General features: G+C 46.3%; 3 protein-coding genes across 4 annotated transcripts in view; all 3 read right to left on the bottom strand.

Moving 5' to 3' along the window:
• Positions 1–7818, bottom strand: part of LOC135399514 (speckle-type POZ protein B-like) — a 23991-nt gene extending 16173 nt beyond the window's left edge. The window contains exons 1-2 of one of the 2 annotated variants that reach the window (XM_064631263.1): positions 7703–7818; positions 4610–4879 (exon numbers count right to left, since the gene is read on the bottom strand). In XM_064631263.1, the coding sequence (XP_064487333.1) occupies positions 4610–4868 (259 nt within the window). In that variant the 5' untranslated portion in view covers positions 4869–4879; positions 7703–7818. Of the gene's footprint in view, positions 1–4609; positions 4880–6048; positions 6120–7702 lie in introns of those variants that run through there. The other variant, XM_064631264.1, reaches the window with a different exon arrangement.
• A 23544-nt stretch (positions 7819–31362) lies between these two features.
• Positions 31363–31812, bottom strand: LOC135400437 (uncharacterized). Its single transcript, XM_064632270.1, has one exon. The coding sequence runs from the start codon at positions 31810–31812 to the stop codon at positions 31363–31365; it is 450 nt and encodes a 149-aa protein (XP_064488340.1).
• Positions 31813–36790: 4978 nt separating this feature from the next.
• LOC135400198 (uncharacterized) lies at positions 36791–58974 on the bottom strand. Its single transcript, XM_064631947.1, has 8 exons — positions 58828–58974; positions 56188–56373; positions 53773–53862; positions 47802–47897; positions 44943–45065; positions 42686–42817; positions 41500–41616; positions 36791–36995 (listed from the first exon to the last, which is right to left on the bottom strand). The coding sequence occupies exons 2-8, from the start codon at positions 56329–56331 to the stop codon at positions 36885–36887; spliced, it is 813 nt and encodes a 270-aa protein (XP_064488017.1). The 5' UTR covers positions 56332–56373; positions 58828–58974; the 3' UTR covers positions 36791–36884.
• Positions 58975–72089: the final 13115 nt, after the last annotated feature.

The following is a 72089-nucleotide window of genomic DNA, read 5'->3' as shown; positions in this document are numbered from 1 at the left end:
AGCTTTGACTGACATTTAAGGCTCTCATCCCGACAAACACTTAGCCACAGAACGTGGCGTTGAAGATCTTCAGCCCTTTTATATAGTCGAGGGGTTGAATACTCCGGGGAGCTGAGCTAGACAGGAAGCGCAGCATCATTCATTCGCATTATGTGGAAGTGAAGTAAACCTAGAGTCCCCACAAAATGGTAATAGAGTTCGGGACATTTTTCAAGCACCCGTGACCTCACTTTACGACCCACAGCTTCAGATCATGGACTGTGTGGTAACGTGTCTCTGAACGTGGAAGGCGATACCCATGGACACCTGCACACTGACAACAGAGACACATTCGGCTTTTATGCTCACCTCGTCCAGTCTCATTGAGTTGTCTGGGTACAGCTTGGAGGAACAGAGTTTTCAGAACAGTTTTAGATGGGATGCCCAGACGATCGGTTTGGTAAATATTGCCAGTTAGCAGGAACACATGAGTACCACATTTCAGTGATGCAGGCGTTTAATGTGAAAACAAGCTGCACCTCCAGGAAATGCTCACGCTTCGTGATATGCAAGACATGATAGCAGTGTCCACAGCTACACAATTATCGAGTGAGGACCTGTAGGGCTACACAGTGAGAGTCACAGAACATGACATTCGGCAATGGTCGTCCAGAATGCCAGCAATAACGTACATAGCTGGGGACTATGCAGATGCAGCGTTCCAGAAACTATCAGGCACAGAAAGTTGGGGGTTTCTGGTGATGCACAACAAGGATATGGTTGTAGCTAACATGGAACTCATCCAGCAGAAGTCAATAAGAGGTCTGAAATTCCTACATCCGTTTGTCGTCAATGCTGTGCTCTACACGTCATTAATTCTAGGCATGCTCAGACGAATGGAGCACAATAGGAAATTCCTCTCCTCACAGAAACAAAAAGGCATTGATTGAACTAATTGATTGATTGGGAAGTTTCTGGCGCAGCGACAACGAGGGCCGAAAAGGAACACCCAGCGTCATTGATCAATACATTATTGCGCGAGAAGTTAGCAATTGATATTCAAATGGACATACTCAGCCACCTTTTGGTTAAACACATTACTACCTGGGCCAGCTGTCAAGACGCTCTTGAAAAAATACAGGAAGCTGCGGAAGGTCAATTGCACAGAGAGAAATAGCAAGCAACTCCTCAGAAACAAAAGCTAAGAACTCTACGAGACAAAATAGTACTCGTACAATTTCAACAGAACGTCCAATGGGTGCAATTCACAACGTAGCCATCTGCCGTGCAAACAGATGCACACCGTCTTAACGTCTTAAAGTACATCGTTTGCACTTATTTCGAATTATGTTGCTCGCAGATCGTACTGGAGTGGTTCCGGACGATGTAATAAAGCTAGACGAGTAATGTTCGACGCACCTTCGTTCATCCTCTTATACTCGCAAGAAAGGAAGTTGTGAATGGCTCGGCTTGACGCTCTGTGAGCAATTATTCTGCAACTTATGTACACAAATGCTGTAGTATATATGAATTCTTCAATAGCTCAGCCGTGCTATGAACCAATGCGGCTGAACGAAGGGACTGACGATAACTTCCATCGCGCAAGTCATCGAGGTTCATGGCGCGTAAGGGAGTGAAAGGAACGACCCCACTTTGTTGCGCTAATTGCTGCTACATATAAACAGAAAACGTGAAAAAAACATCAGCACTGTATTCCTTACAATATCCATATGCCCATACGGTTCCATGCAATAACCATATGGCTATTTCAAGTAATACATTATTAACGTATTACTTGTATATCCAGATTACACTTTATCCAGGTTATCCTGGTTTCTTCCATGTATACTGCATATGGTTCCATGTGCACACATGGTTTCACTTGCATATCCATGTATATTGCATATACAAGTGAAACCAGCTGCAATATCGATATACGCGGAACCGTATTGCATTTGGCTGCATATATTATACACGGGACTACACGTATACACAGTTCACAGAAAATGTGGTGTCTCCTTTTGTGGTCACCCTTACGTGTATATCTTTTGTAAGAGAATATTGCTTTGTTGCCGCAAGTTCCATCACACCACAACAGACCGGCAAGCAGACAGCCTTAGAAGAGATCCTTTGCGCATCCTCTGGTCTGTTCAGCGCAACGCCAAGCACAAGTTTTGAAAGTACGTGCGCTTGGCATTCTTCGTCTTCCAAGATGAAGAACACTGCCTTCTCAACGTTTATTCCCTTAATCGTTGCGCCAAGCAGACAGAATCTGAACGCTACTCCGTTCAGATTCGAAATTCGTGCCGTGTCCACTTTGTCGACGGAGGCTGTAGCTGAGGAAGGCCGGCAACAATTACGGAAGGCCTGCTGTACGCAACGCTGGCCGAACACGTACCATCAGGTGCTTCTAACGTTAACACGTTTTCAGAAGTCTTGCTGTTGACTCCTCCTGCAGTGCGACGTCTCTATGATGGCTCTTGTGCGTTCGCACAGATTGCTTTTCCGAGTCGGCCTTAGCCGTGGGTGCCGGTGTGACAGGCGCTCTGGCAGGTTCGGTAAAATTGTGGGCACCGCATCTGGCGTCAACGTTGAGGCTCCGCGAGGTATGTGTGCCTCTTGTCCATTGATTATGTGCACAAAATAGGACAAAATGAACCGTGGTTCGAATAGAGCACATTCAGAATCCAGGATCCTATCGTCCCGACGCAAATTCTGCTTCCACACTTTCATTCTTTCCTCGCCTTCTGGGGGCTTGGGACAGTGAAATCTTGCAATTTCGGTGGTCGTCCGATGTTCTAGAGTATCCTGTTCTACATCCAAGAGTATCAGTGATTCAACCTTCGTTTTGGTCCCATACATGCACGGAAACAGAGCACGTTGTGCTAACCACGTGCATCAGCAAACGAAGCATCTTCAAATGGTGTCTACAGCAGCGCCACCGCTACATTCACTGGGGACACAGGGGAGTTGGTGGAAACCAGCAAAATATATATATTTTTTTCTTCTGGTTTGAGCTCCTGTGTCGTGTTGTCTATATGTTTTTGCCCCGCTCAGGTTTGCCGTTAATGGACTTACAGTGAGTGTTATGATACATCAAATACAATAATTATTACTCGAATTGGTTGTATTCATCTGATTTCAACTTAAAAACTATAGTGTGAAGAAGTGCTTATGGTAGCAGGTGCAGAATGATTATTGCTCACTTTCGCGCCTGCGTCGTCACAGAGACACCACCGACTCACATAAAGAAAGTCCCTGTTGTCATGAATCTTCCAGTCTTCTGGGGTGATTCCATATCCGCAACGCCCTCTGGATTACCGGCACACCGCCGCAGACACCCATCATCGTCCAGAGCCGCGTGACAGAGCCATGAACAGTCGGTTGCACATTGCGTCACTGCGCCGGGCAAGATAATTCAACTGACCCTGTAACTGCCGGCCAAGCACGTCCAGGACTTTTCCAGCATTTTGCGCATCTTAGTAATCCAGCGACACTCCGTATTGATCATGGCAGCGCGGGTCGTGGGAGAGGATAGTACACCCAGTAAAATCGTGTTCGAAGATTGTACTTGCAAAAGAGTAGCCGGTCATGTGAAGAACTGATTACTGTTCTTGATGTCATCGAAGCAGCAGTGAACAACATACCACCAACCTGTATAGATGCTGACGCTCACGAAACGTATCACCTATCGCAATATCCTACTTCTTAATCGCGAATCGTTTGGCGAGGGTTACCTCAGTCCATAACCCCAGGCAGCAAGGAAAAAGGTTTACGCTAGAGACCGGGGCAAGTTCAAGTGCAAGACCTCAAAAGGTTCGGGAAACGCGGGAAGAGGGAATGCTCGCACATGCTGCAATCGGCGCAAGGCCTCCCTTTGTCAACCAGTTCAAGACTAACGTAAGACATCGTGGAAGACGCAAGGGTAACCCGTTAATGTCAAATACCCCAGTAATGGTCGCAGAGCGAACGGGACGAGATGGCATTTCGCGTACTTTTACGTTCAGGCCCACAGAAGAACAAGAGAGGGCATCCGGAGTAACGAATCTAGCTACAGGAGACGCACGATGACAATAAGCAAGTGCGACGCGAGAATATTGTGAAAAGGGCAAAGGCTGGAATGGAAGAAGAAATACCGCGCGTCAGTTTCATATTATGTCCGTTAAATGGTCCGATCTGGTCCACTTCCTACCGCCTCGTTCTTTTCTATAACGGCACGCATTAGTATAGTTCAGCGCTTCGGATCGGTGGTCCTGATATGGTTACATCGTGGATCCTATTCGTTTCAACATCAGAATGTGTGTTTCTACTATGTGAGTGATATCAATCCCTTGGTCTTAATATTGGATTTCTTATAACTGATATTACATTTGGTCTTGAGCTGTAAGGTACTCCAGAGGACACGGTTGTCTAAAATCAGCACTCCCTGGTTTACCTCATCTCAAATCTCCAGCTGCTGCAAGACCATTTCTTTCGAGTAATAAACACGTGCAGCACATGGTCCACTTTCGAATACAACATTGGCTCAACGCTGTCAAGCGCAACCGAGGTAATACTGGACGGCAAAGTACTGACAGGTGACTTTAGCTAACCGTGTCCCCAACAGTACATCGCTGAACGACTGACATACTTTTCTCGAGGGTGAGGTAGATGGAAAGGTACCGGCAACATTTTTCGTCCCGTCCTTTTGGGTAGATGTGCACTTGCCAAGTGGCTCTGCAGGAGGCCAGTCCTCCCCTAAAGTATGGACTCGCGATCAATCGGCCGGGTTCCTCTTGACGGAGTCGGAAGTCCCAGATGACCCAGTCGTTTGTGATTAGTTTTCCGCTGTCGTGCCTCGGAGCAGCCATCGGAAAAGACGATTTTTTCCAATATTCATCCCTTGCCATCCTGTCGTCACCTGCACAGATGGTAGTGATGAAACCGAATTGACACACCTTTTATGCATAAGACACCCTCCACAAAAAGAACTCTTTCAAATTTATTGCAGTTAAGTACGCCTAAAGCATAATACTTTTTAGTACACTTTTATCTTGCGTTCGCCGCGGAGCGTATTTGCGTGCCATGTGCCCCAGACCGGAAAGTAAGTGATCGGCCATACTGATAGCGACCAACTTCATCGTCGTCAGAAAGACAAACAAAAAAATTCGCTGGACGACAGCCGGTAATGCGAAATCCGAGCGCACCTGTTGAGTTACACATTGATATTTTTATCTTCCGGTAGTCGTTGCGAAATTGTTGTAGAGTCGTTGTCCACGTTGGTGAGGTACAGCAGGGTTGTACCAACTTTTGCAGATGGTTCTTGGTATAGGAGTGCACGACTGTTTCATACGTGCAATTTTGCGACCGCGACGATTCCAGTCGCAAGTTTGGAGCCAAGCTCACCAAATTGCAACCAGATGCGTTCCTTCTTCCCAAGCGTGCCCTCTTTCTTGACCTTCCTCCTCGCGCCCTCTTCACTCACACCGTACGTTTCTCCACTTCTTTCCCCCTCTCGCTCTCCCATGCTTCCATCCTTCGCTTCGCTCCTCGTTCGCTCTGCCTGTTACGACGCCGACGCCGGTCAACGCAGGAGCAGGCGCCTATAAGAGCTGCGCTCTAAAATTGGCGTGGGATGTGACGTTGTCACAGCAAGATGTTTTGACACCAAATTTTCTTTCACACGCAGGCCATGTTTCGGGTAATATCAACGTTAAAGTCTCTTTGCAATAGAATCGGAGTTTTGATATCCCGTTGAAGATAATGGTAGAATGGTTGTGTATGGTACCGAAAATTAAGAGAAGAAGAGGTGAGTACCTCGGCGACGGGAACGGATTCCATTCGAGAGCGCACATTATTCTCCATCAGGCAAATATCACCAACTGTACCCCAGGTACATCAGATACGATTCTCGACGGTGGCGTCCATAGGCCGACAAGTAGTTGCACCCTGTAAATTTCGGTAGATTATCCATGACTTGAAAACCCGAGACGAGGTAGGGACGATAATAGACAAACCCCCAGCTCGCCACCAGCTCGTTTGCTACCTAACTTTCCTTTCGGTAGATTGCTACTCCACCTGCAGCATTACCTGGGTCTCGTCGATTGCCTCGTCAGGAAACGCCCTCGTAGCCGTTAACGGGCACAATGAGCTCTTCGTCGAATTACAAAAACAAGAGTTACAAAAATGTATGGTCTAGAAGTTGTTTTATACGCATTTCAATGACCCCATCTGATTCACTTCTAGCGCAGGAGAAACACGGGAATGCTAAGCCTAACGGATTCGAAACTTGCCATCTTGCGAAAGGTAGGGTCGTTGAAACGGGCTAAATCACCCGAGTTTAGTGAGGGTAGTCTACGTTAGGTTCTACAGGCACGCACTAGGCGGTGCGGGCGTCGAGACTGTGCCTCGGGTTAGGTCAGAAGGTCCTCAGTAAAGATGGCGGATCGCCTTGAAGAAACGAGCGATAAAATTTAATTTTTTACACGTTTGGCCCGTTATACGACGTTTATTCTTGTTTGTGTGTATAAAAGCGAAATAATGTACTGAAGTGAAAGAAGGCTATATACGTAATATAGAACAACAAGAATTACAAAAATGTGTGGTCTAGAAGTTTTTGTATATGCATTTCAACAACCTCATCTGATGGACTTCTAGCGCAGGAGAAACACGGGAATGTTAAGGATAACGGATTCGAAACTAGACATCTTAAGAAAGGTAGGGTCGTTAATTTAGCCCATGTTAGGTTCTACAGGCACGCACTAGGCGGTGCGCGCGTCTAGACTGTACCTTGGATTAGGTAAGACGGTCCTCAGTAAAGATGGCGTATCGCCTTGAAGAAACGGGCGATAAAATTTAATTTTTACACGTTTGGCACGTCAATCGACGTTGATTCTTGTTTGATTTCGTCCGTAATTTTCTCATCTTTCTGGTAAAATTATCTGTTATTTGATGTCTATTTCCGTTTGTTAAAAAAAGACATAATCCCGGCTACGGAACTACTTCCTCCGCCTTGACATATAACTCAACTGCAAAAACGACATCTGTGCTGCTCTCACAACGTTTTATAAAAATTCTGCAAAGGCTTAAAAAAAAAAAGAAAAACACCGTGTATATCAAGTCGTTCCACACAGCGTGTTATTTGGATTTTATGTTATGTTATTTGGATTACATGCTATTTTACTGCTTGTTGTTTAGATTTGACTTCGTATTTTATTGATGTAGGTTTGCATAGCTCCAGCTCTTACTTCAGCGTGCCCCCCCCCCCCCCCCTCCTTTGTGGCGAGGGACTTCGAATGCTCCTGATCGCAACTGCCCACACAGCACCATAAGGCACAAGGTCTATACCGCCCGCCGTCTATGCAGTTCTTTTCCTTATGAAATTGTATTAGGTATACGAATGGGCTAACTGGTGCAGAGTTCACAAGGTCGACAGCTAACGAGTCCACGTTTTACTTTTCCACGGTGTCGTGTCCCGCATGAACGGACCGTTATGTGGAATTTAAGTGTTAATAGGGAAGACAAGAATCTTGTCATTTCACAACCGCCATCTCGTGCCATAGATAACGCTTTCCTCTCACGCTGTAACCAATACCGTAGAAACACGGAGGAGCATGCGGTGTGTTAATGGCATAGGCGCTTTCTAGCGCCATTGTGCAGATTCAGGGACAAATATTGGGGCCACATCTGCAGCTGAACATCAGTTCGTAGGACCACGTAGGAGCACATGACGGTAAGCACTCACCTTGGACGGTGCGACGACATATACGGCATCACAGGACCGGGTGATCAGCTTCGCGGGATGGCCACTGCATGCACTGCATCTTCTTCAGTGCATGTGCCTGGGCTTAATTCTTCTTTCTCGTTATCCTTCAATCCTGCCTTGTGTGATATAAAGAGAGGGAGTGTCCTAACGTTTCTAAGCGAGCCCACATTCTTGTCTTTCAGCAATGCCGTTTATTTCGATTACTGAGTTTTGGTAGCGTTTATAAGACGTAAACGCCGAGGAAGAGCCAGAAGAGCAGCAGCTGCGGTTGTCGTGCATCTTGCTAACTTTACTCATCATTCTAACATTATTTCGACGACAACTTGGTGACACCTGAAAAGCACTTTGTCCTATTCCTCTTCAAACTCGAGAGTCATTTCGCGTACTTATTGTTCTTCTGTTTCGACTGAACGTGACTTCAGTAAAGTGTACCTAGAAAAATATTTCGGGGTGGGGGCTCTACGGGAACTTTACATCTGGAAGAGGGTTTCGCTGTCCCTCTTTCAAATGCACTACCAAAGGTACGATTTCGGGGGGGTTGAGTCCCCGGCATTTCATATTTCATTCTTCCTAATAATAGTCATTGGGAGTGGTTTCCTTTCCCGTTGCGCCACATTCATTTTCTTTCTTCTTTACTCTCCCATGTAATGCCCTAGCAATGATGACGATGACATATGGGATGCGAGTGAATGCGTGGATGAAACACCATTCTAATCGTAGACACCAAATGCATGCTATATGCGAGCTGCTCGGAGAGCGACGCATTGTCCTTATTCGACGATCTTGTGACGTTCGGGGCGTTCACTGTCCAGCTACTTGTAACGAAGTTGTGCAGAGAGAACAAAATGACCAGCTCCCGTGGCGTATTGGTTAGGATGATCGCTTTCCATGTCGAGACTGGGAAGTGACACGGGTTCGAATCCTCTCACCGGCTGTGCTGTCTGAGGTTTTCCCTGGGTTTTCCGAAGACGATCCAGACGAATGTCGGCGCAGTTCCCACTGAAGTCGGCCCAGGACGCATACTACCCCCCCTTGTCCCCCACTCCTTCCTGCTGCCCTCTCTTCATCTTTCTACGTCTATACGCCGCTCATAGCCACAGTTGCTTCGCGGCACTAGGACGGAATTAAAAAAAAGAACAAAATTATTAAGAGGCAACTGGGAAGCCACCCGCGGGCTTGAATACTAGCACGGGGTGTGCTCTTTCGAGATTTCTTCAGACGCTTCCAGATAGACACCAGCGTAGAAAACCGCCAAGTATCCCCAGGAAGCACTGTCCCCCGCGAGCAGCATGCCGCCACGCTAGGCAGAGCACTCGAACGCCAAACCATAAAGCGCGACCACCACAACCAAGTTAATTGGCCTAGAGGAGCACTGAAGTGACACCCTTTTTTTTTTTCGTTTCATTTTTCGGTGCAGGTTGTTCTCCAACGAATAAACTCAGCTCCTGCGAATGAACCATAAGCGTAGGTGACCTACAGGATGAGCGCGACGGCTCTGTTCCGTACACCTCTGAAAAAATCATTTTCCTCGTCAAACGAGCGCATCGCAGAACGGGAGGACATCGCGATCCATGCTACTGCCCTCGCGTGATGGGTGACAGTGGCACAGCTCAAGGGCGTATAAACGTCGCGTGAGCTGCGAAGAAAAAAAAAAAGAAAGAAAGAGAGAGAGAAAAGAAACAAGGCACGCAGCCTCCAGTACGTCACGCGAGAATCGTCTTGGCCGTCTGCGGTTGATTTCTACTACTGTTTCTTTTTCATTTTTATTTTTTGTAAATTCGATTGCGCAGCTATAAAGCATCGCGGAGCAAAAACATTTTGCATGGCGGCTCCTGGTGGATAGCTTTCTAGAGTAGGCAGGATTTTGACCGGTGTTAAATGGTAAAGGAGTTACAAGGGGCCAGCCAAATATTTTCAGTTTAAGCCATCTGACAACAGTACATGCGTCGATTCGCGAACTGCATAAAAGGTCTTGATACAGCCCGTTTTTTATGTTTGCTTTTTCTTTCAGAAAAAGAACAAAAAGTACAGAAACTGCCACACTCGTTCACTCTCGACTCGTCCCCGTGGTGCTACAAGGGCGGGAAAGACGACCTCTGACGGTATAACGTCTGCTCGGTCAATCGAGGTCGGCGCCGGTGTTTTTCTTTGTGCGTGTGAGGGCTTTGTCGTTTTGTAATCGCTAAACCTGTTCCCTTGGGGGAATTAGGAATGAACCTTTTTTCACGGAGCCGTTTATAGAGAGAGTTTGGCCATTAGGAGGAGCCTAACTTAAAGCGCGTCACGCGACGTCACGGCTGAACGACCTCCCCCCCTCGTCTTGCTCCATTGTTATCCAGTCGTCAACCGGTCGCCGAAGCCATACTGATACTGATCGTCGTTTACAATCCAAGGAGAGAATACATGTGCGTACTTCTTGCTTCGAAAGCCTTTCGTCCCTTGAACTCTTTCAGTTCGGCAACAAAGCCCCTCTTATCAATGGAGTCAGTGGGTCATGAGCCGGTTATTCCTGCAGATTACATTCAACGCGACCACGAAGCTGTCGACCAGCTGGCGGACAGCATCAATATGACACGGACTAAATGGCTGATAAGCGGATTCCGCTCGGATTCAGGCTTTTTGGGCGGCGCAACGACGACTCTGACGTCAAAATAAGCTCCTCCCATGAGGCGGCAACAGATCAAAGAATGACCAAACTCTCCTTATAAATGGCTCTGCTTTTTCACATATGCGTCGTATCCGAGCGGCTCTCCAACGAACCGTGCTCGGCGCACGTCAAATCAAATGCACTTTTGTAGCGCAAAGGACCAAAACCGGTCCGGAGTGGGGCCGACAAGATCACGCCATTCCTGCGGTCTCCCCACTTGTCCCCACTTCTGTCGTCAGATCCATTTATAGGGAGAGTTTGGGCATTCTCTGATCTTTTGCCGCCTGATCGGTGGAGCCTATTTTGACGTCAGAGTCGTCGTTGCGCCGCCCTAAAAGCCTGAATCAAAGCAGAATCCGCTTCTCAGCCATCCGATGCGCGCCATATTGATGCTGTCCGTCAGCTGGTCGACAGCTTTGTTGTCGCACTGAAAGCAATCTACAGGAATAACCGGCTTCTGACCCACAGCCGCCTGGGATAATGGGGGCTTTGTTGCCAAATTGAAAGAGTTCAAGGACGAAGGACTCTCGAAGGACGCTGTACGCACCTGTCTTCCCTCCTTGCACCGTAAACAACGATCAGCATCAATATGGCGACGGAGACCGCCTGACTACGGGACAACAATAGAGCACGGCGGGGGAGGTCTCTTAGCCGTGACGTCGCATGACACGCTTAAAGTTAGGCTCCTCCTAATGGCCAAACTCTCCCTATAAACGGCTCTGTCTGTCGTCCCCATAGTCCGCCATCTACTGCAGACGGAGCGAATCCTCTCTGGCTCCTCAATGTCATACGCATGCGCATAGGTCATTATGAAAAAGGTCAATTGAAAGGATGACCTTGGGTATGGAAGATTACATTGTCCCGCGCGAGTTGCTGTGTGTGCAATACCTCTCCAGAGCCGGAACAGCTAACACGGGCTAGTTTAGTGTCATTTCATGAAGTGCACTGCAAGTAAGCGGATGTCACTTTCACTACGCGTTTGCTACACGGCTTAAGTAAATGTCACTTAAGCGATAATGGCACTTACGATAGATAAGACTAAACGGCTTCCAAATTTTGAGGCGTGCGTCCCAATCCTGTCCTCAGAATGTTTTTCTTTGATTTTGATCTCCTGCAAATCTTTTTCCAACATTAAACAAATTGGCCTGAAACATCCGATACAACAAAAATGCCCAACAACAAAGTTCTGACAGGCTGTTAACGAGAGTAATTACATGTTTTTTGACACAGTGTCACACTGTATTAAAATAAAATAAACAAGCTGTTGGTAATATGTATTCAAAAATGTTGTTGTGCCGGGCCCTCTCGCTTTTTCTCAATATCTTTACCTGTACCAGAAAGTCTACCGTCGAGGCTACACACACGGTCAGCTGAAGAAAAGTGAAGTGAGTTTGGGGAACTCGCTAAATCGTTAGTACTCTTCGAGTGTCACTAAAAGATATCGTGTGACAGCACACGAATGATACCAAGTGCAAGTGTCACTCGTTGAAAATGATAGTAAATTAGTTCGTCTGGCAGGGGTATTAGCAGAAGATACTTCGAACTAAAGTCACTATTACCCCATTCAGACGGACTAATTTAGTGTCACTTTCAGCGAGTGACACTTGCACTTAGTGTCATTCCTATGCTGTCACACGACATCTTTTAGTGACAGTCGACAGAAAGTGCACGAACGATTTAGTGAGCTCCCCAAACTCGCTTCACTTGTCTTCGGCAGACAAAGTGTGTAGCCTCGACGGCAGGCTTTGTGGCACAGGTAAAAATATTGAGAAAATGCGAGGCGTCCCGACACCACAATAGTTCTAATGAAGTATTTTCTACGGCATGTTAATTTCATTTAAGCACAGTGTGAGACGGTGCCAAAAAGCAAAAACGGTGCCAAAAACTCTCGTTAACAGCCTGTGACAACTTCGTGGTCTCAGCAATCCAGCGGCGGCCATTTTTGTTGTGGCACATGTTTGAGGCCAGTTTTCTTAATGTTGGAAGAAAATTAACAGGAAGTGTTCCTAAATCAAAGAAAACATTCTGAGGAAGGTACTATAGCGCACGCCCGGAAATTTTGCCGCCGCTTATTCTTATCCATCGTAATTGCCATAAACTACATAAGTGACACTACTTACTTAAGCCGTGTAGCACGCACGTAGTGAAAGTGACATTCACTGGTTGGAGTGCACTACACGAAGATGACACTAAATTATCCCATGTGACAGGGGTATAAGTTGCGGCACAGATTATCGCATTTGTTTTCCGCGCCAGAGCCACCGTTCGGTGTACGCGATTGGGCCGATCATGTCATGTAGGTTTCCTCTACCAAGAACGCGCCTTCCATGTTGAGTCCCTTCGATCCAAAATCGGTTTCCCTCGTAGCGAGCTGGCTCGACTAGAGTCACTAAATAGGGGTTGAGAGTATGGCATTCCTTTTCCGTGCCGGAGCCGACGTTCGGGGTCCGCGATTGGGCCGATCGTGTCACGTGGTTTCTCCTTCCAAGAATTCGCCGTCCATGTTGTGTCACCTCCATGCAAAACCGGTTTCCTGGGTTGCGAGCTGCTCTACTGCGCGGTGTTCTCCACCAGAGAAGGGGGATATTGGCGTCCATTTGCTAGGCGATGCAGCCGCGCCTGACTCAAGATGGCGGGCTCGCTCGCCGGCGTGGCTCAGTGTCGCTACTCTGCTCCCTATTTAGTGACTCTAGGCTCGACCGCTCATTGTTCTCCAGCGGAGAAGGGGGGGGGGGGGGATTGGCGTCCCACCGCTAGGCGACGCAGGATCACCGGACTCAAGATGGCGGGCTAGCTCGCCGACGTGGTAGAGGGTTGCTACTCTGCTCTCTATTTAGTGACTCTACTCCGAACCGAGCAGCGAGCGCAGACTGTGTAGCATCAGTGCAAGGTCACGGGCTGGTAGAGCTCTCCATCGCCGTTGCGCAGGATCGGTTTTTGAGGCGTACTTTACATTCAATTTCTGCTATAATTACGACTTTGTTGGGTGAATCACTTCTTAGAGTGCATTTTACTGCGTATATAACAGTTTTATAGACAAAAATCAGGGTGTTAAAAGTGACTTCCGTGCTATTTTAAGGTGTCGCACATGAATGCCTACCCATTATCCTTTAAAGGTACTGCAAAGCAGTAGACAAGCATGATATGCCGGTGATATGACTAGAGACTTTGTTGCTTCTAAATACCATATGCCGAACCATACGACCGACAACGCGCTATAAATATTTTTAATTTGCCATGAAAGATGCGGTGTAGTGGAGCGATGCGACGCCTGGTGTCAAACGACCCCCTGTTCAGCGGGCAACATTGAAAATTGGTATTACGCACTATTGCATCGGTACTTCGTTATTTTAGTAACCATATTATTAGTTTTCTTGTTTACCTATGCATTCTGAAACCCATGTTAACTGTTTTTTGCGAAGTAACCCAGCGCTGGCCGCTGTTCGATGGAGGCTCTCCCTACTTCTCTGCTGCGCCTGCGCGGTCCTTCTGTTCGCGGCCTCTTTCGAACGAACAAACTCTCTCTGTGAACCCCTGTGAACGAACGAGTCCCGACGCTGTCTGGCTTGTTGAACGTCTGATACATTTTTCCAACTGCTCAGCATTTCATCTCAGTTCGCTTATCCGTTTATCTTCACATGTGGATCGTTGTGTGGATTACAGGGGTGGATTGTGGTGGATTGTTATGTCAGGCCTAGTGTTATACGCATGCAATGTGGTTGCCGCCGTATGTGTCAGGAGTACGGATTCATTTCGAATACCTAGTACAGTGTTGCTTGTAATCTTTAATTGTAACTTTCTAATTAATTGCACCGTCGATTGGAATGAAACTTACGCAGTTTTGTCCTGGTGGTTTGGACTATCGAATAGCCACACTAAATGACATTTGATCGGTGCTGCTTTACAGTACCTTTAAATAAGAAAACATACACTTTTGAATGACAAAGTTGCGAATTGGTTGCCACATCGCATTTTCAAAAGAGGAAAAATAAACAGATAGAAGATTAGAAAACGGAACTATCTCGGGTCATAATGATGAAATTCTGCCACGCACCACGATCGAAATTTCATTATTTCGTAACGCTTGATTAGTCTCCCACTGATTCTTCAGGAACTTTGGTTTGAGAGCCACATCATGCTGATTCCGACTTACGGGCCAGCGAAAAAGGTTTCGCCTGCGCCGCATGGCGTTTTGAACACGCTAGCTTCAAAATGTCCGTTAGGGTTTGTGGGCCTCAGCATAGGCGAGAGCCTAACCCACCATTGCGCAACATCACAGCGCTGTGTCATGTGGCTTCAGGAAACAACGAAGAAGCGAAAAGCGGCAGCGTTGGCACAACATTGACCGTTGCACGTGCACAAGTGCTGATTTGTAAAGAGCAGACGGCCGGTTATCTCTCGGTTATCAAATCACGGTATCTCTTATCTGTTATCGAACCACGGTTGGAGTCGTGTGCCAACTCACGTAAAGGAGATCGTGCCATGTGCAAAGGACGACCTACTAGATTATAACGACCATGTCGTAGGCACCCCTTCCCAGCGCCTCATTTTTGGAAGCTAGCGGTGGCGCTTCTCATCGTCCCAGTTATTGCTTCCACAATACTTTGTACTTCAGCTTACCTTAGTATTTCTGAACAAGCGGTGGACGTTCCACACATGTTTCATTCTTAGGTTGATTATTCTGCGCGTTTTCATAGGAGCTATCGCTGTCGTCTGCTACGGTAGTCGTACATGCGCTTCTGCGCGTACAGAATCAAAATTTTCATCGTCCAATCGTGGCGTGCCGATGAGTAGCGCCTCTAGCGGATCGTGCGGACGGGCTCCTCATTGGGGTTGCTGATTATGACATGGTCATTATAATCTAGTGGGTCGTGGTGCAAAGGCACCAGGAGCACACAGGTAATCATATCTGCGCTCGGCGGATATTGAAAAAAACCGGTCATCATCCATACCGTCCGCATCTTCATCAGGGCTTGGTAGAAACGGGTTATGAACGAAGAGCAACGTTCGCCAATTTTGCAATTGCAACGATGAAGGATGATGGCGCGATTTTCTCGCGACGCGACCGTACACGGACACCAGATTCTATGATCATACTTCTTTGGCCACCTTAGTGGGCCCAGGTACGTGACCGAGTTGCTCCAAAACGTTGTACAAGACTGCCTCTATAGGGACTGTGCGACAAACTGGTGGCGCCGCGATGCGGCCTCCGTAGGAGAAATTACATTGTGTAACAGCCGTTGGATAGCCAGCTCTGTTTGCATGTGAAGTGCGAGCGTCTTTTTCTTCTTTTTTTTTTTTGCCAGACTGGAACCGTTACACAGCTATAACTGTGCAAACACCTAAACAACTCTTCACTAGGGACCAGATGCTTCATTTCTCGTGATGTCTATGCTTCCAATATCACCGAGGGCACTAGACTCACTGCGCATAGCGTTCGGCCATTGTAAGAGGCGTACACAACGTGAACGAACGTATTCCATTTCTTTTCTTCTTGTTTCCATGAAACTGAATGAGGACCTGTAAAATGATCAGCGACTTACAGTTGTCGCTTTCGTGACGGTGAAAGGACGCTGGATACTGTATCATCGTCGATGCACCGACCAAACGGCAACTTTATTTGGAGAGATAATGATTGGGGTGTTTCATCGCCAGAGCCCCGCTAATCTGGTAGACGAATCTGACACTGAAAGAATCTGACACTCTGTTCGAAATATCGGCGGCTTCTGTCCTGAGGCAACTCCCTTCCTACTGAAAACGGAAGTTCTACGTTGTCCAAAAGAGTTTAGTATTGACGACAATTTCACAACCGCCGTGCCGCAAACCCACGGCTGTAGATGAGATGAAAATTCATATATAGGCATATATAGGCATTTTGAACATGGCTTTTTCTAACTCCTTCAGCTCAGTTTGTAACATACAATGCCCTCCACTCAGTATGCGAAACATACCGCCCATGGACCCCATCATTGTCGATGACGTGGGAATTGGCAAGATCATCGATTCATTACCATTGTCATCCAGTGCGGGCAGTGATTTGATTACTCCAAAACTTCTGAAAAGCACTATTGTCTACTCATCAATTTTTCTCTCTAAAATATTTCAACAATCATTGCTTGAAGGACAAGTTCCCATTGACTGGAAGTTGGGTAAGATCATCCCAATACACAAATCAGGCGACAAACAATCCCCCAATAATTACAGACCTATTTCATTAACATCCGTGCCGTGTAAAGTACTTGAGCATATCATCTACTCTCATTTAGTGCGTCACCTAGAAGAGAATGCTTTTTTCAGCGATTACCAGCACGGGTTTCGCAAATCATTTTCCTGTGAGACGCAACTTGCTTGCTTTGCTCACGATCTCCACATAGCGTTAGATCGCTCCTCAGTTATAGATTGTATTTTCCTTGATTTTAAACGCGCCTTCGACAAGGTTTCGCACCAGTTACTGCTTCATAAGCTCAACTTCCTCAATATTAATCCCCAGGTTCTGGAGTGGATTCGATCTTTCTTGAGCGATCGGTCCCAATATGTAACGGCTAACAATTACGATTCCAATCTAATCCCAGTCCTTTCCGGTGTTCCCCAGGGTTCGGTGTTGGGCCCACTTCTTTTTCTCATATACATTAACGATTTACCCAACAGCCTTCGTTCAAACATAAAACTGTTCGCTGATGACTGCGTGCTATATCGTGAAATTACGAAGAGTGACGACGCCAGCATTCTCCAATCTGATTTAGACCACGTCCTTGATTGGTGTAACACATGGCGTATGGAGCTCAATATTAATAAATGCAAACACCTTAGAGTTTGCCGCAAAACCTCAAACTATTCAGAGTACAGCATCAACAACACCATACTTGAACACGTTTCTTCATATAAATATCTAGGCGTTCATATCACATCGGACTTATCTTGGCGCACGCATATTGAACACATTATCAGTAGTGCCAATCGCACTCTGGGTTACATCAAACGTAATTTTTATCTAGTACCTCTTCATCTAAAGTTAACACTGTACAAAACACTCATTAGACCAAAACTCGAATATGGGGCAGCTATCTGGGACCCTTATCAAGAATCGCTCGTTCACGCTATTGAAGCTGTTCAGAATCGATCAGCACGGTTCATTCTCGGCAATTACAATCGCACCGCTAGTGTATCATCAATGAAAAGTAGCCTCCATATCCCACCTCTGTCTGTGCGCCGTAAATTGAGTCGTCTGAACCTCTTTCATAAAATCTATCACCACAACCCTTCGTTGAAGGAATCGCTCATTCTCCCACCTCATTACATATCGCGTCGCGTCGATAATAGCCAGAAAGTGGGTATTCATCGCTGTGCAACTACAACGTTTTCTGAGTCCTTCATACCTAAAACATCGCTTCAGTGGAACCAACTGCCATCATCATTAACATCAATAACTGACATTACACTCTTCAAGAAATCAGTAGCAATTCATTACTCTGCCAGTGATTAGTTTTGCTAGGCCACCTTGTCTGCGTGTTTTCTTTTTCTTTTTTTTTTGCATTTTTATGTTACGATTGAAATTGCCTTGTATGTGCCTGTCGTTTCTTCTTTAGTTTCTTGTCTCACTCCCCTCTGTAAAGCTTATGCCCTGAGGGTACCAAAATAAATAAATAAATAAATATATATTTTTTTTCTTCTTTGAGGATCTCGTTAGCGTTAAGTACCTGAAGATACTGGAAAATCTGCAGCACAAGTTCAGACAATGTGTTGTGACCACACCCGTATATTTGTATGCATAAAATTGAGGTACAATGTGGATTTCAGTAACGAAGCAGTGATGTGCCAAAAGGACGAAAACGATACAAGACTCAATAGAAGAACCATAAACTCCTTCAACCCCCCGTTCCAATCCGGGATAGACGACAGTTCATTCTCTTAGCCGTAGAGATAAATTACCAAGTGTGGATTGCGCGCTGCATAGCAGTACACGGCGGTCGCGCTCGGGGGCCGTCACACGTTCTAAGCCTCGTTCGAGCGGGTATTCGCAGAGTCTTACAGAGGGAGAGAGCAGTCCTCGGTGCTATGGAGTTCGGAAGACGCTGGCTAACTTCGTCTGTGCTATTCGAAGAAACGCATGGAAGGTACGTTGTTCACTACTAAGCGTTATTTTCTTTCGTGCCGTTATCCCGTACGCAACTCTCCGCAGTCTTGGTCTGTTGCATGGCGACGACAAGCACGAACAGCAATCCTTAACGTGACGTGATTTCACAAGCAGGAGTTGGCATTGCACTAGTTCTAGTTTTAGTCCTAGCTTGTTGAGATAGTTATATGGGAGCCAGTCCTTGTGACTGGTCTTCCGCCTCGATGCCAATACACAGAAGAACGATAAAAAAGAGCCATAAGTGGCGCACTTATTTTAAAAGCGTGATGTGGGCAAGCTTAGGCTTGTCCCATCCTACAGTTGGCAATATAAAAGAACATTATGTCACAGGCGGCTGGGGTCAGAGAAATGCACCTAGAGAGAGAGATACATGATGACGATGATATATGCACCTATAGTCTTCGTTAGCAAGCTAGGATTTTGTGAGACATTAAATAACCGCCCACTCGACGTATCTCTTACAGGTGTTTTGACACACACAGACGCGAGTGGCTGCATCTTCTTCCCCACTGTTAGATACATTATAACTATGGTGGTTGCTCCAATGCAGTTTGTCTCCATTGTCTTCGTTCGCGCCCCTGAAAGGTTCCACATTACTTGCACTTCGAAAATCAGCCGTTCTGATTACGCCGGTCGCCACGCGAACTACGGTTCCCCTTAAAATGCATCGAAAGTTCGGCGTTGTATCACGTCGGATACATTCAAGACCACCGCTGGCGGGGCTGGCGCGACGAAGCAACCCGCCCCCTTTAGGTCTCGCACGGTTCAATGATATCCCTGTCGAAAGCAGAGGAAGACCCCTCCATGAGGCCGCAAAGCGCATCAAAAAACGGCAATCAGTTCAAGAGTTATTGATTTTTTTCGTCAGTCTCGATTCTGGGAGCTGGACATGGGTTAGAGTCGCAGCGCGCCACTACCCCCCCCCCCCCCCCACACATCAAACAATGAAATCCTGGGCAACCTCGGGGTTGGCCTAAAGGGACATTTCAAGACTAAGACACTATATCAAAGGCTGTATCAGAGAACACAACAGCGAAACGAACAATAGAACAAGATGGCGACCTAGACGCCGAACACCATCCCCTTAGACCAGGGAAACGAACACCTCGGCAAGGCTCCAAGGGAGCTAGAAGCACTCAAGGCAAGGAGAAATGATATGGGCAGAATGACAGCAGAATGCGAAAAGAGTGGCTAAGAACAGAGGTACAAGAATTATATGATGATTTTGAGGGACTCAACATGGAAATTGACCGGCAAATGGAACAAGCCTTACAGGAACTTTCCGAGACCTCTCTGAGACAATCCCAACCACCAACCCCATCACCCCGGGTGCAAGTCTCGAAGGAAGCGAGCAACTCCAACACGACCTCCCCCTCAGACAGCGCCCCCACAGTGGATTTGTCTACACCGAAAAGCACAGAAGTGGGAGAACGCCTGGAGTAACTGGTAAACGCTCACATGGACGCAGAACACACTTATACGCAGAGCTCTCACTTATGAAAGATGGAGGACGACGCACAGAGGCTGGCAAATGCAATGAAGAACTGCAGACGGAGGTGATGCAGATCAGAAAGGAGGCCACACAAAACAAACAGAAGCTCCTTGACCTCAAACGCAACAAAGCAACCTACGCCAGCGCAGCAGCTCCCCCCCCCCCCAGAGGCGGCTCCCCGCCGGACCCTCACGGCATCCATTCGACCAAAACGAGGGACAAGGCCCCAGAGTGTGGTGGACAATATAGGAACTGCAACACGACGAGCAATTGGGCTAGTTGGTGCGAATGCATAATGAAGTAAACATGACGCAAAAGACAAAGGGGCGGAGGACGCCCGTCCTGTCTGTTCCTCCGTCCCTTTGTCTTTTGCGTCGTGTTTACTTCATTATGTGGACAATATCAAGGACAACCCGCAGATAAAACAGGAAGTCAAGGAGACCACCCTGCAGATCCTCCGCACGGGAATTATCCTAGCAGAACCATACAACTCCAGAGGTATGCCAACCCTGGCGCGTCACATTACAGCCGCAGTGGACCTTCGAGACAAAGCCACCTGGAAAGCCTAGGGAAAGGCATCAGGCCCAGAATCAAGGTCAACGTCATCGAGCCAGACACAACCAGCAAGGACATCATAGAGGAAATCCAGGGCAAGCTGTAAGTAGATAACATTAGAAGATGCACCACCTGCCTTACCTACAGGTGCTCCATAAAGCAAGGTAGGGACACGGAGCAGGGAGACCGATGCCCCAACTGTGGACTGTACCATGAGGGTGAATTCCCCAATCACACAACATGCAGAGGTTGCCAGGCCTCGAACCACTAAAGACAGACGGCCTTCGACACGTGCCATCGTTGCTTCGACAATCCGGAAGGCAGCGGGCACAACTATGCTGACCAAGCCGCGGAACTTCCCGCACATAGTAACAACACCTGTAAAGAGCATACTCATCAATTAACATCACAAAATGGCCCACCACCGACAAGGATTATCTGCACTCCAGATCAATCTCAATAAATTCAAAGTGGCCACACTCACCCTCTTACAGGTGATCCACGAAATCCGCCCAAACATTGTGGCCATACAAGAGCCATATATGGGTCTGTCGACCAAGGACCCGACGCTAAGCGACGACCGCATACACTCTCATCGAAAACAGAGACGACGCAGACGCCATAACGCTCGTCCAAGCGGATGGGTACGATATCTTCACCATCCTCACACAAAGAGTGGTTAACACCACTACCCTAAGAAGCTAGAACAAGGAAATCACGGCAGCAAACATATACCTTGCCCCCAGCAAGGACCTTACCTCTGTACACATATGGACAGAAACCCATACGAGAACATACTGATCATGGGGTACTTCAATGCCAAAAAACCGCTCTAGGGAGGCCAGACCGCAGATCACAGAGGAGATACAGTGATTTACTTCATGTTCCTCAAGGACCTTGCACCACTCAACACAAGCTCTGCCCACTTTTAATGGCCCCAGGGGTACCTCCTGGATAGATATCACGATGGTCAACGAGAACCACAGGGGAGCTTTTCACGAATGGCAAATCTTAGACACCTACTCAGGTAGTGACCACAGATACATATACATTGAAATATTCCACAAGACCAGTCAATGCATACAAATGGTAACGAAAAAGAGCGCAGAAAATATGATGGAAACTGTAAGGAGGGACACCTGGTTCGGCTGGCTCACCAAGCGCTTCGACGAAGCCACGCTCAATGTAGACGCCACTCTCTACGCCTTGCTAAAACAGATTTCGGCATACAAAGCGGCTGCAATAAGGAGGGTGAAGATACAACACACCACAAATAATTTTTGGACCCCGGAGCTCGAAGAACTCAGAAAAGAAGCCAGAAGGCTCTGCAGAAATTTGTAACGAGACAAGCGACTGCAACCTAACCTCCTCCCTTATGGAATACAAACGAACGGTCGCGCGATATGAGAGAAGCATCATCCAGGCCAAGGAGAAGGCAAGACTGGCCCTGGTAGCCCAACTAACTATAAAAAAAAAACCTACGGCGAGGCCTGCAGAATAGCCAGAATTTCGGTTCCAGTCTCCTTTATTTGAAAACGACCTATAACGGGACTGCGCACGGCGCTCCCGTGGCCAATACGTGGAAATGTTTAGCTACTACGCTTTACAAAATTGTCCCCATATCCACGCTTCTTCCGAAGAAGTGGAGAATGAATGTTTGAACAAGAAGAGTCGACGTAATCAGCTCGTCATCACTGTGTTTCGGTATGTCATAGACATGGTGGGCTTTGGCAAAGAGACATATCTCCGGGGCCATTGCAGGAGATGGTGCGTCGGATCTACGCCCGTCACAAGAACGTCTGTATAACGGTTCCGGACGAACCCAACCCACCAGACACCCAACTCCTCCCATAAATTGTTCCAGTAAAGAATAGAAGAGAATAGGTGACTACCACGCTCGAGGAATCACTGCAAAAAATCTATCACGCCACATTTGGAGACCCCCGACCACCCACAAAGGAACCGGAAATGGAAGAAGATCAAGGGACGCGCGAACCGGCCGTCACTGCCCACGAACTGAAGAGATCCCTGACAAGGACAGCAGCGAACACAGCTGCGGGACATGATGGAATTAATTATACACGTTCCCAATGCCTTGCCACGCACCACGAGTCCTCCCATGTCCAACGTGTCCAATGTGTCCTCTTGCTATTAACGCCTGCTTAGACCAGGGACAATACCCAAGGGAATGGAAACAGGAGCGAATCAAATGGCTTCTAAAGAACGGGAAGGACGCTAACGACCCGGTATCGTACAGGCTAATAACCATTTTACTCATCTCAGCCAGAATATTCAAAAGTATCCTACATGACAGATTATACTATTACAACCAAACCCTCGGGCCCCTACAGAGGCAGCAGTATTTATTTGTCGGAGGCAAATCGACCACAATGATGCTACACGACCTAGCCAACACGATAAGAAAAGCAAAGTAACGAAAGGAATACACCACACTGATCGCACTGAACGTGCAGGGAGCACCGGAACACCCGCAAATAATGAAAAAGATACGACAACTTGCAATTCCGAATAACCTCACCAAAACTCTTGACAGCTTCCTCTGAGAACGGACACACATCATGATCACGAAGACTTGCCGAATAGAGAACTGAAACATAAAGGGATGCCCCCAAGGATCACCCCTAAGCCCACTTCTATGGGACATTACCATCAATTCAACCTTCCACCTCCCCCCCCCCCCCCCAAACTGTAACATCTTTAAGTACGCAGACGATGTGACGATAACGGTGCCGGGGAGAACTAGACGAACAATAGAGGAAGCGGGGAACCCATAATTGGAAGACATATAGCGTCCTGGGCAAAGGACCACGACCTCACATTTCAACACGAGGCAATCCCAATGCATGACTGTAGAATGTGGGACAAACATAGCGAAATGGCTCACGATAACTTAAATTAACAGGAGGAAATCTCGAAAATGTGGAAAGTATCAAGATCCGAGGTGTTTGGTATGACAGGAAACTGAGCTTCCTCCCCCACCTAGTCGACATCAAACAAAAAGTAATCACAACCACATTGGAACTGTCACGCTTGGGGGGAGAACAATACGGAACATCCACAGACGTTTTTAAAAGATACGATCAAACGATAATCGAGAAAGTCATACTGTACGGGGTACCGGCATGGTGGGAACAGGACAAACACACATACACATACAGCGACGGTTAAAAGCCATACAACGGATTCCCCTACTTCAATTATAAAAGGCATACAGAACAACGCCGAATGTAGCGCCGCCGTCCCTATGCAATATCTCTCCCTCGGACATCAAGCCACCGCAGATCTCAAAAGGTTCCTCCTTCTCCAACAAAAGGAACCAATAAACATATCGGATATATAACCTTCAAACCGAGAGTAGTGGAATATCCCATAGACACAGCGGTGACCCACCCAGCTAATCGGGTTGGTATCCCCTACGCCGTCACCAAAAATGTCCAGTACCAAGAATATTCCATCTTGACGGATTGGTAAAAAAAAAAAAAGACGAGGAGGTAGAAGCCGCCTTCTGCGTCTTCAAAAACGACAACCTGATACATACAGAGAAACACAGACTATCACCGAACAGCACCATCTTCGATGTCGAGATGCTGGCCATAGAGCAGGCCATGGATAGCATCTCACTCAACAGCCCCAAGAGAAACGTGACCATCTATTCGGCCAGCCTGTCCGTGTTCAAAGCTCTCCAGAATCCGTACCACGGCAAGCCAAGGATCCGAACCTTAAGGGCCAACATAATCACAGCACAAAAGCTGGTCAACGTACAATTCTCCCACCTCCCAGCCCACACGGCAATCAAGGGAAACGAGCTTGCAGACAAATTAGCAAACGAAGCCCGATCACTCGAGGACAGAGCTCAGACGGAATATAGCGAAAAGTACATTAGAAAATTATTAAAACAAGAAACCCTTAAAAAATGGCAACACAGCTGGGCATGGAGGAGACGGACAGCTTCATCAAACAATGGATCCCCAGAATGGCCCAGAAGAAGAACAGTCTCTGTTCGAAATATCGGCGGCTTCTGTCCTGAGGCAACTCCTCCCTACATTCTACCGGTTCGCTGGATTTCTACCCATCTATGGATCCCCAAAGTGGCACAAGCGAAATACTTCGCCCCAGCCTCGCATTTCCTGAGCCAGATCCTGACAGGACATGGCAATCTCCCGAGCTATCTCAGGAGATTCAACATTGACCAAAGCCGAGAATGTAAACGTGGGGAAGAAGAAGCTAATGTGAGGAAAATTTATCGACAATTACATTGAGGTGAAATTTTTCGAAAATTATGGTTAACTGAGGAAAAATATCAGGAACGTTTGCGATCTGAATACCTAACTGTTACACGGCGATCTTGAGGAGCACTTGCGAATCAACATTGCTGCATCGTCCTAATGGCTGCTATCTCTCGCCTCCGGCTTCTGACGCAAATACGCTTCTTTAAAGACGGCACCATGGTAAGTGGCATCCTGGAAATCTCGACGACTCTAAAACTGCCACTCGGAGAACAGAAGATAAAGGCTTAAGCCGTAAAGCACCGTTTGATGCCCCGCCCCTTGGAAGGCTGGAAGGCCACGACAAAACGCGCGCAAAAGTCAAAACAATGACTAAGTCTGCGCCAGATCATCATGCCGAAGGCGTGTATCTCGTTTGCATTGCGAAAGTGTAAGGTTACTGGTATCTTGTGCAGACTGATACAGGCTAGAATTTCACACAATTAGCGCTGAAGTGCAAGCCTTATCAGTGAATATATTAAGGACAGCAAATCATAATGTTTTACTCTGACTATTAAATTCAACAACACCAGTTAAAAATAGAACGGTTCTGCCTGCGAGCAAGGCAGAGCGTTGTCGATCGACAGAGGACAAAGTCGTACGGAAAGCGGAAGAAGTGTAGTATTATAGCCTCCGTCCATTTCGAGGTTGGCGGGTTTGCCAGTAGCGTAACCACAGGGGAGTTGGGGGGGGGGGTCTATCCCCGCCTACCCGCCACAGGCGCACCCACGCAAATTGTGCAAATCCGTGGAGAAAAAAATTATATATATGCGTGAGAGGGGGGCAGCAAAGGTTCTTAGAGCTACAGTGGTCTATTTAAGCAGCATACTGAAATCCTTTTGGCACTATGAGATTTTCGGGCTCGTTCAAAACTTCAAATATCTTGAGGCGCCCTCACCGATCATTACACCCCATATGTTAAGGCATTACTAAACGTTCCAATATTCTGTACTTTCATCTCTCATCCCACACAAGTGTGTTTGTGTATCGAGCATCCCCTACTTTGGAAGATGGGCTACACCATTGGTGTTTACAGGAGGGAATGCGCAGTTGCTTCGAAGGCAGAGAACGGCGAGCACTTTCACCATTCCTTCACCACCACCAGCTTCGAAGGCAGAGGTTCCGTCGCCAGCAATGCTGTCCGTAGTTTTTTTTTTTTTTTTTTTGTCTGTCGTTACAGTTACCACGCGAGACGTATTCATGGAAAAGCCTGGCATCATAGCCTGAACCCGACTGCAACTTATCCCGAAATTTCCTTTCCATGATTATCAATCTTACAAATGATAATTTGGCTAGATACAAGTAATACCAGTAGATAAGACATTACTTCATTTCAGATTCAGTTATACCACACTAACCCGCGTTTACGCAGTACTGCATTGGGTGGGCGTGACTGTGAAGTTCTTTCGTCAAAAAGCCAAGAACATAATAGTATTGCCACGAATCATCATCGCGAAACTTCCAGGGCAGGCACGAAACGGTACATCTCATCCCGGCGCATGCTGAAGAAGAAGCAAGAAGCTTCCAGATACATCGCCTGCTGTCTGGCAAACGCACGTGCTCTTTCTAGACTTTTCGGCGCGACGCTTAAATGCTTGTGCGCTCCAAGCTGGAGCATTCATTCTTTGGACTCAGTTGTGTTCAGAGAGCTATCACTCTTGTGTTTTGCTACCAAGTAGTCTAATAAACCGTTCGCTGTTTATTCGACGACTCGCCGACCAATTTCGCTTCGTGACAGTATCATTTGTACACTTCGTCGACTGGCTGTCTGCGACGTAAAATCTCAAAACCAGGCACTACTACACTAAACCAAGCAACTCAACATGACACCCTACTTTCTGCTCCACGCAGTGGATCCGTCTCACTCTCTGTCGCCTCCTCATCGCCTTCCGCGACACTATGCATATCTTCTTCGCCGTATGCGGCTGAATGTGACATTTACGCCAGTTATGAGGCAGCCCCTTTGCCGTGCGCCATCGGACCTTTGTGCATCATGCAATGTGCGCGCTGACCTGCAGCACCTACTTATAGACTGCCCTGACTACCAGCGAGAGCGCGAGATCCACGGAATGCATGCAATCGGCCACCGCCCCTTTACCATAGGTGCTGGGCCCATGGTCCAGTAGCGTTCATATACGCCAAGGTCTCCGTCACTTTTGGGATTTCCTGTCACCAACTGGCCTCTCCACCCTGCTTTTATCACCTCAACCATCATCTCCATCATCATCGTTCACTATCTACAAATGGAACTGGGGCAGCGCCCAGCCTGCTGGCCGGCATTAGCCCCATCTCATCATCGTCCCTTTATGTGTGTGTGTGTGTGTGTGTCCAAGCAACTCAAGAAAATGGTATAGCCTGCCTCGGCTAGTTTCACGTTGTTTACTATTACACTGTCAGTTACATTTGTATTCAAGTCTAAAACGACCGCTTTTCCCATTACTACTTCACTCCAACGAAAAGTCACATCGAAGACAGTACTGTCCAGCGCTGATCTCGTGAACTGCGCGCTTAGTTCAGCTTCACACTGCAACCGACATATTTCGATGCGTATCCGCAAACACGAAGTGACAGAAATGCCGTCAAAGGCAGCACAATTGTTTTGTCACACAGCAAACAGTGTTTCGAATGACAACATTTACTATCCAAAGCTTCGGGATTGGATCTTACAACGTTCTGAGACACTGGTACAGACTGCGTCAGCTTGTATATAAAACATGTATCTCCTCCTCAACAGTTTACGTACGTGCGTGCGTGGAGTTCCACTTAACTTAGTTCAACATGCTGAACTTCGTCGATGCTCCTCGTTAGATGCAGCAAGTGGATTCATTAAATCTATTTGTAGCAGCAATTTCCAGTGCAGAAAGTTTTGAGGTGAGGCGAGGTGAGGAAAAAGTGTTGTGGAAGATATTGAGGTGGAGGTGAGGAATATTTTTCAGAAAAAAATTGAGGTGAGGGAAATGGTTTAAAAAGGAGGTTGAGGTGAGTCGAGGAAACGTTTCAAAAAATGAGGTGAGGGGAGGAAAAACATCCGGGACGAAAAGTGTGGTGAGGGCATTTGCCCACCTCTGCTTCTTGTCCTGATTTTCCCTCACACTCAAGGCAATGTTAACAGCAAGCTAACACCACATAGCTTGCCTACTACAGTTCTGTTCCTCGTGATTTGTTCACGTTTTGAGGCGTCACGTAATACTGCACGCAAATTTAGAGTGCTGCCATATCACGCGGATGGGTGACTGCGTCCACCGCGCGCGCGTTACTTCGGCTCTCAGTGCACAAGGTTACATGTTGTTATGTATGCAGATTTCCAAACACAGAAGGAAGAAGAACAAAATAAGTAGTTTGCCAAATTCGTGATGCAAACACCGGCAACCCGCTTGTCGAACGGTGACACGAAAATGAAGTTCGTTTGCAACCGTTTGGCACCCTCGTAAGTTCTGGTACTGGAAAGCGACAGTTGAAGTCTCAGGGAAGCTGCAGGTCTGAGGAGGTGCTGCTTCTCAACTGCAGAAGTTCTAACGAAGGAAGGCGACGAAGAAGATAAGCTTTTTGTGACCTATCAGACCACTACTTGTGGCCATGCATCAAACATTCGGCACCAGTGGCTCTCACAAACTGAAAAGGCTACCCTTGCAGGGACGTACCTGTTTTTAGTGTGCACATCATGTGGGGGGCTCTAACGACAATATGTGCTACTATTCAATTATGCAATATGGCATTTACATTCAGTGCTCGAAATTATGATATTCAGTACATGGCTACTACTTGCAAAGGGTGCCTATGTCACATTATCTAACAATAGCTGTAGTGCACTATAAGTATAACAAATACAGTCGTTCCCTATTGATACTCACGAATCAAATTATAGGTGAGTTTTGGAGCAAGCTTTTTCAATGTATGGTATACTTCGTACGACAGTAATTTTTATGACAATTGGGCAGTGGGGCAAGGTACAAACCGAATACATGTATATACATGTATAGTCCTATGAAGTTCTGTCTTATTAATATAAACAGCAGTCGTATGAGTGTAGCTTCGGCCATCCTTAGTCAAACATTTAGCAACATGCAATACATCAACCTTGAACTCACAGGAAATATTAAGAATGTTATTTTGTAGTGACTGATATTGCCACTGCTCAGAATCAAAATGAGTGAGCGGTGTCCAAGGCAGCTTTTATCTTTCCATTTTCTTCCTCTCCAAAGTTCATTAGTATATGGACAACTCACTTTTTGGATGGTTTGTTTGATGGACATTCATACTAATGAGGCACAGCAGCATTCTACTGGACAGTGAAAAAATATGGCCAGGTCACATCATGTAGCAGTTAGGAAGGTAGCATCCCAAGCCATGCCATTGGGAGTTGACGCAGGTTCAAATCCCTGCTGTGCTGTCTGACGTTTTCCCTGGGTTTTCCAGCGGACTTTTCAGACGGATGTCAGCACAGTTCCCCCTGAAGTCTACGTAGGATGCACACTGATCCCCCTGAGCCCCTCCATCCTTTCTCCATCTGTATTCATATGTATGTCGCTCCTAGCCCCTGTTCCTTCGTGGCGCTAACACAGAATTAAAAAGAAAAAGAAAACAAAGCCAGCTTCGAAGCCGAAAAGTGTACAATCGTCGGCAACAAAAAGGAAGTAAGAATGCTCACCACCAATGTTTGCTTTTACTCTCGTCAGAACCACACTGGACGCGAGAACAGGGAATATTTAACCTTATCATTGTGTCAAAACATATGCCATGGTCCAGTTTTTCACATACTGCTTCACATTGAAAATGCACATGCCTTGCCAGCTTTCTATCAAAGAGCAGATTTACCTACATATTTGATGTCGCAATGCATTGTTTTAGGCAAGTTCAGTGAAGGTGTCCCATCTCAAGCCATCCTTGGTGAAGTTCGAGACATAGCGGGGACCAATATGTCACGGATCCACCTCATCAGAAACAAGGTACTCCATAACATCAGCACTTGGTTTAACATCAAGAACGAGGAGCGTCTTGACAATTCTGACCTTGTCAGTGTCGAAATGTGGGTACAACACATGACAGCACAACCTCACAACCCTGTGATTTTTTTTTTTTTTTTGTAAGCAGCAGGATCAAGAAGATGCTGCAGCTACGCTAAAGTCGCATGACATTGTACTTACTGTTATCACTTCCCCTCAAAAAGACCTGTCAAAATTTCTGGGCAGGAGAAAATTGTGCATTAACTGCTAAACAAGTGTAGGCAATGCGACCTGATTCCAAAGAACGACGTAGCTCACAGGCTGCAACAGTTTAATGCGTGCGGTTCTGAAAGGAGAAAGCTCCCGATGAATTCAAGACAAAAACGAAAACCCAAAATAATACCACATCACAGGTGGCAGTACATTGCAACATAAATACCGACACTCCCCCTTAATGCACTGGCACCATGTTCATATGTCTCTTGATGACAAGGCATACACTATGTTCGGCAGTCTTTCCGCCAGAGAGAGCCTTCGTAAGAAAGGGCGCGGTGTTCTTTGACGACTCGATGTATCAAAGATGCAATTTTCCCTCATCAACCTTCTCCCTGAGGAAGAAATACCTTAGCTCCACGTGCTTGCTTCTTTCTGGCGTGACTTGATTGGCGGCGAGAGAAATTGCCCCCTGGATGTCAACCAGCATGACCTGCGGCTCCTTCGCAAACACTTTCGCCCCGATGTCATCTGTGAAATGGTGAAGCCACGATATCTCTTTCTGCGGCAGGACACATTGCGAGGTATTCGGTTTCTACTGTCGCCAACGCAGTTGTCCGCTTCTTTTTACAGCTCGAGGAGATAGCTGCGCCTGCAAAAGTGATGACGTACCCGCTGAATGATTTTTATCTGTTCTGTATGCTGCCCAGTCCGGGTCGCAGAAAGATTCGATGCATTTTCCGGTTCTATGGTACGTGGGTGCATGACCCTTTGTCTGCTTTACGTAGCGAAGAATATGTTTGATGCCGTTCCAGTGTTCTTCGCTTGGACTCTCGTTCAACTGGCTCATGTACGAAATGTCAAAGGCCAAATCCGGTATCGTTCCTCCGGTAAGGTACAAGAATGCTCCAATACTGCCTGCCGGTACTTGTATGCGAGCTCTTGTCTTAAACCATTCTTCCTGTCCGTCTTTTGATACCTACTTCCGGGGTCCAGTGGAGACGACGTCCCCTTTTCATCCACCATTCCAAACGTCTTAGGATCTCTTCGACGTAACCATTTGATCGAGCGACAAATTTCCATTATTGTCTCACTTCAAGTGTATGGATACAATATGATTGACATCGCCCAAAATCTTTCGTATCAAATTTCTGGCTTAATCGTTCCTTGAATTTCAAAATTTCATCATCAGTCCTTGAGATGATGAGCAAGTCATCAACTTACACTCCTACGACGAGACATTTGTCTTGACTGACATAGACGCATGGGTCTGCCTTGCATCTCCTCATACCCTGCATACCTTCTGATTTCAGGAATTCGTCCAGAGTGAAATTCCATTCCCGTGCTGATTGTCGCTATAGGGTCTTCCTCAGAAGGCTTCATCCTGGCTTCCCTCCGTGGCTGCTTCATGTAGACTGTCTCTTTCAGAGTTCCATTGAGATATGTCCGCTGTTATGTCCACCTGGTGAATCTTCCAGTCTCTTTCCACTGCTATGGTTAGTTGTGTTCGGATCGATTTTACCTTCACTACAGGAGAGAACGTCTCTTTGAAATCTATTGCTTCCACCTGGGAATAGCCACAAGCGACCAGACGAGCTTTATATCTTTCCAATTCACCATTTCCATTATATTTCTTATGAAATACCCATTTGCATCTGACCACTAGTCTATCTTTTGGTCGCGGATCCAGCTCCCACGTCTTGAAGCTCTTTAGGTTGTCCAGTTCGGTCCATATGGCTGCCTTCCATTCTCCTCTATCTGGCGCCGAGAGTGCCTCGTCTAGCGTCTTTGGATCTCTGCTGTCTCCATGCTTAACCATGCAGGACCCGTGACGAGCCTCTCCCTCAAGTGTGGGTTGTTTTTTGTTTGCCAACCGCTCTGAACGTCTCAACTGCATTGATTTCCGCACTGGTGGGCTGCTCCGTGCTTTCCCTTTCATTTGTCTTCGTCACTGTGATGTCTTTCGTGGATATCCTGCAGGTCACTTACGTTGCCGTCAGCGTCAAGCGTAACAGTGACTTCGTCATTATTGCTTATATGGACACTGGTGCTGGCAGCTTCTAAAAACCTGTACGAGGAGACGTCTTCGTCAAAGGCGACGTCCCGACTAACAAAGAAATATGTTGGCAGATCCACAGCTTGTACCCCTTGATACCTTCTGGGTGGCCGAAAAAGATGCGCTCTTCTGCTCTTGGATCCAATTTTCCTCCTCTCTTTCGTCGACTCCGGACACTCCAGCTCTGCACCGAAACACTTTTAATAGTCTAGGGCTATTTCTCCCCCTGTCCACAGAGCTTCTGTGGTGATTCGCCGCGTCCGCCCACAACTCCTTCGTGATGCCAGATTCTATGAGAAGACACCTTGTCACACCAAGCAAAGTCTGGTTCATTCGCTCAGCAACTCCATTTTGTTCGGGTGTACCAGGGACAGTTAGCTGACATCTTATGCGTCGCTTGAGAAGGTACTCCGTGAACTCCTTGCTGGTGTATTCACCTCCGCTATCACGGCGCAATGCTTTCATGGTCCTGCTGTGTTGGTTTTCCGCCATGCGCCTGAACTCATCGAACTTTTGGAGCACTTCTGATTTGGTCTTCATCGAATACGTCACAGTGTACCTAGAATAATCGTCGATGAAGGTCACGAAATACTTGGAGACTCTTTTAGACGTAGGCATGATACTGCCAACAACATCGCAGTGCACCAGCTCCAGAGGCGCAGAAGCTCGAGTTGCTTCACCTTTTGTGAAAGCTCGTCGTCTCAATTTTCCCAGACAAAAAGTCGTGCATCTCTCTACTTCACAGTGGCCTTCGCTTGTACCACACAGGAGACGGACAGCTTCATGATGAAGATGACCAAGGTGTCGATGCGACAAACATCGGGTCTTTCGCCTTCACCATTTTGGATGCAATCTGAACCTCTTCAACACGGTATAGCCGTCCTTCACGACTTGCGGTGAGTATGACTTCGCCAGTGCTCTGAGCAACTGTAGCTGTTCCTTTGCTGAAGGCCACTTACATCCTCCGCTACTCAATCCTTCCAACGGAAAGAAGATTGCAGTTCAACTGGGGAACGTAGAGAACGTCCTCGAGCATAAGTTTTCTACCTCTGCCACAGCATACACCGATGGCGCATTTCGAAATGGCAAGTCCGTCTCGGCATTCGTCATCCCATCCGAAGGCGTAGTGGAAGGACATCGCCTTTCGCATCAAACCTCATCCACAGCTGCGGAATTCTATGCCATACTTTTCTTTCTCCTGCACATCGTTCCCTTTACCCCGCGGGAATGGGTTGTATTCACTGACTCCACATCTGCGCTGTAAGCAATTGAAAATTGTGGCTTCGGATGCTCATCCGCACCGTTGATTATGGATGTGTTAATGGCTTACAACCTTGTCTATGAAGCAAGGCACAGGCTGGTTCTTCAATGGGTTCCAGCCCAGTGCGCTGTCGAAGGGAATAAACAGGCCGACAGCGCCGCAGAAGCAGCTCTCTCGTCTCGGAGACGGACGCGTATTGCGCTGCTGAGAGGAGAACGTCGGTGCGTACTTCGACGCCTCGTGACTCCTTTGCAGACTAAGAATATTTACGCCCATTTAGGTGTTGAAGGGGTGTATTTTGCAATTTACACCGTAGAGCCAAAAGCAGAACACCTAACCAGGTGCAAAGATGGTGTACTGTACAGTTTACACCCGACAGTCAAAATAGCAACACCTATCTTGGTGTAAAAATGGTGTACCGACTGAGACAAAAGTTTGGGAAACGCACGAGCGGCGTCAACCCTCTGCGGAGTGACATCCTGCGAAACAGGGACGTCGACTTGATTAGAGGGGGGCCAGTGGCTGTTACCACTTCGGATAGGCTGCATATGCAACCTGCAATGATGCATATCAACCGAACTGTGTTTAGCATATGCGTAACTGCACTTGCTGTTTTCCTTTCTATCAAGTGGATTTCTTTATCATATCCCGGCTGACTGCTGCGTTTAACTTTAACTAATGCAAAGTGATTTTTGGTGGGGAAAATGACCCATGGTCCTGTACAAGCTGTGTCTAGTCAGACACTCTCGATGTCTAGTCAGAAAGTCTCTGTTTAAACTTTGTGTCCATGCCTGAAGAGTCACGAATAAATTAATATATTCAAAATGCATGCCAGCATTTTACTTGCATCAGAAGCATGGTTGTAGGTCCTCTGGTGGATGCACGCATAATGGTAGCCTGCTATGCAACACAGCTTTCTCTGATGGCTCTTGATTGTACCCATCCTTGCAGTTGAACCACAGATCACCATCGGCCAATGCATCTAAAGGGTGTAATTTCTTACACCCCACTGCTTTTACACCAGGACTGGTGTAAGTTATCAAACATCAACTTTATGCCACTAGTGGTGTAAGAAATATTTCAATTTACACCCTTCGAAAGGGTGTAGATTCTTACACCCTACCGACTTTACACCGAATTTGGTGTGAGTTATCAAACTCCAACATTACACTCAAAAAGGTGTGATATGTTTTCGTGTGCGGCTACCCGCCAATGAACCGCTGCCATGCTGAGCAGAGTTGATCCAGCGCTCGATTTCCGCATGCCTCGACATACCTCTCGTCAAGATGTCGCATTAGTTCATCGAATGCGCCTCGATGTGGCTGTTCCAGCGCAGTGGCGTTACCGCTTGAGGCGAGTTGACTCTCCCCACTGCAGTCACTGTAGTGCTGTAGAAGATCTAGAGCACATTCTTCTACATTCCCCACACTACCGACCTTCCCGAACCGTACTCTCCGGATCCCTTAACGAACTAGACTCTGGCCCCCTCTCTCTCACAAAATTGCTTGGTCCCTGGCCACATCCAGCACACCAACGCTCTGCCCTCAAGGCTCTCTTCACCTCTCTGGACGCCACATGACTTCGATCCATATTGTGAAGGGACTGATTATTTCATTCCCCGCATGACCATCAGCAATGTGGTAGAGTATCGCCCCTGGCGATGAAACTCCCCATTCATCATCTTGTAATAAATTTGTTGTTGTTGTTGGTACGCTGCGCAGTCGAGAACCTAAATACTACCAGTATAATAAGGCGCAACCGATATTGGATAAGCTATCAAATCCTTTTGGCGTTTCTGACATGAATGACACTTGATATCACTGAGACGTTTGCATGTGTGTGAGCGGTTTTCAGTGCGGTTTGCAAAAGAAAGGGACCCATTTTTAAAAAGTGGAGATTGGACGAATCCAGAATTTTCCGAATCTGAATTGGAATCCAAGGAAGGTTCTGCGAATCCACGAATCTTACTAATCTCAAATCCTTCGAACCCGTCCTTGAAACATAGTTTAAAAAGCAAAAAAAAAAAAAAGAGAGAGAGAGAGACAGAAAAAACTGCTACTGAAAAGCGTTTTGAAGCAGAATATGGTTCCTTTGTTTAATGAAAAGCGAAATAAATAAAAGTTCAGATTCAGGAGAAAATATACCCGTATAGTTCTTCTCTATTTTAAAACGTAATTTATCTAACGTACTTATCTAAACGTAATTTATTTATCATGTTTTGCATCGACTGCAAGAAATACATAAATTCTCGAGTCTGAGTTATTTCCATAAAACTAAGCAGCAATCAAAAGCAAGACCATGTTACTTTTAAACCTGTAACAGTTCCTGCCTGAACTCTTTTAGTCCAGAGCAATGTATAAACAAACACACAAAGAAACACCTGTCGGCTAATTCGGCGGATTCCGGAGGCGCCAATTTGAAAAATAAACAACCAAACGTGGTTGCTGGATTCGAAATATTCGATTCGCCGTTTTAGGCACCGGGATTCGGATTGTCAAATCCCTGCCTAGGATCCGAGGACTCAAGGGTCCGCGGTGTGTGTAATTCCTGTGTAAAACAAGTGTAATTCCTGTCGACGAGCTTACTGACATCCTAGAACGTTGAACTTTGGATGGATGCCCCATTGTCTCCAGCCGAGACCCTGAGGTGACCCGGCCTGGAATCCGTTGGCCGTCTGTGCTGTCTTTTCCTTTCCCTTTTCCCTGGGTTTTCCTCAGAGGCTTTAAGGACAAACGTCGGCACAGTTCTCTGTGATGTTGGCTTAGGATGCATTACCCCCCTCCCCTATGCAACAGTCGTGACGTTACCCGCCTGAGCATGGCCCACTACGGAGGACTTGCATCATCATCACCACCACCTGCATGTAGAATAGGACTTGAAAAAGCCGATGGGCGCACGCCTATGTGACCACACAGGACTCTTCAGTAAAACCAGTGTCCGCACTGTACACTCCAGCAAGACCAGTGGCCACACTGGAATGTCCAGTAAGGCCAGTGCCCATACTCAACTGCCCAGTAACACCAGTACCCACACTGGGTTATCCAGTAAGACCAGCATCCAGATTGGGTCAATAATCCGGTCTGACGCTCGATACTGGTTTCCAGTCTGTCCAGTATATATGGTTTTTATAATAGGTATATGGTTTTTATATATGGTATATATGGTTTTTTCAATAGGGACCACCACCACCACACCATTGTACTGATCATACGTGATGGGCCGAACATCGTGTGTCATTCTACTGTGATTTCATACTATATGTGAGAGTTCTTTCTGCACGGTCACCTTGGGGCTTTTACTAACCAATAAACCCGTCTTGTAAGGACCAATAAGGCCCCCACTTGCTTCAGACGTCATTCAATGCAATATCTTCACGCATGCGTTTGTTTACGCGGTACTTTTATTGCACATGAGAGAACTGGACCGGTAATCCAGAAGATGTGGGTTCGAGTCCTACAGCTGGCTGACCTTTTCAGTGGCTTTCATCTTTCATCGTTACTTTTATTGCATTCGTATTTGTACAAGCGTTTGGAATCATGTATGCGGTAGAAGCGGGTAGCGTACGCAAGTGAAATCAACGTTTCTCTCCGTAGCCGAAGCACCAGACTTGATCGCCGTCACCAACTCGCTTGATCTTTGCTTCCCATCCGCTCTTCAGTTCATTGTAGTCGTCAGTGGTAAATTTCTGCAAATTTGCAAATAGAGAATAATACAGTGAGTGCACTACTCTTAAATGCGTATTGCCTGGCGACAAGTACGGCTTCAGAGACGTCGCCTTTTCTGCATCAGGCTTTCCTTTCTATACACACGACGTTGCTGTTTCAAAACTGTACAGACATATTAGAGAGTTTTAGTAGACAGTTCCTTAACGCACGGAACGTAAACGCAGAGTACGTAGTTCGCTACCGTCAAACGGATAGCAAGAGAGCGGTTGCAGATCGTCAGGCAACGCTACGAACGGTACGGTAAGAACTGTGTTGCTATCCAACGGCGATAACATGATCTACCGTTCCCAAGTTGTCTAGGCATCTGTTTCCGAACGAATTGCCTAATATAACTACGTTTTCGTGCTCTGTTCTTGTTTTCTTTGCGTTTGAAAAATTTGTTGTTCCACCAACAAACGAAAGGATAACGGACACTCCCTGCCGGTCAGTTCATCGCTATCACCCGCCGTTATGGCGGACGCTGTTGCTCGCACGGATTTGGTTGGCAGCATCCAGCGAGACCAGAAGTTCGTGTTTTCGAATGGTACAAGGTATACCGCTTCTTATAAGAAGAAGATGTAGTCCCTCATACTGAAGCGGAGTCTCGTAGCCTTCACGTTAGACACAGTTGACGAGGTGTTGGTGGCAGCCATGTTGTTATGTGCGACGAAAACAACGTAGAGGACGGAACGCAAAAAGATGAGCCTATCGTTCCAACGTGAAACGCGGATGCCACGTTTCCGTTCCCGCGCACGCGCTCTTGCTCACGTGGAGAATAGCGTTCCGTTCTCTGCGTAACCGTCTACTAAAACTCTCTATAAAAAAAAAAGAAAAAAAACTATGTAACGGCGGCAAAGATGATGTTTCTGTAGGCAGGTATATCATACTTAGGGTTAGGCATCTTCGGGTCAAATGTCTTTCCAGGAGTCGTGGAGGGGGATATTTTGATCTCCAATGCGAGGTGAAGTCGCGTGCCACTGATCCATTCTGGTGTTATCGGAGTTCTTTTTTTTATGTCCAAAAAGCATGCATTTAGCACTTAAAGCGCATCCGTTGCTCAAACACCCACACCTCGCAATTTACATTGCCAAGCTCCACATTCTGTATGACCACTTCATCTAATGTGCTTCACATAGTTAATTGTTCCACTCAACTAATATGTATATCAGACGCGCGTACATACGCTCATAAACGGAGTACGTGATAGAACTTGATACATGATTAGAATTTCTGGCGGAACCGGGTTTAAGCTGAGCTGGTCCTAAACTGATTCGGGAGGGAACAAGAGATAGCAATAGGGTTTAACCTAAAAAGGTCGAATCCTAGCTCTAGTCTGTGAAACAGAGCATCCATTTGAGCGCAGTTTTCAGAAAAAAAGAAGAAAAAAAACAGGCTGCGAGCACGAGTAGACAATGAGCTGGGTTCATTAGCACAGACTAGTTGTACGTGTGAACTTTAATGACGCAATAGAGTAAAGAACGATCAGAATGTGATCATGCTGTGTGTAGGCTTTAGAATATCGAGCTGTTTTTAAAGTTGCGGTATTTCAGGATTTCTAGATTTGTATCACGTAGCGGGATTTTTGTGAAACGAGGTCGCATGGGACAGTACGCGCTTGCGTATCCACGCCATTGCTAACAGCATTGCAGTTCGCCTTGTGGTTTCCCATCAGTTCCAATCCTCGTGGATGGCTGTCCTCGACTGCGTGGTGGTTTGGGTCACCAGCTAACGTGTTCCGGCGTGGTTATATATGGGTTTCAGGATGCAACGGACAGTTTTCGCGGAAGGGACACCTTAAGACAGAGATGGCAAAACCAGCGTTCGTTCCTTTCATACGTACCTTCCAAACGTTCGTTCTTAGGAAAACCTAACTTTATTATATCACAATCCCGGGACTTGGCGGCGATTTTGCCTGAGATTTGGGATCAATTTCTACACACAGCTTCAAGTTACAAGTTAAGGGCAGAAATTAGAGACGGGACGAATCCAGAATTTTGCGAATCCCAATCCGAATCCAGGAAGGTTCTGCGAATCCATGAATCTTACGAATCTCGAATCTTTCGAATCCTTTCTTTAAAAAACAGTTCAAAAAGCTAAGAAAGAAAAATTCTACTGAAAAGTGTTTTGAAGCAGAATATGATACATTCCTTTAATGAAAAAAAAAGCAAAGACACATAATAGTTCAGTTTCCGGAGAAAATATACGCATATACAGTCAACCTTCGATTTATGAACACCCTCGGTTCCCCGAAAAATCGTTCATAAATCGAGGGATTCATAAATCGAAAATTCAGTTAACTGAGTACTATCGAGCAAATGCAACAGTATTTCCGAGTTGGGATTGTGTTTATAATGCCATATATTGTGTAATTTTGCTTTTGACCATGCCTTCTGCTGTATCAATCTCACAAAGAACAGACGTTAGCGCATTCACACTCTGTTTACTATGGAATACTAAATTGTTTAATTTTGCTTTGGACCATGCCTTCCGCTGTGTCAATCTTGGAAAAAAGAGATGTCACCACATTCGCACTGGACTGGTCTCGGATTTCCTCCGGGATTTTTAACCTCCGTTTATTAATCTCCGGGTGACAGCCACCACCTTATTCATCAACGGAGGTCAGGAACACTTGGTCGCACCTTGTGCGACCCCGGAAAACCCGTTTGTTGTTCGGATTTCGAGGGGTTAAGAACCGAGGGTGCAATACCTGGAAAACGTTTTCTCCGTTCAGGCGTCATTGATAAGACCACGAAGTTATCCCTTTGAAGGTTTCTGTTGACCCCGGAACGATCCGTTCATAAATTCAGGGCAAAAACGCTGGGCAACTCCTAGTTGGTTCCCTGAAATTCCGTTCATTATTCGAATATCGAGGTTCATAAAACGAGGGGAAAATGAATGGAAAAAGTTTGGTTCCCCGTGCTCGTGTTCATCAAACGAGGGAATTCATAAATCGGGGGTTGAATGTAGTTCATTTCTTTAACATATTGTTCATCGACTACAAGTAATACATAAATTCTCGAGCCTGACTTATTTCCATAGAGCTAAAGCAACAATCAAGAGCGACACCATATTACTTTTAAACGTGTAATGTAACAGTTTGCCTGCCTGAACTGCTTGACTCCAGAACTATGTAAATGAATAAACAAGGAAACACACGTCGGTCAATCAGGCTTTCGGCGAACCCTAGAGGCGGCAATTTGAAAAATAACAAACGTGGTTGGTGGATTCGAAAGATTCGATTTGCCATTTTGGGGATTCGGATTCCCGAATCTCGAATTCGTGGATTCGAGGATTCGCGGATTCGGTTGGCGCATCCCTAACAGAAATGTCTATCTAACAACACGTTCTTTTTTTTTTTTAACGACAGAGAAACTGAGGAGTTAGCAAAGCGCCAACGCAGTCACCCACACCATGTGCGCCCAGTCCTATAGTTGCGTCTTCTTTATTTCACCCTCCTCACCATACGCGAGATAATATTGGACGGCATATTCATCTTGCCTTCCCTATTTTTCCCTTCGGTACTAAGATCTGCACATTTTTTGTTTTCCTTCCAAACTAAACCTATTCGTTGGGGCGGCCACTCTCCTTCTTGTCGTCAAACTGTATGACATTTTCCCGTACATTTCGGGGAAACTTGTAAAACATCAACGAGAAGAAACGACGACGTAATTCTGTCAGCTTTAATCAGGTATGAGAAATGCGAGACCGTCAGATGGTAGTCCTTTGAATGCGGAAATCACGAGGCTATCAGGGATCGGAACCGGAACTGAACCCGAACCGAAAACCGGAAGAAACCGTTATTTTCTGACGAACCCAAACCGCACCGAACGGGAACAATTTTTTTGCTTGTCCTGAACCGAACCGGAACTGTACCGAAAAAAATCCATACGGTTACCGGTTCCAGAATCGGTTCAGAGGTGAAATAATTGTACTATTGACGGTGAACGTATGTTCACTTTCATGTAGCAAAATTAATGCCCATGAACCGGTTAAACCGGAACCGAAAAAAGTAACGGTTCCAATCCCTGTAAATGTCCCGACCGCTGACCTTTTTGTCTGTGTGTGCGCGGAGGGGTGTTCTCCCTGAGCCGAACCCCAACCGAACTGATATACCTGAACCGATTCAAGCTGATAATTTCGGTTCAGCGGAGCTAAACCCGAACCGAACCGATATGCCTGAACCCGAACCCGAACCGGACCGAAAAAAATACCGGTTCCGATCCCTGGAGGCTACACGTTTAATGCGATATCGGTTTGCCACTCAGAGCTCATCAAGTCCGCATTGCAGCCCTTGTTGAAGATGCCTTCTTTTCTTCTTTTTTTTTTCAGAGAATAATTCCCGCAGCCAGGGTTGTATAAGATGGTTTCAAAGGGCTCCAGATGAGCGCTGATGTCACACACTACTGGTCCGCGTAATGCATCAAATGTGTGCATGGTTCGTCAAAGCAGCGAGACGCAAATGTATCGACATTTGCCTAGACTTACACTGAGAAAGTCTTCTTTCTCCTTGTTTAGTTTCTCCAGTTCCTGCACCAGAACATCGAGGAATCTCTTGGAGTAGTTCTCACATCGTACATTCACGAATCCGGTGTCATCCATGAGCTGTAACAAGAACGCATTTCAAACTGTTCTATACGTTGTGATCCTGTATGACAGTGGCAGAAAACAGAGCGCTTCTCGCTTGTGACAGGGCACACGAAAAACATAACTTTCCCTCAAAACAGGATGGAAGATTTGCTCAGGACGAAGTAACGTTTGTCAAAACAATAAGCAGGCAGAACAGGATGGCAGGTGAGTGCTAGCCTGAGAGGGGTTTGCGGAAGATCTAGGTTTTATTAGGTTTATTTATTAGATATATTTTACCATTGTCCATCGCTAAATAAATCGACCCACAACGTTCAGAGTAGAACATGTGCCAGTTACCAATGTTTCATTGTTAAGGGCAACCTCCATGGAGCGAATTTTTGCAACGAAGTTCGCGCGGCAGACTGCCACGCGCGTTCCGCCGCCAGTTGTTCGCCGGCACCAGCTCCATGGAGCGAAAAACCAGCGGACGGCGTTGGGAAGTCATGCTGTGATGTCACTGTTGCCAGGGCATAAGGTGAAAGCTTAGTGAAATCAGTTGCTCGAAAAAGTGCATTTAATGTCACAAATTTCGCAACTAAATCCAACAACTGTCTGAAAAGATGCGCCCAGTAACGTACCGAAAGGCATATTCACTACTGCGAAAGGAAAACATGTTTCTTGGCAGAGAATGCCTCACGTTCTAACGATGCAGTTGGCGAAACAGCAAGCAGACGACAGCATTCAGTTGCAAGAAGAGGACGATGACGATGATTCACGAGAGCAGACGACCACGTGCAGGCGATCTGGCGTAGATTCGTAGTGGAAGAGCACTTTGATTGGTTCATCTGCAGTTGACGCTTCCGGAATCGCGGAAGCTGGGCGAAAATATCTGGCATGGGCAGGTCGGCTGCGGACGCTCACATTTTTGACGCCTCGCCCAGGGCGTCTGACGCTGAGCGAAGTTCGCAGCTTTTTCGCTGTACATTCGCTCCATGGAGTTTGCCCTTTATAGTAATGACGGCTTTCGAATATCAACGATACACAGGCCTGTCCTTTATCAATGCGAGACGTAATACGCGCTAGACGTCGTGGAGCAGCTACTTACGCTGTTGTACTGTTGAACGGTGAGAAGATTGTATCCTCTGTCCGCAACGTACGTCTTGAATTCTTCACTGTGCTCCTGGTCTCCCCTGCAGTAGTCCGTGAAGACAAACTTTCCACCCGGAGACAACCACCTCTGCAAGCGCACAAGGCATATAATATGTCGTGTATTCGGCTAGTTCAGATGCAGAACGATAAGGGAATATTGTCGTCTTCTAAACTCACTAAAGATATGTATAGGGTCCGAGTTTTTTTTTTTTTTTTCCGGTTAACCCCCCCCCCCTCCCCGATTATTCCCTCGCGAATCAAAATTACACCAATTCGGATTAAGCCCGGTCTCTACCAGAGTTCCAATAACGTATCAGCTTATGCCGCGTGTCACGTGCACTATTTACGAGCAGTTTATACGAATGTGTTGTAGATACTGTTTGGATGCAACAATGCCAAGCCCATTTGATGTTGCAACATATGGTGCAGTTCAGAATATTTTATTAACATAATTATCTAATTACACAAATAACTGCCCAGATTACACTTCGCTTTTAACTTAACACAATAACAACGTACATTTATCGTCAGGCACGTATGTTTGACCAATATATGCACTTTAACCGCGGGCGGCTTGCTGGACAGGAAGCAAAACATAATAACACGACACACGAATGTGTCAGTAGCACCCGATTCTCCTCTGACTGACAGGTTTAAAAATAGTGCCAGATTTACTCCTCCCCAAGCAGCACAATGTTCTGAAAGTCGAGTGCAATAGGGGTGGACGGGTAGGTGGAAGACCTTGAACAGACTCTTGAAGCTAAGGAACATTGATAACACACATAGCGCCCACCCCTATTGCACTCGACTTTCAGTATATTGTGCTGCTTGGGTCCTGACCCCGGTAAATGGTTTCAACCCAAAAAAGTCAAGCCCTAAATATCAGACGGGATGCATCAATCGCGAAATCTTCGGTATCGGTTACGCTGGTACACGTTGCAATATCACCTTCGTCACATATTCGTGGTTGATATGGAACATGCTGTAACGGCTGTAACTGATAATTAGGGTTCCCGGTTTCCCCCGTTTATTATGTGCCATATGCGAGGGGTTTCTGCGGAGTGCATTTTCGTCCTTTTCGTTAGTATAGTTTTTACACTATGATACGACATATATTTTACTGAAGCAACACGCGGAACATATGGACAATATCTATGTCACATCACGACGTGGACGTATCGACATCTGGAATATTCTGTGACATAGTAGGCTTCTGTGCCATTTTACTGTACCTCCTTTAAGCAGTTTAAGTTGCAATACAACTATACGATTAAAACTAACTTGAACTAAATATAAAGCTATGTGATTTCATGTTCTGGCTATTAGGGTACTCTGGTACTCTGGCTATTAGGGTACAGACGTGGTTCATACAGAAAGGACAACAGGAAGGGGTGGGGGTCAGGGTGTTAGTATGTGTATGCTTCATGAACACTTAGGCTGCTTATGAAGGCCTCATTTTGGTCGCGTGATTTTAGTTAGGTAGGATGTACAAAATCCAATAACGACCAGCGGCATGGCCGAGCGGGTTAAGGCGGGATCGCTGGTGGTAGTCAAGGTTGTGCTGAAAATCTCGGAGGTAGTGGGTTCGAATCCTGCCACCGGCATGCTGTCCGAAGATTTTCCCTCAAGTTTCTTAAGACTTTCCAGACGAATGTCGGCACAGTTCCTCAAGAAGTCGGCCCAGGACGCATACTAACTCCTCCCTGTCCCCCACTCCTTACCTTCTGTCCTCTCTCCATGTGCCCATATTTGTACGCCGCTCATAGCCACCGTTGCCTCGCGGCGCTAACACGGGATAAAAAAAGACTGATGGGGCTGATGCAGTGAAGTTTACACAGAGCCATTTGGGGCCCAAACGACCACGGATCCCAACAGTAGGTAGTTTCATCAGTGGGTTTTGCATGGTGTTTCAAACGGTATGGTGCCAAGGAAAGCTACAAACCTGTAGGAAATCCACAGAAAAAGCGGTGCTTTTTGAAAAAAGCGAACAACTCGAGACCGTGTATTTGAAAGTGCAGCGTCGTCTGCTAAACTACCGCATGTTGCGTAATTTGGGGCATTGACGTTGCTGCTCACTCGCGCCACCTGGCCCAGAGAAGCAGGCCCGTAAATGGCTGCCGTGCCACGGATACTACGTCGCGTGTCCCCATATTGACATTGCCTAGCACGCATGCGGTTGAAGGAATTTTGGATACAGTGGCAAAACTCCTTACGTGAAACTTCTGAAAAAGGCTCTTCTTGTCGGCAATATGCAGGAGAGTGTCTCTGCTGTAGATAATATCGAAGCTTTCTTCTTCGTACTCGACTTGGGTTGCGTCCACGACTTCGAATTGGATCTGCTCGAAAAAGAAAAAGTTACAACTGAGTTTCAAGTCAAACCTACTTGTGCGCGGCCGCACAATATGGTAGTGTAGGCCCGTTGTTTGGAATATATTCAACGCATTATCAAGCCACAAATATTGAGAGCTACTGGTTTCCGGCTACAGTCAAACAAATCTTCCAAATTAAGTACAGATGTTGAACGTCGGGCTACGACGCCGTGTGGAAGACAAGGCGTTCACCTATAGGGGCGTCATCCTTTTGATAGCCGAGAGCTGCAAACAATAGTGAAGAATTCGGGTGAGTTGTTCTTGGCGGTAGACAGCCAGTACGGCACCCTGACTGCTCTTAAGGAAGGCGTGACTGGTGGAAATAACTTGCTCTACTCTAGAGGAGGGTACAGGTTGATTCGACACGCCGTCTTCCGCGAGGGACGTTAAACGTGGTGTGCCGTGTGTCAAGGTTTTGGCGCACGTTTAAGGAACCCTCAGGTGGACAAAATTAATCCACAGACCCGCCCACTGTGGCGTCGCTCGTGATCGCAGTTGTCTCGAGATGTAAAGCCACGAAGTATTGATATGAATAATTAATTAATTAACGGTGTGAGGAATACCTCAAAAACCTAGTGGCTAGCACTGACATTCTTGCTCTGAAATCACATGTTGAGGCACTAGCAGATTTCTTATAAAACGCATATTTAGTAATAATAATAATAATAAGGTTTTGTTAGTGCCCCAGAACTGTCGCATCAGTGCAGTCATCCCTGGAAACCTGATACGCCCACCGTGAGAAAGTGAACAATATCCTAATAGAAATATGTTCGCGTCAGGCTGAGGCTCCATCTTCGTCACACGTGCACGACAGTCAGACTTTCCTTGAATGACCCGATGAGGCTGTGGTTCACATGTGGCGAGGATGAAGCTTCCGCCTCATCGCATAATTGATGGAACACTTGTGGAGCCGTCTCTCTAACATGATGGAATGCTTTATTTCCTACTTCTGCAGGTTATGCCCCTTGTATATGTAATAGCTGACAGCAGTGATAGCTATCTTACTGTGCACCATTACCAGATGGTAAAAACGTGATGTGACATAAAATAAGATACTAAATTTACAATGTAATCTACTTGACGGGTATTTTCAAGCACTTTGTATGGAAGCACCCACTTATAGGATGAACGTAACGCTACAACGCAATGATGTGAACGGGAACTACGAGAACGGCAAGCATTTCTCAAGGACGTGTTCGGATTGATGTAAAACCTTGGTGTAGACTGCATAGTATGACGTCTTCGTCTTTTTGCAGAGATGGTATTCCGGCACACTCTCTACATCTGACGGTTGCTCATGTCAGGTATTCTATCGAATAACTATCAAACTACGCCACTATTTCCCGTGGGATTTTCGATTGAGTGGCCAGTGGTCGACGAGGAATAAAACGACACTATAGTTTTGGAGTCTATAAATGAACGGCCTCTTTAAGTTGTTCACTGTACCACGTATATTTACGCATACAGGGTGTCCCAGCTAACTGTGAACATTTTTTTTAAATATATGTAACACTTTTTCCAAGCTGAAATCAATTATAGCATATGCTGAAGGGCACTCCCTAGGAGGGCATTAGCAAAGTCCAAAGGCAATGTCTAAATTAACTTTCGTTAATTAACTTTTTAATTATAAAAGCTACAAAGTTGTCCCAATGAGAACATCTGTTCCTTTCGGCCACCTGATATCGTAGCAGTTTTCAGAACAAAAATCCGTTCGATAGATCGCCCGCAAAAAATTCGTGAAGGAACGCAATTGTTTCTTTATTTTTTTTTTCATTGCGCTTCTTAGAAGACGCGTCTTTCCTTCACCGCCAATGTGAGAGGGAGAAAGAGCACACTATCGCCTCTCGCGTCCTGGAAAAATATTAAAAGGAAACAGAAAATGCAACCCAAGATAAGGCCAGTTCCGATAGAGTCACCCGATACATTTGTTTTTGTTTTGTTTCCGCAAGTTAAAGCTCATCTTCGACGCATGAGGCCGCCACTGCACTCCTTTCCCCTTTCACGTTGGGGATGAAGGAAATACGCGTCTGCGAAGATGCGCAATGAACAAAATAAAGAAAAAATGGCGTTCCTTCACTAATTTTTTGCGGGCGATCAATCGAACGCATTTTTGTTCTGAAAACGGCTACGATATCAGGTGACCGAAAGGAACAGATGTTCTCATTGGGACAACTCTGTAGCTTTTATAATTAAAAAGTTAATTAATGAGAGTTAATTAAGACATTGCCTTTGGACTTTGCAAATGCCCTCCTAGGGAGTGCCCTTCAGCATATGCTATATTGTAATTGATTTCATCTTGGAAAAGGTGTTATATATATATTTTTTTAATATGTTCACAGTTAGCTGGGTCACCCTGTATACTGTGAAGTGTGTAGCTTTATCAATACAGCGCGCGCTGCGAAGTAAATATCGCGAACACTGTAGCGGACGTCGCGCGCGTCTTGATGCTACAAAGAAGGATATTGTATCGAGACACCCTAACATTGATCTAAACTTGGCGTCATCTACATGCGGAAAAATCGTGGGTAGGAGAAAGGCTTCCAAACTCATTTAATTCCACCTCATTTAATGACACTTAGCTAAATAGGCTGGCTACGTGCTGCGTAATACGTTAGTTTTGCACAGACCTAACGCAGCATTGCTGTGATACACTAGCAATGACATTTACGTAACGTAAGTGAAGGCTAGAAACGTGAAACTTACTTTCTTGGTCAAGTGCGGACGCTTGGAGAAATGTTCCAAAGCAACGGACATCATGTTGACGGAGAGATCAACTGCTAGAATCTGTACATCGTAGTTCTGTAAGGAAGAAGTTAATGTTTTCCTCAGTTTCGTGAACGCCTCAAATAGGCGGTAAAAACCTGTCAGCTAGGCACATATATAGGCACAGTCATTACTCAACGTAGGAATATTTTGTATATATAGGATAAGTCATGTAGTTAAAACCGGAGGAAGGGCCGAATAAACCTATGTCTTACAGTCATGCCTTTGTGTCTTCGTTGAAAGAAAGAAAGCGAAAGAGAGAGAGAGAGAGATTGACTAAAGAAAGCATGCATCAGTTCTCTCAGTGTGTAAAGCTGTGGAAGCAATAGCATACGGGCACCATCTCCTCCACGTTCGCGGGTTGTAGGTTGTACCTTGTATAAGACTGTTGGGCCTACCAAGCTCACCTACGTGTCTAACACACCTGTTAAGTAAGAGCTTGGGACACTTTCATACGTGTGGTTCATTACTACATCGACACATTGTATTGCACGAAAGAATATTGAGGAAAAAATAATTGTTCTTCTACGTGTCCGCCCCCCCCCCCCCCCCGTACTTAGCTAGATACAAGTTCTCGAACACACTCCCGAGCAAAGTGCAGACGTGACAGACCGCAGAGTTCCCATTGGCAGCCGTAAGCACGTGGCTTCTCATGCGCTGCCTCACTGGCGGCGGCAGCGGAGGATATGATGTCAGAGTGAGTTTCGCATGAGTTTCGGTGTTCTCGGTGCCCATTTTCTCCTCTTCAATAACCCTCTTCACCGTTAAACTCTCAATGCAAGTTCAGATGGGCACAAATAGCCGTCTTTAACGTTTATCTGGGATAACCCGAGATGACATGTCGCAACCCCTTTAACACTTTACTCATGACTCATGACTGATGGCCCCTTCAACAGTCTGCCAATCGCGGCCGGCGGCCATCGCTGGGAAGACTCGGCCGCCAGATCGGGGAAAGAGCCGCATGGCAAGGCACTCGTTGCTGCAAAAAGCCGGTATTTGACATTTGAACTGAAAGCGGACAGAGGCAACACGCTACGCCTGCTTACTCAGAAGTAAAAGGAAAAATTTATTTGATGAAGAAGGATACAACAGACAAAGGGTAGGGGCAAGAAGCCCATTTTTAGAAATTGATTCCTGGGTCTTGTCTTTTTTGGATGTTTTTGAGGCGCAGTATGTAAAATGCAGGATAACCTGATATCAGCTAGCTTACAAAATGGAACCCTTTCCCTCTTCCTTTTTTGTTCTATTGCTCTTTGCACAATAAATTGTTTCTTAAGCTGCGTTTCAGGACTCACCGGCCGACCCGAGAGTTGAAGGTTGCTACCTACTATATAGAATGGCGTGAATGCAGGGCAGCTGGTGGGCAAACTTCATGAGAGGCAAGCATGAGCGATGAGCAAGGCCCGTAAACAACAGAACACGAAGGCTCAAAGCCTTCGAGCCTTCGTGTTGATTTTGGATTTTGCGATCTGATGTTTCCTGCCGAGCAGCATGCGCGGAACCATAGATGCAACGCACATCAGATCGTTGCATGTGAAGGCGTGTTGTGTTGTTTACGTGTCTTGCCCATCGCTTAGGCTTGCCTATCATGGTAGCTATATACTCTTTACGTTTCAGAATCAACCCGATTACGTCACAACCTGCGTTCCGAAAACGGGTCGCCTACCCGAAAGTAGCGACTCCGGATAGACTCGGGCTGCTCCCTATAAGATGGGAGCAGATAAGAGTAGTGACCTCAGAGCTGTCGTCTCCATCGAGATCTATGGTCGTCTACTTTTGCTGCTGCTCGTTTCGGCTGCATCATGGTGATGATGATGATGATGATTGGGGGTTTTGTGGCGCAGCGACAACACAGGTCGGCTGCATCATGGAGGACGCCCAGAAATTCCAGTGCGGATTTTGCGATCTGATGTTTCCTGCAGAGCAGCATGCGCGGAACCATACATGCAACGCACATCAGATCGTTGCATGTGAAGGTCGAAAGCTGATTGTACGCGTTTTAGAGCTGGCTGTGGACGAGAACAGCGCTACCGTTTCTCGGAATGAGTGATAAATATCCCTAATAAATACCCCGCGATAATGACCCCACACCGAAGTCAACACCGTCACAGCAGAACTAGCAGAGGCCAGCGGTTCTGATATCCCGCGGCCCAAATGTCACTGTCGTCTGCTGTCGCCATATCGAGAATCGTACTCGCGCCCGTTCCACAACCCACTTGAGGATCGTCTACACAGGCAGCACAATCAACTGAAAGTCGAGTGCAATAGGGGTGGGCGGGTAGGTGGAAGGCCTTGAACGCACTCGTGAAGCTAAAGAACATCGATAAGACACATACCGTCCACCCCTATTGCACTCGACTTTCAGTACATTGTGCTGTCTGGGTACTCTCTTGGTCACGTGGTACAACTGTGTCACGAGACCAACTCCTAAGCGAACGTTTGTTTTGGAACGCAGCCTAACCTGTCGTACCATCAACTTTCTTTATATGTCCTTGTCTGTTTGTCTCTCTGTCTGTTTGCTTGTAAGAAAAAAATGAGGAATTGAACTCGTCTCGCGACGTGTTCTTCTACTCCTAAGATAAACACTATACTTGTCAAGTTAAAATGTCAGTTTGCCATGCCCCGACTTCATACTCTTGTGTCTGTATTTGAAATCGTCTGCAGCGATCGGTGGGTTTTATATGCCTATGTGCGAAGGAGTGAGACGTAGGTTCTGGGAGGTGTTGGAGCTCAGCTATCTCTCTCTTTCTCTCTCTCTCACACACACACACACACACACACACATTTGACGTTGCCTAATATCTGACGTTGTTCTGGTACCGTATGCATGAGCAACACAAGCAAAACCAAAATTTGCATGGCTTGTAGTATAATTCGTTCCAAAAGTTTCGTGAACAATGTTGTAAAACATATATTTCTGACATGGTTACGCTCCAAACTCTCGCTCACAAATTTTTGAAGTTACTTCACGGCATTGGTGCCTCCAGGAAGGCAATGTAGGTCTATGGGCTCAATCTTGATGTGCACATAGCGATCGTTATAGCTATTTTTCAAAATTTGCGCGCTCATTCCGTCACGCGCATTGGCCGTCAACCGGGGAGCACGAGCGTTTAGCAAGCGTTACGGGATAGCGAAAAGTTCAAAATCTAGCCCTAGGTTTGCTTCTCATTTGCCATTTAGGGAGGAGGATATGGAAAGATTGAGCAAGATTGCTGAATTGGGGATGTGAAATTGTGAAACTGCCTTCACTCTCGGAAAAGCAACTCTTAAAATAACTCTTACTCCGTGTTTTACTCTTAGTAACCGTAATATGCAACGACGACGCCAACTGCCCTATCCATTATCATGTATTTTACTTGTCGTATCCGTTAAACCCCGCACTGTATCCGTTAAGACACTTGTTTTCACCGTCATTTGTGCATTTACCCTTAGAAATTGACGCATAGAATTTCCCCTTGACGAATAAACCAACCTCGGACTCATGACGTCACTGCTTTTACGCTTATTCTTGGTGAACCTTGCCAAAAAACAAGAAAGTCTGCGTGTGCGTGCACAGTTTGGACGCAGCTAGGCTTTCTCGATTGGATCTTCCGGGTTTCGAGCAACCCGAAGTTTTCGGCTGCGGTGCCTCAGGTGTGTACTCTGCTCGCGGCCGCTTGACGATGTTTATCAAATGAACACTAGCGCCACTTCGTCGTGTCGTGCCGTTTTACGTTTAGACTGCCGAGCCTGGACTTCAAGAGCAGCGGGAAGCACGTGCGTCTGTCGTGGAGTAGAGCGCGTTCAGGAGGTGAGTGTTGCAGACTTTTCGTAGGACCATGCACGTGGGCGAGCCCTGCCGATTTCTTGTTTTATTCGGTGTGAATGCCCCTCGTTGTTATACAGAGCACAGGTGATGGTTGTACAAGTGCCAGTGGAGAGATGGCACAAACAACAGCAACGGACGTAGTTGGTCAGCTGCGAGGACGCTGTCAAAACTGCGACTGTTCGGGATACCTGCGGGCTGTAGACGCGTTTGCCTATGCTAAATGCCCCCCTGGCTGGTGTTTGATGTGTGGCCACCCGCCAGCAGACCACGGTCTTGTAGGTGAGTTACCCACACATTGAACACAATTTCACTAACGATGCTTTTCATTATCAAAGCTATAGGTGCAGCTGTTGCATCGGTTCGTCTTATTGCCATGATGCAATTGCCGGTTTCAGAACCAAGATGGAACGTATGAGGCGGCAACAAACGTTCCTTCTTCGGAGGTCGTCCTTCTTTGTTGGCGCTGCAGCCGATGCGAGCACATGGGGTGCACGATGTTGCCTTGGGGGTTCGAAGGGAGGGCACCTTGCACCGTTGAGGGCTACAGAGCTTTTTCTTTTACTCATGCTATGCGGTATACGTGCTGCAATAGGCGGTATTATAAGAGTAAACATTTGACGGATGGCGTAACCGTCAGCCGTTGCCGCTTAAAATAAGAGTATGAAAACGAACGATTCTTGACCCTTACTATCCGTCATCGCCCCAAGCGTAAGGTGATGACACGTAAAATAGCGGTCAAGAATCGAACGTTTTCTTACTTTTACTATCCGTTGCTTTTCCGAGAGTGTTCGGGTGTAGTAGGTCTATGCGTAAACAAATAAATTGAATTTCGTCGTACTTCTCTTTCTCGCAAACCTATACACTGCATTGAACTGACTCTGCCTTACCTTAAGGGTTTCAACGACAAGCCTCTGACTGGTAAGGATGTCACTTACACATATACAGGGTGTTTCAGTTAAATCCCCGGGCTAAATAATTCTCGAACCGGTGCACCAATCGAATAACTTTCTTTTTTACAAGTATCTGTCCAATACCGCCTACAAGATGCGCACCGCGTGAATGAGCGGGAGGCGCTCATTATTTAAATAAAAATGCAAATGAGTTTCGTAAAAAAGCGTAACTTCTAAAGCAGGGCGCTGTCGGTATTAAAATGGGTACTACCCCTTTTGGGACCTTCAGTGGACACCTTTCAGAGAAAAATCTGCCACCGAAGCGGGTCATTTGTTGCAGTAATTAATTGGTTTCAGTTTATGTATTTTTGTCGCGGCTGGTCGCGGCGAAGCGCAAAAGGACGTAATTCATTGGTGTAATTCATTGGTGTAAGGACGTAATTCATTGATGGATAAGGGAGTGAAAGAGCGTCTTTTTGCGCTTCGCCGCGACCAGCCGCGACAAAAATACGTAAACCGAAACCAATTAATTACTGCAACAAATGACCCGCTTCGGTGGCAGATTTTTCTCTGAAAGGTGTCCACTGAAGGTCCCAAAAGGGGTAGTACCCATTTTAATACCGACAGCGCCCTGATTTAGAAGTTACGCTTTTTTACGAAACTCATTTGCATTTTTATTTAAATAATGAGCGCCTCCCGCTCATTCACGCGGTGCGCATCTTGTAGGCGGTATTGGACAGATACTTGTAAAAAAGAAAGGTATTCGATTGGTGCACCGGTTCGAGAATTATTTAGCCCGGGGATTTAACTGAAACACCCTGTATACGGGAGCAAGGCTATGGAAATTTTTGTTTGAAAACATCGGGGGCACAAAAAAGACTGTAGTCAATGAGGGCATAATACGAGGAAGGCGTTATGAGAGAAAGGAATGAACTCGCTTAGCGCATTTACCGAGTTCGTAGCAACACGGCAAGGACACATCCGTTTATTGGGAACGGATGGCATTTGACTTTCATTCGCAGGCATTGTATGTACGGCTCCTGTTCGACGTGCGCAACTACGATGCTTTTTCAAGGGACCGGACAATAAACTAACTAAAGCGTAACTAAACTTTTATTGCATTTTATACTAGTATAACCAAACTGTAGGCGAGGAAATTTCGCAGGAGGTACAACACTTGAGAAGAAAGAACGAGTAGGAACGACAAACCCACCTCTGCCATGTAGAAGTCATGTCCACCTATTCCGCAACCAACGTCCAGGATGCGATCGCCATCTTTGATATGCATCTTTTGCACAATTTCCTGTAAGAAAGGCTCATGGTATAGAAAAAAAAACATTTCCAAATATATGGAGAACAATGCATCGAGATCAGATTCACGAGTATTCACGTGTCAAAGCAATGTACGACAGCACTACTACGCTGCATATTTCGAGGGATTTCCATGTGGCGTCACTCATGTGGTCCCTTCGTCGATGTTTCATGTGGCACTAACAAGTCACAAACGTATGGCCGATAAATAATTTTAAATAAAAATTAACTTTAAAAATATTTTTTGCGTCATGCACGGGATGCACTGAAAGTCAAAGAATTGTAAAACATATTTTTCTCGAAGTTGATATCGGAGGAGCAAGAGACATTTCTGTTAGTTCTCGTAATCACGTGACCTCTCGTGCGGCCGCCTTACTGGCAGAGATGTCTGCCGCAACATCAGAGATGGACAAGCTCCGGCGCTGCTGATGCTAGTAGAGAAAAATGTGGAGACGAAGGATCGTGTCACTCCAGAACGATCACGTAAACGTACAGGGTTGGTAGGTCTCCTGCGAAGTGCAGATTATCGATGGCGAGTAGGTTCACCCGTAATTAAAAGCGGTAAAAACCTTGACAGTGCGGGACTTAGAAACGGGCACACACAACACACTGAAACCCAATACTTTTACGACGTCAAAACGTCAATAGATGAGCAAAGCAGGATGCAGCCAGACAGATGGTGCATGTACTATTTGTTGGCAACGTTTCGTTGAGTGTGGTAAAACACTGTAAGACAGGTGAACATATCCAAATGGACATGAGAGAACAGCAACAGAGCTTTCATGCAGAGCGCCAAGTCATGATGAAAAAAATTTGTGGATTATGTAATGAGTGATTTGTTTAAATTCAGATAGACATTAAAGTGTATGCTCGTATGTAAAACTTAACGCTAGAAGTGTCTTGTAAAGAGTAAAATACCAATGAAGACTAAAAGACTGATATGCTCTGTAAAATCTTGATACAATCAAAAAGCTTAGAAGATTCAGGTGAGGAATGATGGATTCGTTGCCAAGCAAAAGTGAGGGATGAAACTGTATCCAATACCGATAGAACGGTGAAAATTGGGTCAAACGATACCGCTCATATGCTGGACACGCCATTAAGATGTGAATTACTGTTAAAGGCTCCTGACAGTATTGGGCTGCCGTTGTCCAAGAAGCAGGTGCTGGTGTGTTCGAAGAATCGATAGGAACTCTCCCACTCTTTAATTATCGCTTTTACTAAATGCAACTTGTTACTACTTTCTGTGTCCCATGCCAGCTGCCACTGTGTTACGAGAGCCTTTTTTAGACCTGGCCTGAATAGTCCTGAATGGGGATTTGCATAGTTTGCTCACAGGGATGCAGCTTTTGCTGCAGCATCAGCTACCTCATTTTCAGCAATCCTTACGTGGCTGGGGACCCAGAAAAAGTGTATCTCATGCCCTTTACCAGAGCGTTTGTGAAGGCGTACAAATAGATTATGGAGACGAGCATTTTTAGTTTGCCCCTTTGTTTTCATTGCCATCATTAGATTCCTTGAATCTGTGTAAAGTATTAAGACGTTTATGATTAAGACACCAGGCCCAAACATATGAAGCTATATACAGGTACAGCTCACATCAGAGTTAACTTGAACGCCATTCCGGCCTACGGAGCCTTGCGGTGTTTGCCTGAAATAACGGCGGGGGGTGTTTTGCTAATCAATTTACAGTTACAGGGGTGATCCTCGTTATGGTGGCGTTGTTTTCTGCTTGCGAGGGTGGACCTCTTCCAGCTTCGCAGGTTCGTGCGGTATTCAAGCTAACTTTGACGGGAGCCGTACATTCGTTGTATTTTGTTTCTTTTTCTCGAAACTAGCAAAACATAAGACTATTTCACGAAACTGTTCACTTTTGGAGGACGCTCTGTTGGATAAGTAGCACAAGCCAAGAGAAGTAAGAAGCCTGTCGACCATACTTGGCAATATGGTGACCGGGAACGAGGGTGGCTCTTTGAAAAACAGTGCTAAGCCTTTCTTCTTTGATGTCAAAAGTTATTCAATTCGTGACAAAATACTGGAGTACAACTTTTAATTCGTTTTTAATTTTTCCTAACGTTTATCTTTGTTGTTTTTGCTACCTCCCCACCGACGAGGGTACGCAGTTTGGTGTGAGAGTGGAGAAACAAATGAGCTCTTCGAACTCATTCGCCGTGCGAATGCCGTTTAACCGTGTGACACGGAACGAATGTCATTCAGTGCGATGGTCATCCGCTGAGAATGACATTCAGTTTGGCGTGTGACAGTGGGTATAAGCGTTCCATAAGCGGTGCCTCCACCTATGACTTGAAACCAGTACCTGTGTTGTAGGTAAGCCTCCACTGCTGAGGAAAGTCTCGCCAAAGATCCACTCGTAGCGACGCACAGAGTTCTGTGTGTACTGTTTCTTGTCAAGGAATTCCTGGAAGGTGATGTACTCGCTCACAGGGCCGTTGGTACCCATCTTGGACGCTAGGAAGCACACCTGGCACGGATTGTTCTTGTGCTGAAAACGTACACACATTAAGCGCAATAGTAGCCAACCAACAACAACAACACTAGATGATGACAATGCCAACCAACCAACCAACTTTATATTTAGGGTTCCGCGTTTTCAGATTTATGGGAAAAAAATCAGAAAAAGTACAGGGAAAAGTACGTCTATTGTTTTTCATTTGAAGGAATTCGGATTTACCGGAAAACTCCGCATTCGTGTGTTCCAGTAATCGAAAGAGAGCAAGAAAAGTCATGCCTTCGTGACTGCTTGACTACTTGTTAGTTATTTACACTAAAACTCCCATAAACATATTCACAGCTTCTACAACTGTTTTCCGCAGTAGAGTTAAATATTGATACCAGTACAGTTTGTAAGCTGATGTTTCTGCACGGGAGGCGGAGCCTAATCTGTGCCGTGCATAATGGCACAAAATAGGCTCCGTCTCCCATTTTCAACAAATCAGGGGCGAAAACGTTGTCATTCGGGATGATGGGTTGGCTAGGAGCGTGATATGTGGTGAAGTTCGTTTTTAAGAGTGTACGCTCAGGTCCATGGTCCTAGGAGTAAATAGCGACTTTTATCAGATCGGAAGGTCTTCACGATAACGCTTCGGAACACATGATAAGTCAATCACCCGATTCCTTTCAAGTCATTGTCGATCTGCGATTTCACAGCTTCGTTTATCGCATCCTCTCCGTAGGGTGCATGCCGAGCTCCTAAAACTCCTGGAAATGGACTTCTTTCGCACCCGAAATGGAGTCGTTGTTCTTCGTACGCGGTAATGCTATCGCATTTCATGCGCGTTTGGACGTGCGCCAAAGAGTACAGTCATTTTTTGTTTTTTTTTTTCGTTTGCGGGACAAAGGCGTAATCTCCTACTCGCGTACGTAACGACTCACGTCTGCCTAACGAGTGTGTTCACGTGCTCTCAGGCTTCATCGTCTACATGGTTCATGATCAAACGAAGTGCGAGGCACCCGTGAGCTCGGACACGTGGGCTACGACGCGCTCTTTTCGTTAACGTGACAAGACAGTAATCTCTCGCTCCATGGGCCCGATCTTCAGCTCATCGTTACCACATAATGCGTGTTGAATGTATCACTTCCGCCCCTGGTGGTGGTGGTGGTGGTGATGGTGGTGGTGAAAGGGCTAGCCGTTGTCGGCCTCACAGAGGTGGGCAACGTCACGACTGAGGCCCTGGGGGAATATGCGTCCTGGGCCGACTTCTAAGGGAACTGTGGCGACATATGTGTGAAAGCGTCTGAGGAAAACCCAGGAAAAACCCCAGACAACACAGCCGGCACCGGGATTCGAACCACGTGATTCGCCGCGAGCTCTTGCGCGAGCCTACCAGATGGAGATTGGAGCGTGCGAAGTTTAAATATAACGATAACGATCGCTATGGAAAAGTTGAAGATCCGGGCCCAGTAGCGATCGAAGGAGATGTATTGCCTTACGAGTAGGTCTGCCCACTCGTAAGGTATTCAACTTTTTCGTTTGGAGATTTGGAGAAACTGAATTTCTGCAGAAACGAACATGTATTGCGCCACGACTGTGCATCATAAAATGACATCCTTTCCTTTTCATCGCATTTACACCAGCGGTTACATGAGGGGTGCGAGATATTCTCGAGAAGCTGCAGCGCGATACGAAAGGACGGAGAAGAAGAAACAATGACAAGGCATGCGAACTATCCAAACAAAATGAAAAAAAAAAAACGTATAGGTCAAAGACATATCGCACCTCGATGGCACCCGGCTATTCGTTCAGGGTGGTGACGTCACAACACGTAATAGCTCGTAACGAGCACGATAGCCTCAAACAGGAAGCTTCACGAGGAGCAAATATTGTGACCCTGGAAGGCGAGCATGACTTTATATTCGCCTGACTTTACCGGAAAAGACAGCATGTGACATCTTCATCACTATGGCTGTGTGACGGCCATATGAGACTACTTGAACTAGAAAAGGACAACACGTAAAGATACACGCCTACCGGTTGTGTTTTAAAAGCATTCTTTTGCCTGCAATACATATTAGTTGCGAGTGACGCTTGTGTTTGTGTGCTTCCTTCACTCCCTGTCTTCCGCGTCCCAACATCTGCAGTATGCTGTCTCACCAACTAGCCCAACTTTCTGCGCTTGTAAAAATTTGCCTCACAACGTCGCAACACGGAATTTCCAACACCCTACCCGACCTCTGTGCATGCCTGCTGCGCATGGCCAACCACTCTTCACCTCATATACAAACAAACAAACAAACAAACAAACAAAGGGGGGGGGCGTTGTGCCCCGGCCCCCTCCGGCAGATTGAAAACTCTCCGCCTATGCTCTACGCACACTTCAGTCTCTGCGATGTTTAGTTACGTGTTCCACTAACTGGCCATACCGAGATAAGAAATATCCCATGCCACCAAAGATATTCATATGTAGGAGAGCGGATCTAAACGATGCATAACACTTACAGCAGTCTGTTGATCAGATCAGAGCTCTCGAGCATGCGCAGCCCAACTGGCAAGCAGACGACTTTCGATATCAGGCTTCTCGACTTCCGATTACATTATCATGACACTGTCTCGTACAACGTCAGCTGGCCGATGGCGTGATCTCCAGCGCGCTTATCCCTGTCAGTTGTACTGAGTTATTTTGGCAGCGTGTAGGCTGCTCGTATAGAGAGTTTCCACTGTTGAACTTTCATACTAGGATAAGATTAGTTGTCGGAAGAGAAAGCATGATGCTCGAAAGGTTTCTGCTTTCACTCGTACTCTTTCTATTGTTACGTTTAACTGGAATGCTTCTATCAGGATTCGTTCGATCTGATTACCGTGATGGGACATGATGTTTGAACTCCTGCCACCTTGTTGGAGACGTTCAGTAGGACCTATCGTTCCAGAATCCACATGAATATATCTGCATATACGCGTATCTGAACGTGTGTGTGTACGTGCTTTTTTTTCCTTTTTTTTATTTGTTTGTGTATGAAGGAGTTGTCACCGAATTCACATCACGTATACGGCGCAAAAGCGCGTTTACAATGCTCATAACACTGGGACTAAAGAGAAAGTAAGTGGCCGAAAGTTGGCCTTGGCGAATATGGGGGGGGGGGGGGGGTTCACACTAAACGTCTGCCCGAACCCTTTTACTATTTTACTATTATACCGTTGGTCTGATAGCAAATGAAAAAAAAATATTACGAGTGCTCCGTCACAAGCGTATCTTGTTGCGCTGGGTTTACAAGCGACAGACTGTAACCCTACGCCTGACTAAATATAAACGGCCTGTCAGCTGCTTTAATATTACAACGAAGTGATTCTTATTATTGTTTTTTTTTAAATGTCGCTCATCTAAGTAATTACGAGGGCGTGCTGTGAAAAGATAGGAGCCCTACCCACTTCCCATATACGAACGTGCTCTCGTGATCGTAGGCACAAAGAGCGAGACGAAGAAGAAGACGCGAAGCCTTCATTTTTGTATGGTGGCTTTCTAGACCAGCTTGGCCAGTTCGCAAAAGAAAAAAAAGACGTTAAACTTGAAAGCACAATAACTTTTGACTGAATATCGACAGCTTTAGGAGCACTTCCCGCACGAGGCGCGATCGCGTGCTCAATTTCAAATTCAAATGAGGCCTGTGCAGTGACGTCACTCTTGGTCACGTTACATTTGAAAACATATTGCCGCAGGGGGGCATGCCGTGAGTTGTTGCGGTATGCGTGCAATTACGAGAGGAAATTGTAAAAACACACGCCTCTGCCTCATTCGGCATGGCTGATTGATGTAATTGATCGATGATGATTGATGATTGATCGATGATCGGCAATTGATGTAATGCAGAAGGTGTGGGTTCGAGTCTTACAGCCTGGCTAACCTTTTCAGTGGCTTCCTTCTTTCACCACTGTTTTCCCATGTCACGCGGCTCCAAGGCGCTGAAAGGCTGCGCATGACGTGACCTCATCTGCACGAGCCTGATTGGGAGTACATTGCGTGCTCAATGCACTGCCAATACTATTGAGGTTCATGGCGCATTCCGTTGGCAGATATAGGTCGAAGTTTTGCTCCGGGAAGGGGCAAAAACTGTTCCGTTGGCAGAATCGAGACATGTTGAATCGAGACATGGCAGAATCGAGACATGCGTTGAATCTTCCCCTGGCGGAGCAGGGGCAAAAAAGTTGCTCCAAGGGGTAATAGTTTTTGACCCAGCGATTACCTCAGCGGAACACGGCCGAGGAGAAGAGACATGCGCGCGATAAGTGAGGGCGTGATGCTCGATCTTTCTTTTCTTTTTCTGTTTACCCGTGTGTCGCGCAGGTAGTGGTGCGTCTCTTGAACAGAGCAAACACTGCTCGTTCCGCTGTTCCAGCTGTTCGCTCGTTCCGCTCGTACCAGCTCCCGTGGCTCAGTGGTTAGCGTGCTGGCCATGTCACGTCGAGACTGGGAGGTACCCGGGTTCGAATCCCGGTGCCGGCTGTGCTGTCTGGGGTTTTTCCTGGGTTTTCCTCAGACGTTTTTTCGGGTTTTCCTCCTCGGCACAGTTCCCTTAGAAGTCGGCCCAGGACGCACATTCCCCCATGGCGTCAGTCGTGACGTTGCCCACATACGTGAGGCCGACAACGGCAAGCCCTTTCACCACCATCGTTCCGCTGTTTCTAATTATATTGGGCGATTCCGAAGCAGTTTGCTGAATCCGACGTGGCGAAAGCAAAGCCGAGAAAGCACGCAGGTGACGTGTTCTGCGCAGAGCGCGCACCGTACCTTAAATGATAGCATTCCATTGACAAAGCAAACCCGTGCGACCCCGCCGGGAGCATGCACGGAACCCCACTCAGCGCGGGGCAAACATTGCTCTCCTAATGGAATTCACCATCAGAGAGATTCAGACTGAAAGAGTCTCATACTAACACTCAACTTTTCTGCAACCGTGCAAAGGAGTCTTATACTCAAGTCATGTCGCGGGCCGCATTGACCTTAGACTACATTGTACAGGGTGTCTCAGATCCCCGGGCTAAATAATTCGCAAACGGGTTCACCAATCGAATAACTTTCTTTTTTACAAGTATCTGTCCGATACCATCTACAAGCTGCGCACCGTGTGAATGAGTGGGAGGGACTTATTATTTAAGTAAAAATTCAAACGAGTTTCGCGAAAAACATAACTTCTAAAGAAGGGCGCCGTCGGCATTAAAATGGGTGCTACCGCTTTTAGGCAGACTTGTGCCCGTTACCGTAAAAAAGGAACTAAATACCGTTACCCGTTACTCCAGAAAAAGTAACTAAATACGTTACTCGTTACCAACATACAAAAGTAACGAGTTCTCGTTACTCACAGGTAACGATTTACTTTTGCGTTACCGCAGCATAGTTAAAGGAGCCAACAAACACGCCGTCACTTGCCTTCAACTCTTTATTAATGAGGAATTGCACTTCAGGAGAAGCTGATACTCGAAATTTGTCGTCCGTCCTTCGTGTTCCGTGTCTCTCGGCCCGTTACCATGAATCTATATCAGTTTGCCTGGACCTTCTCCCTTGTTTCCGAAGTGGGTGTGATCGGAGATTACGAAAACACAAGAAAAAACACTGGTTTTCGTGCCACAGATCACCAACGGTTCCCCAAAACAGACGAGGGGCTGCGTCATAATTTAGAGCGCTCAGAAGCTTTAAGAAAAGTCGAAACGCGTTTTTTGTAGCCATAGCACAATTGGTGGCCATTCTTGGGAAGGAGTGATGGTCGGAGATTACGGAAACAAGAGAAAGGACAACACATCCAGTGAGACACTGCAATAATACTTTGAGTCACACGTCACGCAGGTCAAGTCTGCAGGCATTGCGCCACACGGAATGCCGAAATGTGCTCCCCGTGCTCAAGAAAAGGAACGAGTAACGTCAGTAACGAGTTACCATTTTTTGTAACTGATTCCGTTACTATTACAATTTTTTAAAAAGTAACTGAATCGTTACTTCGTCACCAAAAAAAGTAACCGTTACCAAGTAACGAGTTACTTGTAACGAGTTAGGCACAACTCTGCTTTTAGGAGCTTCAGTGGACACCTTTTCGATAAAAATCTGCTACGGAAGCGGGTCATATGTGCAGTAATTAATTGGTTTCGGTATACATACTTTTGTCGCGGCTGGTGGCGGTGAATCGCAAACGGATGCTATTCCACTCCCTTATCCACCAATGAATTACGTGTTCTTGAGCTTACTTCGCAACGGGGAGTGCGGAAGAAAAAGTAGCAGCGTCATACAGGCTTCGCCAGTGCCCCACACCGCGTATCTGACTGATATGCTCCCTTTCTCTGTTATGATCGCACGCACGAAACACAGTTTATCGCATAGTACCTTGACATCACAAGCTTTCCACTAGTACAGCACTGGCCCAAACTTTTCGCGTCTCTTCGGATGAGAGGCGATAGCTCTATCGTTCGTGGCAGTGGTTGGCACACAGCGTGCTATGCGGTTTAGTTCTGTTTTAAGAGTGCAGACGATCTGCACGAAAAATTTAAATTTTGCGCACTCGTGACAATGAAAGTATTTTTTTTTATTCCGACTGTGCACGGTATCGCGAATTAACTACGGCTTTGTGTGGTGACACGAGACAGAGAGAAATTACTTCAGTATGCGTCGTGGGCCAGCATTAAAGAGAACGACCACCCTTGTCTGGAATATACGCAGAAAAAACTCGAGTTCAAACAGTAGGTAGTAGAATGCGATTCCCCAGCCTTCCAGTCTTCAGCACGGCTTTTGAAGATGGTGGGGAGAGGGGGGGGGGGGGTTGTCAACAGATTACCGTGAACGTTTGAGCCATGAAAGATGGAAGTCACTGAATAGGTTAGACAGCTGTAGGAGTCGAATCCACATCTTGTGGATTACCGGTCCAGGGCTCTACCAATTGAGCTAAGCTAACACACCCCCCAAGCGACTTCCAACGGCGCGTCATCTGAAGGGACAAATCAACCATTCCTCTCTCTCTCATCCCCCCTTTCACTCTTACATTTTTCTCACTGATACACACAATCATACGACGGGTTCGACGGGATCATGTGTGAGCCATATCACGATTGGAGCGAATGCTGCATCCACTCGTCTACTTCGCTGGTGCAACTTACTGCAGAGTTAACTTCAACGCAGTTCCGTCCTGCGGAACGGTTATATAGGGACCGTGCGACACCTAAAGGGGGCGCGCTGCTCCGCCGCGACAGCGCCGCCAGTGGTGGTCTTGGAAGTATCCGACGTGATACCACGCCGCCCGTTCTATGCGTTCTCAAGTGGAACCGTAGCTTGCGTGGCGACCGCCGTAATTAGAAGGGCTAATTTTCAAAGTTGAAATAATGTGTAACCTTTGCGCGAACCTGGGCGAACCTGGGCGCGAACGAAGAGAATGGAGACAAACTGCACAGAAGCAACCACCGTATTTATAATGTATCTCACAGTACGGAAGGAGAACAGCCACTCGCGTCTGTCTGGTCAAAACACCTGTAAGTGATACGTCGAGAGGATGGTTGTTTGACTCCTCACAAAATCCTGGCTTGCTAGCGAAGGCTATATATGTGTATTCCTCTGACTCCAACCATTTCTAATATCATGTTTTTTACTGAGCCTTGTATCCCTTTCGTCATCTTTGCACACACATAGCTTCGTCAGTGAAATCTACATCGTGCGTCCGGTTTATCCATACAAATAAACACGTGGGGTCACAACTTATTGTCTGAACTTGTACTGCAGTTTTTCCAGTATCTTCAGATACAATAACGCTAAAGAGGTCCTCAAAGAAGAAATTATATGAGTGTTTACCTCGGCTACCGCCGTAGGCTTGCGGCACGACAGCTGTGAAATGGTCGGTGCGTAAATACTAAACCTTTTGGACAACGTAGAACTTCCGTTCTCACTGTGAGACTCGTCAACCAGATTACCGGAAGCAATATCGGCTCTGGGCACTGGCGATGAAACACCTCAATCATTATCTCGAAATAGGTTGCCGTTTGGTCTGTGCATTTGACGGTGATACAGTATCCAGCGGCGTTTCACCGTCACGAAAGTGGCGACTGTAAATCATTGATCATTTTGCAGGTCCTCATTCAGTTTCATTGAAACCAGAACAAAAGAAATAGAATATATTCGCTCATGTTGTGGACACCTCATGCAATGGCCGAACGCGCGTCACAAACGCTATTGGCTGCGAGTCTAGTGGCCTCGGTGGTATTGGAAGCATAGAAATCACGAGAAATGAAACATCTGGTCCCTAATGAAGAGTTCTTTTAGGTGCTGGCACAGTTAGCGATGCAACAGTTTCAGTGTGGCAAAAAAAGATGCCCGCACTTCACATGTAAACAAAGCTGGCTACCCGGCAGCTATCACGCAAGGTACTTTCTCCGGAGGCCGCATCGCGGCGCCACCAGTTTGTCGCACAGTCCCTATAGAGCCACCCCAGTGACGCTTAAATGAAATAAAGGGGAAAAGCGTTTGCAGTATCTCAGCTCGTATTACAGAGCGTCCGTTGCTATCCAGATGTCTGCTTTTGCGGAGAATACGAGCCTTGGCTTCAGTTGTAGGTATCAGCGCAGCCTGTGTGGTGATTTTGCAAGCTGCATCGTACTTGATATCGCCGGGAAGGGATGTCATTGCTCCATTGGCGCCTCTCTGGGGAGAATATTGCGCGCCCAAATTTATCGTCAGTACCGTCTTATAGCTGAATTAAAACTAGGGATGTGCCCACCGAATCCGCGAATCCGCGAATCTACGAATCCTAAGGCAGGGATTCGAGATTCGGGTATCCGAATCCAAGTGCCCAAAACGGCGAATCGAATCTTTCGAATCGACCAACCACGTTTGTTCGTTTCTTTTTTCCAGGTTGGCGCCTCGGGAGTCCGCCTAAAGCCTCATTGACCGACGGGTGTTTTCTTGTTTCTTTGTTTACATTGCTCTAGACTGAAAGAGTTCAGGCACGAACTGTTCCATTACAAGTTAAAAAAGTAATGTGGTTTTGCCTTTGATCGTTGATTTAGCTTTATGGAAATAATTCAGACTCGAGAATTTGTGTATTTCTTGTATAGTCGATGAACAATATCTTAAATAAATGAACTATGCGGGTATATTTTCTCCCGAAACTGAACTGTTATGTTATGTATTTTCTTTTTCGTTAAACGAATGTATCATGAAAGATGAAAGTCACTGAAAAGGTTAGCCAGCTGTAGGACTCGAACCCTGATCTTCTGGATTACCGGTCCAGGGCTCTACAAACTGAGCTAAGCTAACACGCCTTCTCAGCGACTTCCAAGGGTGCGTCATCTGAAGGGACAAACCAGCCACTCTCTCTCACTCATCCTCCTTTCACTCTTACATTTTTGCTCACTCATACACACATTCATACGACGGGATAGACGCAAGCGGCAACTGTTGAACAAGACAGAGCTGATGTTCTGAGCCTGGAACACATAGAAAGGACAAACACATACAAAGCCTCAAATTGCCTAAGAAATGAACGCTGAAAGATGAAAGTCACTCAGCTTAGCTCAATTGCTTGGTGACGAGGCTCTCGTCCCTTTTACAAGCGTCTTTGATTTCCTGAGAGACGTTGGCGTTATTAGCCTTTTGTAGTCGTACACGTATACACTCATCTTTTATTAGTCATCGTGTTTACTCTTAAATAACCATAACATCACCACTGTCTCAACCATACCTCAGTTTATGGCGCATATTGATCTTTGTTGTCAATGCGCCATTAAACTTCCAATCATCAACCTCAGCTTAGCAGGTAATCCAGAAAGTGTGGGTTCGAGTCCTACAGCTGGCTAACCTTTCCAGTGACTTTCATTGTTCATTTCTTAGGCAATTTGAGGCTTTGTATGTGTTTGTCCTTTCTATGTTGTTCCAGCCTCAGAACATCAGTTCTCTCTTGAATGTATCATATTCTGCTTCAAAACACTTTTCGGTAGAAGTTTTTTTTTTTCTTAGCTTTTTCAACTCATTTTAAAGAAAGGATTCGAAAGATTCGTGGATTCGCAGAACCTTCCTTGGATTCGGATTCGGATTCGGAAAATTCCGGATTCGTCCCATCTCTAATTAAAACGAATGAGAATAGACGCAGGTAGTGCACATTTATTCAATCGAGAATAAACCAGCAAGCGACGTTGGTACTAATTATAACCAATTCGCGAAGATCTGCGTGAAATCTTCGTTTGTGGTAGCAAAATAGCGATTTGAAATCCGCGCGGATAAAATGCGGTCAAAAACGGCGCGCTTCTACGGTGCCCGTGGATACCAGCATTTCAGCAGCGACAATGAATTGGCGTCTCTGCCGACGTCCTCTATTGGGGAGCCATAACTGAGAACATGCTCTGAAGCCAAATGGTGTCGAAGTGTGCCATCGCAGGCGGCGGATCCACGGGGGGTTGGGGGGAGGCGGTAGAGCGATCACCCCCGCAGAAAACGTCCCAGGCAGCACACTAACTTGGTCCACTATTGTCGGGACACTGGAAGTACCGGCCCTATAAAGGGCCATTTTTTTCCATTATTCTTGAAATAATTGTTGCATCGAGGGAATATTGGTCCAAGAGTGCCAACAACCGGTCAATATTGACTGGTCATTGCAAATATGGTCGAAATATTGCCAGCAAACATGCGATATTTGCTGAAGGTGGGTAATATGGTCTACATATAGCCGAGGACGAAACAATATTGGATGGAAGCGGGCAATTCGGCCCGAATACAGCCTGCGACCAAACAATATTTGCTGAATGTGGGCATCGTGGTTTCCATATAGCCATTGGCCAAGTAACGTTCTACGAAAGTGGGAAATAAGGTCTACATACTGCTGGCCATACATGCTACATACTGCTGCCAAACAATGTTGCATTAAAATGGGCAAGATATTGTGTACATGTAGCCGTCGGCAAAACAATATTGGATGAAAACGGACAATACATGGTATACATATAGACGCCGGCCAAACAGTATATCCCACGAAATTCGGTCGATGTGAATGCTAGTGTGGGCCTATATTGGGTATATCGGATGCCACTATTGGTCCAATTTTGCAGTTGCAGATTGGTCCAAGAGTGGTCGAGTATCGGCATGCCTGCTTTCGGCTCAGATATGGTCACTGTAGTTCCGATATTGTACCAATTAGGTAAGTATATATACTAGCATACATTCTATACAATGTTTGTCCAGCGTGGGACCTTAGTTCCTTAGGCCCTTATAGTTCACCTTGTTGTGCAGCAGTATGACAAATCTGGTCCCACACTGGCCAAATATTGGCAACAACGGCCCAATTTTATAAATGGGTAGTTTCATTTTATATCGAACAACGTGTGAAAAATTATTTTAATTCGCCCAGAAAAAATATATGTTAGAGGACAGCTCAAACGACGAAAATCGCGCCACGTGCGATGCTCGTACGTGTAGTAGTTTCCGCGTAGGAGAGGGGGAAAGTCTGAGTCTGCTTGAGCACGCTTTCTTCTGGACCGACTTTAATGGGATGTAGCATGGCTAATTTTATCTCTAGGAACTGGAGGTTTTTTGTGATTATAGGCTGCACCATAGACACTGTCGACAGTCACCCACAGAACTCTGAGAGCCACAGATTTTCTGTTAAAAAATGCCAAACTTCGCATAAACATTCAAAAAGGCCAAACTTTGTTACATATTTCCTTCATGATGGAACCTCTGAGAACATCGAGCTTAGTGCCATTCGATAGGACATTGAAAGAGCTTTCGTGCTGTGTAGAGCTCATTTTTCTCAGCCCAGTTATGTCGGTGTTATTAGCTTGAGAATCACACATAGTAGGCGAAAATTGCCAATGTTGCATCTCAATTTTCTAAAAAATGCCATCTTCGATTTCCTTGAGTATTTTTGAAAAGGTGGCGTCATGTCTCTACTTTAGACGCCAAGTGAAACAATATTTTATTTTTGCCTGAGAGACGCGCAGCGATTTTTTTTTTTTTTTTGTCATGCAGGGTGCACGAGGCTGCGGCCTTGCGCGCCCCACCCACGAGCACGCGACTTTCAACCTCTTCTTTGCTACAGGTGTCCAGCTGACAGAGAAATCAATGACCACACTGCGTGAGCTTGTTGTAGTTTCCCCAGAGCATCACTTTAGGTTTACCCAATGGTCTCCCAGTTCCGTCAAGCTCATTCAAACCGTGGGAGAGTACATGGGTTGCCGGTGCGCCCTTGACGAGAAGCCCCAGTTCGACGAACATACCGACAAAGCAGTGAGAAGAAACGAAGCGCTTCGTAGAGATCTTTATCCACTGGTAACATCTTAGCTTTTGTTTCAGGTTGCCACCAGTCCCCCAGGAAGTGTGAAAGTCACATCCCTTTCATTGGTAAAAGAACGAAAAACGGAAGTTTCGAACAACATAAAATGTGCCCATTGCGAGATCCCTGCAGGTGGTGGCTGCCACCATTGGACATCATCCGATAGCTTTACACATGTTCTTTCACATGATATAAAGTGAATGGGTTCAAGCGCATGGATGCTAGAAGGACTACTGAAGACCACACCGAGGGTTTAAGGTACCTACGGCTACCGGAAACGAGGTATTTTAGTTGTGCGTTGTTCTGTCGGAAATTTTGATTCCCACGGTGACACTGACACATCTCGGTGAGGGCGAACCTGTTATACTTGAGAGCAGCAACTGTCATCACAGCGGTCTTACGGGTTTTGTGCCACTCGTCGTGGTTCCGAAATAACGCTACGGAGCATAAAACTAATTAAAGATAGCGTGCACACCTTCGGAACTATCACTTATTGCGCCCAAGTTAAGAGGCGACTGCAACCACGCGACCACAAATTTGTATTCTCAGGTGTTGTAACTTTCTGTCCCCTGTGGCCGTAGTTCTGCCTTCTTAATATTAACTTGCACGACAGCCTCATAGCGTGCGTATGTGCATTGCCTCAAGCACATGTGCGGGAGAATAGGGAATATGCGCACGTGCGTATACGCACACGTCGTGCGTGCGACTCCCATGAAAGTGCGAATGGCAAGTTCAAGTCGCCCACGAAAGTATTGCCCTGCGTCTCCAAAGGAAAAAATAAACATACGTACCATAAGTGCAAAATAAGTACATAATGCAACATCTGGGCATTAAATTACAAAGCAAAGACTACGAAGCAAAACGCACTCGTAAACATACGAAGAGCGCCTTTGTGTGGAAAAATCGCTCCGCGGAAAGGTAGCCCTACGTCTCAATCAAAAAGAGAAAAGATACTTTACCAGCAGTGCAAAGTACCGGCATAATTCTGCCCCTGTGGAATAAATCGTGAAAAATATTCCGCCTTTTTAGAAATAATTAAGATGGAACATGCAAAATTTTTCGCGTACCACTCGTGGTTTTGCGATAGTAGGCGGACAAAGAATACGCTTGAACCCAGTCGCTTTATATCATGTGAAAGGTCATGTCTAAAGCTATCGGATGATGCTAATCCAATGGTGGCAGCCACCACCTGCAGGGGTCTCGCAATGGGCACATTTTACGTTGTTCGAAACTTCCGTTTTTCGTTCTTTTACCAATGAAAAGGATGTGCCTCTCACACTGTCTGAGGGACTGGCGGCAACCTGAAACAAAAGCTAAGATGTTACCAGTGGATAAAGATCTCTACGAAGCGCTTCGTTTCTTCTCACTGCCTTGTCGGTATGTTCGTCGAACTGGGGCTTCTCGTCAAGGGCGCACAGGCAACTCGTGTACTCTCCCACGGTTTGAATGAGCCTGAGGGAACTGAGAGACCATTGGGTAAACGTAAAGTGATGCTCCGGGTACACTACAACAAGCTCACGCAGTGTGGTCATTGATTTCTCCGTCAACGGGACACATGCAAAGAAGAGGTTGAAGGTCGCGTGCTCGTGGGTGGGGCGCGCAAGGCCGCAGCCTCGTGCACCCTGCCTGACAAAAAAAAAAAAAAAAAATCGCTGCGCGTATCTCAAGCAAAAATAAAAGATTGTCTCACTTGGCGTCTAAAGTAGAGACATGACGCCACCTTTTGAAAAATAATCAAGGAAACCGAAGATGGCATCTTTGAGAAAATTGAGATGCAACATTGGCAATTTTCACCTACCATGTGTGATTCTCAAGCTAATAACACAGAAACAACTGGGCTCAGAAAAATGAATTCTACACAGCACGAAAGCTCTTTCAACGTCCTATCGAATGCGACTAAGCTCGATGTTCTCACGCCAAGTTTGGCATTTTTTAACAAAAAATCTGTGGCTCTCAGAGTTCTGTGCGTGGCTGTCGACAGTGTCTATGGTGCAGCCTATAATCACAAAAATCCTCCAGTTCCTAGACACAAAGTCAGCGGTGCTAGATCCCGTCAAAGCCGGTCCAGAAGAAAGCGCGCCCAAGCAGCCTCCGACTTTCCCCCTCTCCTACGCGGAAACTACTCCACGCACGAGCGTCGCACGTGGCGCGATTTGCGTCGTTTGAACTGTCGTCTAACATATATTTTTTCTGGGCGAATTAAAAAGTACGACTTTCACACGTTGTTCGATTTAAAATGAAACTACCCAAATAAGATCCTGCCCTAGAAGGGCCAAATATTTACATCCCCTCATTCAGTCACCATATTGCCACATCAGTCCCTACAGTGATACGGAAAACATTTCTGTACGGACCTCGGTAGGGAATAGGTTGTCTCAATACGGGTGACAGATCGAATAAGAGACAATACCGGGTACGAGTCGTCAAGAATTGTTGGTGCCATCGCGCGAAGTTGTTTGACAATTTGCATTTGGCGAGGCTTAAAGTAGCACAGAAGTCAGTTTTAACACCATGTTTTCTTCATATAAAACTGTTAAGTAGGCGAGTAAGATGCGCCGGGCGAAGTAATTCACACTACAGAGTCATAATTATCGCAGATATTGAATTTAAAATACGCCGCAAAAAAGCGACCGTGCCCAACGGTGGTGAAGAGCTGAACCAGCCTGTGATCTGCCTGGAACCTCGCGCTGACGCTATAAGGAGAACGCTCGCTGATTGGCCTAGAGAAAAGCAGACGGGGTTCTGAAAAAGCCTTTCTCCTCGGTAATGATTCGGCCGCTCCTTCTAACCCCAATTCCCCGGTAGAACTGGCAAAACTGGTTTACGGCGGCAAAGGGACAAGGCGATGACCCCCACTGACCGGCGAACCACAACCAGTTCTCCTTATAACGTCATCGGTGACGTGGCATCATACCTCCTCATCCTCGTTATACTTGGAGCCGCGAGTTAAGCGTGAACGCGCGGAGCCACGTTTATGAGAGTTTTTTTTTCTGGGAAAGAAATTGCACAGATCAAAACCTTTCGCGCTATTCGGTATAATGACACACACACTTTCATCAGATGTCTTAATCCGAACTTTTGTTGGATGGCCCTCTGTACTCCTTTAAAACGTCACCATCAGACCGTTACAGGCGTGTTTCACTCCCTCGTCCTACCCTGCCCCGATGGGCTTGTTTTTAATAGTCTGTGTCTGTTCTAATGCGGTGTCGAACAAAAAACACTGACCGGATTTTTCGCTACGATACGGATACATGCTGACATCGTGAAAACCAAAACCGGTCGTCGGAGAAGTACCCTTTGCGGTGCTGCTTCCGGAAATATATTTCCCTAAAAACCACTGTATACCCTGGTGAGTAGTTTGAAGGGCAACAATAACAAGGAACCTGTGGTCAGATACCCACTGCGGGCTCGTATAGGCATCTTGTGTCGAGTTTTGTCGGTTTTTATCAGGCTCACTTCTCCGTCTTCATTTCC

This window comes from Ornithodoros turicata, chromosome 7, assembly GCF_037126465.1.
Source record: "Ornithodoros turicata isolate Travis chromosome 7, ASM3712646v1, whole genome shotgun sequence".
In the NCBI taxonomy this organism is placed as follows: Eukaryota; Metazoa; Arthropoda; class Arachnida; order Ixodida; family Argasidae; genus Ornithodoros; species Ornithodoros turicata.
The sequence above is the reverse complement of the archived record's forward strand: the minus strand, read 5'-3'. Positions and strand labels throughout refer to the sequence as shown.

Coding starts and splice junctions, on each gene's coding strand:
- LOC135400437 (XM_064632270.1), bottom strand. CDS start 31,812: ATGGTTAAGCATGGAGACAGCAGAGATCCAAAGACGCTAGACGAGGCA.
- LOC135400198 (XM_064631947.1), bottom strand. CDS start 56,331: ATGGGTACCAACGGCCCTGTGAGCGAGTACATCACCTTCCAGGAATTC. Junction 53,863..56,187: donor GAGGCTTACCTACAACACAG/GTACTGGTTTCA, acceptor CCTTTCTTACAG/GAAATTGTGCAAAAGATGCA. Junction 42,818..44,942: donor GCCTTTTTCAGAAGTTTCAC/GTAAGGAGTTTT, acceptor GTGCGCTTGCAG/AGGTGGTTGTCTCCGGGTGG.